This window comes from Panicum virgatum, chromosome 1N, assembly GCF_016808335.1.
Source record: "Panicum virgatum strain AP13 chromosome 1N, P.virgatum_v5, whole genome shotgun sequence".
NCBI lineage: Eukaryota > Viridiplantae > Streptophyta > Magnoliopsida > Poales > Poaceae > Panicum > Panicum virgatum.
In genome coordinates, this window is record NC_053145.1 from 53,329,332 (window position 1) to 53,383,352 (window position 54,021).

The 54,021-nt window shown below is 47.3% G+C and overlaps 6 protein-coding genes, 2 long non-coding RNA genes and 1 pseudogene across 9 annotated transcripts; 3 read left to right on the plus strand and 6 right to left on the minus strand.

Moving 5' to 3' along the window:
* The first annotated feature begins 1,384 nt into the window (after positions 1–1,384).
* On the plus strand, positions 1,385–4,168 carry LOC120656633. Its single transcript, XR_005667961.1, has 2 exons — positions 1,385–3,336; positions 3,753–4,168. It is a non-coding gene; the product is annotated as an uncharacterized LOC120656633 (long non-coding RNA).
* Positions 4,169–14,039: 9,871 nt separating this feature from the next.
* On the minus strand, positions 14,040–15,385 carry LOC120656634 (homeobox-leucine zipper protein HOX24-like). The gene is made up of 2 exons (XM_039934795.1): positions 14,819–15,385; positions 14,040–14,726 (listed from the first exon to the last, which is right to left on the minus strand). Exons 1-2 carry the CDS (start codon positions 15,227–15,229, stop codon positions 14,433–14,435), a joined length of 705 nt encoding a protein of 234 aa, XP_039790729.1. The 5' UTR covers positions 15,230–15,385; the 3' UTR covers positions 14,040–14,432.
* Positions 15,386–19,862: 4,477 nt separating this feature from the next.
* On the minus strand, positions 19,863–24,926 carry LOC120656635 (embryogenesis-associated protein EMB8-like). Of its 2 annotated transcripts, none has more exons than XM_039934797.1 (8): positions 24,455–24,922; positions 23,371–23,499; positions 22,375–22,506; positions 21,919–22,061; positions 21,724–21,821; positions 21,539–21,633; positions 21,041–21,094; positions 19,863–20,386 (listed from the first exon to the last, which is right to left on the minus strand). In XM_039934797.1, the coding sequence occupies exons 1-8, from the start codon at positions 24,878–24,880 to the stop codon at positions 20,159–20,161; spliced, it is 1,305 nt and encodes a 434-aa protein (XP_039790731.1). In that variant the 5' UTR covers positions 24,881–24,922; the 3' UTR covers positions 19,863–20,158. The 2 variants fall into 2 exon arrangements, with proteins under 2 accessions (XP_039790731.1, XP_039790732.1); XM_039934798.1 differs by lacking the exon at positions 19,863–20,386 and adding an exon at positions 20,594–20,812 and having other exon boundaries at positions 24,455–24,926.
* Positions 24,927–25,151: 225 nt separating this feature from the next.
* LOC120653666 lies at positions 25,152–26,734 on the minus strand (annotated as a pseudogene).
* Positions 26,735–26,845: 111 nt separating this feature from the next.
* Positions 26,846–28,485, plus strand: LOC120656636. The gene is made up of 4 exons (XR_005667962.1): positions 26,846–27,315; positions 27,504–27,749; positions 28,122–28,160; positions 28,237–28,485. It is a non-coding gene; the product is annotated as an uncharacterized LOC120656636 (long non-coding RNA).
* Positions 28,486–31,653: 3,168 nt separating this feature from the next.
* Positions 31,654–38,257, plus strand: LOC120656637 (ATP-dependent zinc metalloprotease FTSH 7, chloroplastic). The gene is made up of 13 exons (XM_039934799.1): positions 31,654–32,724; positions 34,609–34,674; positions 34,762–34,896; positions 34,998–35,063; positions 35,147–35,332; positions 35,413–35,499; positions 35,776–35,889; positions 35,969–36,093; positions 36,178–36,286; positions 36,673–36,798; positions 36,886–37,206; positions 37,298–37,421; positions 37,559–38,257. Exons 1-13 carry the CDS (start codon positions 31,867–31,869, stop codon positions 37,681–37,683), a joined length of 2,442 nt encoding a protein of 813 aa, XP_039790733.1. The 5' UTR covers positions 31,654–31,866; the 3' UTR covers positions 37,684–38,257.
* Positions 38,258–38,614: 357 nt separating this feature from the next.
* LOC120656638 (cytochrome b5-like) lies at positions 38,615–39,587 on the minus strand. Its single transcript, XM_039934800.1, has 3 exons — positions 39,347–39,587; positions 39,201–39,267; positions 38,615–39,120 (listed from the first exon to the last, which is right to left on the minus strand). The coding sequence occupies exons 1-3, from the start codon at positions 39,428–39,430 to the stop codon at positions 38,858–38,860; spliced, it is 414 nt and encodes a 137-aa protein (XP_039790734.1). The 5' UTR covers positions 39,431–39,587; the 3' UTR covers positions 38,615–38,857.
* Positions 39,588–46,150: 6,563 nt separating this feature from the next.
* Positions 46,151–46,739, minus strand: LOC120656639 (histone H4). The gene has a single exon (XM_039934801.1). The coding sequence runs from the start codon at positions 46,658–46,660 to the stop codon at positions 46,349–46,351; it is 312 nt and encodes a 103-aa protein (XP_039790735.1). The 5' UTR covers positions 46,661–46,739; the 3' UTR covers positions 46,151–46,348.
* Positions 46,740–48,103: 1,364 nt separating this feature from the next.
* LOC120656641 (pentatricopeptide repeat-containing protein At1g09900-like) lies at positions 48,104–49,713 on the minus strand. Its single transcript, XM_039934802.1, has 2 exons — positions 49,152–49,713; positions 48,104–49,059 (listed from the first exon to the last, which is right to left on the minus strand). The coding sequence occupies exons 1-2, from the start codon at positions 49,698–49,700 to the stop codon at positions 48,349–48,351; spliced, it is 1,260 nt and encodes a 419-aa protein (XP_039790736.1). The 5' UTR covers positions 49,701–49,713; the 3' UTR covers positions 48,104–48,348.
* Between the last annotated feature and the right edge of the window lie 4,308 nt (positions 49,714–54,021).

A 54,021-nucleotide genomic window follows, 5' to 3' on the forward strand; every position in this document is an offset into this window, starting at 1 on the left:
TCGCCCATTCAATACGCGGCCGGGCCGGGCGTGGGGCCCGCAGGCAGGCAGGTCGACAACGTTGCATGGAGGCCAGGCCGCCGCTCACGTCGCTGCATGGATCGCGTCAGCCCGACGGATCGGAGCAGACGGAGATCGAAATCAATTCAGAGCCAAGCTAGCTACCCGGGCCTCCCTGCAGCGGCCCGGTACGTACGCCAATTCAAGGCGAGTGTGCATGCCGACGCACGTACACGCTGACAAACTAGCTCCTGCTAGACAGCACGTGCAGACATCATGCAGTCGAGTCGAGCTGTGAAACCAACAAAGCGGTAGTCAAAGTCTCGTTCTCACCTCAATTAGTGTTTTGACAGTAATTAATCAACTATTAATTAATTAATGCATCATAAGAGACATTCCCAGTCGTCCTTAATCCTCTGTCGCCCAGAAGAAAAAAAGAGAGAAAATGTATATTTAGATCCAGGAGCCGGATCTCGTTAGCCCATCCGATCGAATCCTATGGCCGGCCGCGCCGGCCCCGGCCAACGCGATCGCGATCGCTTTCGCGGTTGCCTGCGCGAGAGGGAAACGATCGAGCTCGATGCCCATGCCCGGACAACCAGCTTGCAAATGCCATGGGACTATGGGAGATGGAGAGAGTCCTGTCCATGGTAGAGTACTAACAAGATCGGGCAGTATCTTGGTGCACATCGCATTGACGACGCAGCTGCGGGCTCTGATGACCCATACGCCTACGCCTGGTCGTAGTCCGGCTCGTGTCCCTGTCGCTCTGGACAGCACGACCGGCACTCCACACGACCACACGTAGTATATATAGTACACGTACGTCTCACACGCAAGCATGTCTGAATGTCTCTGTTTATTTGCAAGCTCTTTCTCAATCCTTCCCTGCCAAATCACAGATCACAAAACCAATCAGTTTATGAATCTTTCTTTGTCAGAAAACTTGATCAAATAAATCAGTCACGCACACATAGCTAGCAAGATCCAGCCCAACACATCGCTCCTTTAATTCGCTGGCCGGGTTCGCGAGAACCAAACATGATTTCTCACCAACTTTCCGGGACCTCCATTTGTGAAGCTCGGTATTGCTAACAGTAAACGTAGAGCTGGGCCACGCTAGGGCCCGGGTTAGCTCAGCTTCTCATCACGATGTTCGTAAATTAAAAAGGCACGTCATTTTTGCTGGTTTTGTTGTTCCTTTCTTGAATTTGTCCCTCCGTCCCCAATTCTGACTCCGGCCCGGCCCGGCCCCTAAATGCAATGATTTCACTTATGATGATAGCGCCCTCTCTCTCTCTCTCTCTCTCTCTCTCTCTCTCTCTCTCTCTCTCTCTCTCTCTCTCCACCCCACCTTCTTTATAGATACCAACAGGCCATCGTCCTCGCCAGCTCTGGCCTCTGGCGTCTCCCCCCTTGAAACAAGCCGAGTCATGCGGGGGGAAGAACAGGAGGCGGCCGGAGGAGAAGGAATCGCAACAGATCGGGAAGGAAAACGAGGGAGCTTTCTTACTTTGAGGGGAATGTTGTCTGGCTCGAGGTGCGCAGAAATTAAACCTGGTGATCGATGGAGATCTCATCGATCTAGGTTGATCTCGGACCAGGCTTCATTCCCCTCAAGTAGAGCTCCCGGTTGTTCCGCGCGCGCCGATCCCCCTCTTGTTCTTGCCTCGCGCTCGCATGGTGAGTTTCTCTCGGTCATCGATCTTGCGCGATTTTCTAGATCTCTTGGCCGGTTTGAACATCTGATGGCTCGCGTGATCTAGCTAGGTTATTGTGCCCACGCGCGGCTGCAACCATGCATGATTAGGATATGATTATCTCGGCGAATGTTTCCCTTGTGTTGGGTTTCGTGCGATCTAGCATGCAGCAGATTGGTGCAATCATGAGGATTCTTGACTCTGAATAACCTGCATGCTTTCTCCAATTCTCCTCTTTCTTTAAACTATGGCATGTCATCTTGCTTGTTAGTTGTGGTCTTTTTCCCATGCCCACTTTTTCCGAGATCCCTAATCTGACAGGAGAAAGATGGGGGGAAAAGTTTGTGTATCATCGATGACTTTTACATGAAGGATCTTCTTATCTTCTCTTTTGATCCGTACTATAGCATCTTTATCTTTCTCTCTCCTAGACCTAGCTGCGCTAATCTCCCTTTTCATGTCAAGAGATCTAGTGTTAACTAAATCCCCATCTAACGCTAGTCATATTGCATCAATCTGTATAGCTGGTACCATATATATATCTCCTGAATACCAAAAGTTCTTTCTCATAAATAGCTAGATCAATCCAACAAGTGTTGCTAGTTCCCTATTTGATCTCCACAAACTAAGAGCAAGGGATAACTTAAAAGAACGATACTGTATCCGGCCCGATGTGTGTTTCTGAATAGTGAAGACGAAGGAGCATACAACATGCGCACCTTTTTGCCTGAGCTCATATGTGTGTTCTCTTGATGCAGAATAAATACTGCCATCTACTAACATCAATTGCAGATTTGTTTCTTCGGAAGACCAGGCCAAAAATTAACGTACTGGGGTGTGGTTCATGAGTAGTTGTCCCATTCCCTTTGTTTCCTCATACATCAAAGCAGGACACATCATGCTGCTGATGAACCTGTCCCACGGGGGGCATGGCCATGGGGCAGGCTCCAACAAGCTAAGTTAAGCAGGCCTGTAACTTTGCAATTCTGCATTCACCCCCGCCATGTGCTATACCTTCCAACTATGTGCACGTTATCATGAAACATTCCATGAATGTTTAGCGGTAGAGCCTACATATATACAACTATGTAAAGGGCTATCGTAATGGCGCTTTATGGCTGTTCTAACTATACCGCTTATAGTGTGCTAGTAGGAAGTGATTATTCCATATGACATCGTATGCATTTATTTGGATAAATCAAAAGTGACATAAATCACATTGTTGGTGGCTCACTTATATGAAAGAAATGTCTCCGAAGACCAAAACACATGTTAGTAACGGCACCCTACAAATGGTTTTTTGCTTAAGTTGTTTCTCGATCATATTCACATTCTTGTGCTCACAATGTTGATACACATGCAGCGTACTAGTATATACTCTTTCAATATATGCATCTGACTGGCGCAGGTTAATGCACAAAGGACGCAGATTTTAATATATGCAGGTAACTTGTTGTCAGGCGGCACAGCAGCCAGCTGGTTAACTTTTTTGGCAGGTCAGGAGTGAGTACGTCGTTTGAGGTTTGTGCTCAACAAGTTCATGTGCGATGCTTTCTTTCTTTCTTTTTTTCTTTTTTTGCTAGGAAGTTCATTTGCAGTGTTGATTAGCTGTGGTGTCCTTTTGAAGAAGGGACAGGTAATTCTGCAGTCCCATATATAGACACTAATAATGTCACAAGTTTACTGTTGGAGATTATGTCTGTGTATGCAAAAGAAGTACAAGCAAGACTAGTCCATACAATCAGATTTGTATTCTCATGACTGTTTTATTAGCTGCCTTCAACTTTCACATGTGATGCATGTCCACACACGGTATTACCACCGTTATAGTACTTCTGTAGCCAAATGACAAAATTGAAGACAGAAATGGTCGTAGCATTAGGCAAAAGAAAGCATGAAATAAAACAACTAGTGAATGATGTGGTTCCACCCGTTCGAGAAAAAAAATGATGTGGTTTGTTTGTATGGAAGTACCAGAGATTTACTTTCTTTTGAGATGACACCGCAACTTTAGAGGCAGGTTTTGGAAAGCTGAAAGTTACTTTTTTGTAGAGGTCGGGAACCTTCAGGCAACACAAATTGGAGAAGCGGTTGAGCAAGACAGTCACGTGCATGCAATGGAATTATCCTTTTTTAAGTGTGTGCATCAAGTACCATTGTCTTGTTGGAGATTCGGAGGAGGTGACATGGGGCAGGATATAATTAGGTGTACCAAAACCCTAAAGTGAGCCAAGGCATAGCAATGGTTTAGGTCATTAGGTGTCCTTGTTCTGCGCACCGTACTAAAATATACTCCTTGGTGGAATTGGTGTTTCAGGCTTCATATCTATCCGTGGATGCCAATTTTTGTCTACAACATACATTGGTTAGAACTCTGAATCAAAGAGGATAGTAAAGTTTCTCACTCCAAATACTAGATTCAGAACTCGGATGGGTTAAAAAAAATAGAGTATCCTTGACTTGTGCTACGGGTATTATTACTCCCTCCCTCTCTCCCACGTAACACTTTCGATTCATAACTTTGAGTTGAGAAATGAAGTGCTAATTTCTCTCCCATCTCTCTCTCTCACACACACACGTGATGTGACTATACTGTGAAGGAGAGAACGAGAATAAAAACATGATGTGAAGACACGGCACTGGCGCGGCATACCAGCATTTTACAGAATATACAGTAGCGTCCCATCTTATCTGCAATAAAGGCGTGGCATATACAGTAGCGTCCCATCTTACCAAGCAGAAGAAGTTCTTTGCGAGTATACGACGGATCGGTTGACAAGCATGAAGCATCTGCTATCGGTATCCGGTAGTACACTAGTACTGAAGAAAGGGGGAACAAGAGGACATACAGTATGTCTTCATGACGACACGACACGGCAGTTCTTTCTGATACTTTTGCGGGGAAGCACGGCGCATGAGAACACATATATCCCCTTCTCTCCTAATTCTCTGAAAAAAAAGCTTGGGCCTGAATAGGAACTACCGCCTACGCACCTAATCTCCTGGACTTGAAGCAAACCAAAGGAGACCGAGGCTTGTGCACTGCTACTGCTGCTGCCACCACCACCACCAGCCGTCTTCGAGTTCCAAATCCCAAAAGCTGAGCTGGTGGACGCGTAGCTGCGGAAAGGCACACCGAAAAAAACCGAAACCGAATTGCTAGGTTCTCAGATTTTCTAGGAACCGAACGGTTCTCATTTCTGGAGAACCGAAGTTTGCTAAAAAACTGAAGAACCGATCGGTTCGGTTCGGTTAAACCAAATGCCCAGGCCCAGCGGAAAGGCACATCGATGGAAGCAAAAATCCAAAGAATGACCACAGCCTCCGAGCCTTTTTCGTGTGTCCCTCTCAAGCAAGCTTCCACCCCACTGGTACTGCTCCTGCCCCCCTAGCTCTCCAGAGGGGGCCGGGGCGGGGATGGCGGAAAACAAGGAGCCAGCCTTTTCTGTGCGCGGCAGCTGCAGCTTTGGCCTTTGGCCTAGTCCCCTCCCCTGTGCCGCCGGTGGTGGACCACCGTCCACCGCTTCGCCGGTGCGTAATGGCCGCGATCCATGGCCGCTGCATGCGAAAGACCAAATTTGACAGTTCGCCGCGGTCTTGGCGTACCACGCTCCTGAAGTCCTGATAGATCAGCGGCCATCCTGGACGAGCTACGAAAGCCCTGGCCCCTGGGCCTGGGGAAACCATGCCCTCGTTTAACTGCTTTGTCAGTCAGTCAGTGGGCACTGGGCACACTGAAGGTATGTATGCACCACAGTGCTTGCGCGCCGAGTTTATTCCTCCATTTTCCTGTCTGGTGTGAACTATATGGGCCGGAATAAACCGTTTTTCTTCGTGTTTGAGGGCCACGTTGAACCATATTAGTAACATTCGCGTTTTTTTCATTTCTATATTAAAAATAAAAAAATCAAAAATATATGTTGTTTTTGTAAAATTTCAAATATGGGGGCCTGTCATCCAGGTAAGGAGCGACAGGCCACCTGCCGCCCGTGTAGTAGGCGACAGGACCTATGTGTAAAAACAGATAGGTCCCTGTGCAGAAACGTTGCGTTGTGGGGGGACCGGTCGCCCCCCCCGGGCGACAGGGGGTGGGGCCGGTCCCCCCCCCCCCCCCCCCCCCCCCGCCCCCCCGCGGGCGACAGGGAGGCCGGTCGCCCCCCACCGGGCGACCGCCTCCCCCTCCTCTATATAAGCCGTGAGGCCCACTTCTCTCCTCATTTGAGCCCAAAAAATCCACCAAAAATCCAGAAAAAAAAAGAGGGGTGAGGAGAAGTGAAGCAGCGAAGCCCTGTAGGTAAGTATAATTTTTTGAGTAGTTAAATATAGAATTGTAAATTCTGAATTTCACTCCTTTATTGATATTGCAGCATAAGCCAATGGATGCCTCCAATTCTGGAGGTACATCAAATGTTAGCGGCCATGGTTTGGGGGGCATGAAATCATCTAGGTCGTCATCCCAGTTAACAGAAGTAGATGCTGGAGGTGGTGCTGAATGACTCGACGAACCTTCGGTTCTCTGTTCATGCGGACGACAAGTACTATAACCCGAAGATCTTCTCGACCACCTTCGTCTAGTTTGCGGCATAACTCCACCGAAGATACATACCAATTTACGGAAATTTGGTATTGATTTGTTAATCACTTCCGTATCGTCGGGGTAATCCTTGCATATAATTACACAACAATTTGAGAGTTTGCTATATATATTTTCAAATAACTATAAAGATTAGACGTGAATGAGAGTTACCTTGATGTGCATATCATACACCTCGGACTGCATCCATATCTTCGAATCACTTTGTATGAATCCGATAACATTAGGATGATTCGCAAGTTCACATACCCTCATGTATATCTTACGGCGTTCTAGCAGGTGTTCCTTCACATCTTGCGTTGTTATACCTCGAAACAATGTCAAATCTTTAAAATCTAGTACTTTGGACACTACTAAATCTATCGTACCATCCGCTAATGGATCAAACTTCTTCTTCAGTACAAGATGTGTCATAATTTCAAGTATTATACTAGATTTTTCTTCGGTCCATAAAAATCCTCCAGAATTGGAGGCATCCATTGGCTTATGCTGCAATATCAATAAAGAAGTGAAATTCAGAATTTACAATTATATATTTAACTACTCAAAAAATTATACTTATCTGCAGGGCTTCGCCGCTTCACTTCTCCTCACCCCTCTCTTTTTTTTTCTGGATTTTTGGTGGATTTTTTGGGCTCAAATGAGGAGAGAAGGGGGCCTCACGGCTTATATAGAGGAGGGGGAGGCGGTCGCCTGGTGGGGGGGCGACCGGCCTCCCTGTCGCCCGCGGGGGGGGGGGACCGGTCCCCCCACAGTGCAATGTTTCTGTACAGGAACCTATCTGTACAAAAAAATTTACAGATGGGTCCTGTCGCCTACTACACGGGCGACAGGTGGCCTGTCACCCCCTACTCGGGTGGCAGGCCCCCATATTTAAAATTTTACAAAAACAACATATATTTTTGTAACTTTTTTTAATTTTTAATATAAAAATGAAAAAAATGCAGTAACATTCAGGCTTCGCAAGAAAAAGAATATTCAGGCCCAATATGTACGATGATACTATGCTCCTCCCGTCGGAAGTGAGTAACTAGGCCCAAAATGAGTAACCTGGCCCATTTATAAAATGAAATGTTTCCCACTTTCTAGCCCACAAAGAAGAAAGAACATGCCTAGCAACGGGCCACAGTGCGGTTTAGTGTCGTCATGACTGACAGCAACAGTGAGCAGTAGATTGATTGGTCAGTCAATTGCATGAGTGACAGTCCAGGTTTTCGCCCACGAGATTTGACGGTAAAATGCTCAGAAAGCGTCAGGGCCTCGAGTAAGGCCGTGTTTAGATGCTGTAAAGATAAAACGTAAATTTTTTTATAAATCGTTTGCATAGTATATTAAATATAGTCAAAAAATAAATCACATTATACAAATGGACTGTAAATCGCGAGACGAATCTAATGAGCCTAATTAGGGCGCGATTAGAAACTAAATTGCTACAGTAATGCTACAGTAAATATGCTCTAATGATGGATTAATTAAGGTTATTAGATTCGTCTCGTAGTTTACAGACGAGATCTATAATTAGTTTTGTGATTAGTCTATATTTAATACTTTAAATATTGAAGATTTCCTGACAAAAACGCAAAATGCAAAGTGATCTAAACACACCCTAAAACGGGAAAGAACCTTTTGCCAAGCGAACAGATCAGGTGAGAAAGGCTCCGCGTCCTAACAACATCGCACTCACATCGATCAGCAGACGTGATTTGTCGTTTAAGAATTGGTTCTGCGGGTCTTGTGCGCGATAATGACAACAGGGAAAACCCATGATTTATCTTTATTCGGGTATACTAGTAGTACTGGAGTTAAAAAAAATGAAGTTTAAAAAGATATAAATCTGCTAACAAATAATGATATTTATCGTATATAATATAATGTTGTCGCTCCAAAAAATATTGAGATAAATCAAATCCATGTGTACACTATTATCATCAAGGTAAACTAAACATGTAAAGTATAAGCTGTCTGGATTGATGTCCAGCACTAAGCACGCCGGTGCATATGATTTCTTTGAATAAGCTTTTACATAGTATAGAACACTTGCGTAGTATGATAAAAAGACTTGTATACATCTTCCAATTATAGAATTATAAAATGTTGTAAATATGAATATATATTACCTCATCTATAACGTTGGTACCTCCAACACAATATTCTTTGTGTACGTAAGTCAGTTTATAGTGTACCAACATCGATATCTATCTGTTATGGTACCTTCACGAGTACATAAATGGTATGTAGTTCCCTTATGGAATTTGAATCTAAGATCTCTTACTTCACTCATAGTTTCTTTACCATCCTAACTATGCAACACATGTGACCCTAATAAGGATACTATCATTTTGAACTAATCTGTGGAGGACCCTTTTATTCAGATTGGTATTACCAACTATGACTAAAACTTTGGAGTTTTAGACCCTGTTGGAGCCACCAACTGGAACAACGCTATTGTTTTGAACTAACTCGTGGAGGACTCTTTAGTCCTAGAAAGTTTGAAATTTTAGTCTTGGCTGCTCCCACCGGCCACCTAGCTAACCGTCGGATCCGGGGCTAAAGTCTTCATTAGTTCCGGTCCAATAGCAGCCGAGACTAATGTCAAAGATCAAAAATTATTTCCTTAGTATTGTTTTTTTCTAAAAAATGGAAATAGACTGCTATGGCATTTTGTCTCGTAATTTTTTTGAAAAAGTATAAATTGTCTAGTGTAATGTTTTATCTATAACAAATGTAATATCATTGGTTATGTGTTGTGCTGTCAACCTATTTAACTTTTCATTACATGTTTATGAGCTTAAGTTAAAAAAAGTTTGAACCTTGGCGCAAGCAACTGATTCCCTTCCGTCTATGATCTATACGTATCTCCAGTTCTCCACTGCTCCTAGCCGCTATGCTCTGTGAGGTTGCTCCCCCAAAATTGGCCCACGAGAATTATTCCCCGGGGAACTCGTCGGGACATTTAGGTACTTTGATTCGCTTCGGCGTCGCTTTCGCGTCCGGCGAGCCGTTTCCACCAGCCATCTGGCCGCCGGGCCGCGCATCCAGAACCTTCCTAAATTCTCGCGTGACATCTCGAAAATCTATCAAAATTAAATCACGCGTTAAAATATTTTTTTTCCAAAAAATTTTCATCGTTGAGCTCAAAATCCTCCTAAAACCCTGAACCCTAATTCCCAGAATCTTTCTCTGTTCCAAACGTCCGATTTCCGACCCCCGACCCCTTTCCATGTGGCCTCGTCCGCACGCGCACGCGACCGCTGAGCGTGGCTGACCGGCCTTGCAGTCGTCGCCACGATCAGCGCCGGCGCGAATCTCTCCCTCTCTCTCTTCTCTCACTTCCCCTTTTTCTTTTTCATTTTTCATTTTTCCTTTTTTTCCATTTTCTTTTCCTTTTCTACATTTTCTTTTTTCTTTCTCCTTCTCTCTCCCCTTCCTCCCTCCCTTCTCTGCGGCGCACCGCGCACCCCGCCTAGCCCGGCCACACCCGCACGCCGCTCCTGCACGCGCGCCCCACCCCGGCCGACCCCATGCGCGGCCCGCGCCCCCACACGCGCGCGAGCACCGCCGCTGCCGCCCTCTGCCCACGCCGCGCAAGCCGCCGCTGCGCGCACGCGCTCGCCGCGCCGCTCGCCGGCCGCCCCGGTCCCGCTCGCCTTTGCTCCCGGCCCCGCCCACGCCCACGTGCGTTCACCGCGCCACCGTCGCCTAGCTACAGCGCCGCCACGCGCTCTGCCCGCGCGCCAGCGCCCGCGCGCGCACGCCGCACGCCGCCGCTGCCCTGTGCTCGCCACTGCTGCCGCTCCCGCTTGCTCGAGACGTCCCGTCCCCGCTACGCGCCACCACACCCCACTGCTCGCCTCGACGCTCGAGCAGCGCAGCGCTGAGCCGGCCCCGAATGCCATTAATGGCGCCCGCGATGCTCGCCGGCCGCCACCACCGCCTCGCCCTCTCCACCGCCTTCCCTGGTCTATAAGAGGCCCCTCGCGTCGCTCATCACCGCCACAAACCACCTCCACTACTGCGCAGCTCTCCCCAAGCCCCTGAGCGCCGCCGCCGCAAGTTGCTCTGCTCGCCTCTGCCGTCCACCGTGGGTGCGCCTCTACAATCTGCTCCTGCTCGAGGTGGTTAGGGGATGGGAACCCCCTCGGTCTCCTCTCCGCGTTGCCCCTAGCCCTGGCCGCCGCCAAGCCCCGCAGCGTCGCCGTCGCGCCGGCCAGAGCCGGTCGCCGCCCTCCGCCTTGGCGCCGCCTCTCCAGGCCACCACCACCCGAATCGAGAGGGGGAATCACTTCTCCTCGTCACCCTCTCTCTCTTTCCCGACCTCCAGGCCGCCGTCGTGCCCTGGGACGACGGAGTCGGCCACCGCCGGCGTCTGTGACATCCCAGCCTTGTTAAGTGGGCCAGTGGGACAAGTTGAACAATGTTGGGCCTCGGTACTGTAGCAATAGACTGTACTGTAGCTCGGGTACTATAGCCGAATTGGCCCGGGCCTAATATCGGGTAATGTATCACGTCGGGTACTGTAGCTCGGGTACTGTAGCATCGGCACTATTCATCGCGGAACACTGTAGTTCGGGACCGATGATCCCATACTGGAAATTGAGAAAGGGACAGACCAGCTTAAATAGCCGGTCGCGGGAAGCTAGTTAATTCCGGATCGATCCTTTTTGTGCGAAGCGAGGACGAAAACGCAAGAGAATTAATTAGCTGGTGTGGTTTACTCAACTTGTAGAGTAGATCTTAGCCGTTATCCCGGATCGGGTCGTTACAGCGCCCCAGACCCCCTCCTCTGTTTCACGGGAGAGGAACGGGAGGGAGGTTGAAGAAGGGCTATTTTGCCCAAAACCCCCCTTCCCTTTCCTCTATTCTATAAAGAGCCCTTCCACTATTTTACCTTTTTGCAAATGAATCCCTGCCCTTTATTATATTAGCAAATAAACCCTTCCAACATAATAGCACAATTTCAATTATACCCCTACACTTTTCCAGAGTGGCCCAATATTTTCAAAAATTACAACCAAGCCCTTGCCCCCTCAAAAATATTTACAAAAAGGCCCTTGAACCCCCGCTCGAGCCCTAAACCTCTCTGTAACCCATCATTTCACGCGCCAAACGATCTCAGATCGACCTGAAACTTTACCATACCTCTCATAACATAGTTTTATCCATGCCATTAGGAAACCGCCCAAAAATATTACTTCTATCTCCATATCTTAATTGTTTCCGATTCGAGCTCAACGATAAAACTTTTATTTCTTTTCTTGATTGTGTGCTTGTTTGTATACGTCGTAGATCACGGTGTGAACAAAGGAGAGCCCGTCGACGAGCAGTACTGCGAGCAAGCGAACAAGGACCAGTTCTGCGACCCCGAGCCCGAAGGACAACACTTCGATCAAGAACACCCGGAAGGATTTGAAGACGGCAAGTTCAATCCTGCCCTTTGATGCATGTTTTGTCCTAGTTTTTATAAACACAACCTATTGGCCTATTTTACAAAATTGCATATATTTTGCCTGCTGAAAACACGGTTGGATAGTCACCCCTTGATTTGTTATAACTATTCCTTGACCACCTATATTAATGTCTGAATGTATTTGGACGTTAATCGCTGCTAGAACGCTTAGGACCTTAAATTCGGTACAATTTGTTTTATAAAAAGAAAACGTGTGAGTGTGTGTGTGGGAAGGGAAATGTGGAATTTTTGAAAGATGAGTTTAGACGGGATGGATGGTATTTCTGTGTGATTTGCCGTTTGGTGTGCTCGTGCCTGTGTGGTAGAGCAAGGAAGGGAGATATCCATCTTGTCACAATTAGGGATGGCAACGGGTGCCCGAAATCCGAAACCCGATGGGTTTTTGCTCTATTAGGGTGCGGGCATAGACTAAATTCTATACCCGCGGGTTTCTTAATGGGATAAACTTCATACCCGTCGGGTTTGCGGGTGCGGGTTTGTTCTTCAAGTACACAAACCCGCAAACCCGTGGGTATAATAAATCCGACAACATATAACCTAAAATACTAATGTTTCAAAGTCTTGTATCAAAATAAGGTCTAATCACATGCTAAGAGAGATTTAGGCTCATGTACTTCCATTCTCATCGATGATTACCTATTCATAGACTCATTTGGCTATAATGCATTGTGTATTTGTTTATGTTTTCTATTAAATTTTGTTGCTTCTTCTATCGGGTACGGGAAACCCGTGTGTACAAAAAAACCCGCACGGGTACGGGTACGGGCATGAAATCATACCCGCGACGGGTATGAGTTTTTTAACGGGTACTATTTTATCCTGGCGGGTGCGGGTTTGGGTTAGTGATACCCGACGGGTTTGTACCCGTTGCAATCCCTAGTCACAATTAAGGACCGAGTTGGTGTGTCATCTCACCTAACTCCACTATCGTGCAAACCACTCGACCGTTGAATGGGCAACGGCTTAGCATAAACCCCACTAGTTAGTCTGATAGCCATCAGGAGAGCTGAGAGCAACGGGTGATCAAGGAGAAGGGATTAGCTCTGTGTGACTTATGCCCCGGTTAAAACCTCTATGATAGGTCAATGACCCCTTGGTGGATCCCGTGATGGTTAGTCAGGTCTAGCTAAGGTGGGTAATGGTTTTGTTGGGATCTACACCGACACTACGATGTTCGAGCTGTGGTACCCCGCTTGTGGGTAAAGTTGCACACCTCTGTAAAGTTAAAATCTATTCGAATAGCCGTGCCCACGGTACTGGGCGAGTTACGGTGTGGTCACGCAACTAGTGTTTCTTTAGGATGGGTTGGCGTGAGTTGTTTTGAAAAAAGTGTCCGGCAGTTGTGTCGTGTGCTACGGCGGATGACGAATCCGGTAACAGCTTAAAACTTGGATCCTGTGTGGGTCAACACTACGTGTTACTCGGTGCAAGAAAAACTTACTTTGAAAATCTTTTTTTTCAAACGACCCCTGCATAAAATATTGCTTTCACTAAATTAAATCCTAATCTTATCCTTGATTTACCCTGTGCATTATATTCTGTTATACCCCCTCCGTGGGTGTGGTTGGACTTGCTGAGTACGTTTGTACTCACCTCATTCTTTATTTTTACAGAGGAAGATCCAGACTTCCTTCCTGACGACGCTGAGTAGGGGTACCGTCCTGCACCCAGCCTTGCCTGTGGATAGGGTCACTCGCAGGAAGTTCCGTATGGCGCAAGACTCTGATGACCCCCTCTTCGTAATTAATGTAGTTGTGTGGGTTTTAGTTGTAATCCTCGCGATAGTGGCGCTTCACTGCCTATTACCGCGTAGAGTTGTACGGTGATGAACCATCTGATGTAATAAATGTGTCATCAGCCTTATGAGACTGATGTTGACATCACATTTAAATCATGTCTCGCGAGGGGACGCTTCATCTCGCCACCTCTCTTCTCCCCGCGACAACGCCCGCGCATCTTCCCTTTTCTCCCCCGCCTTGGCGCCCCCGCTGCAGCAGCGCCCGCCGGGGACGAAGGGAGGCGCGACACGGCGAGCGGATCGGCTGCTACCTTCCAAAGGAGGGACAAAGGAAAATTCGGATCATCTCCTGTGCGGCGACAGGGACGACCCTGTCCCCGCCGAGAGCGACGCCTTCCTCGTCGTCCTAAGGCGCGGGTACGACGACGACGAACGCGCCGCTGGACTGATTGATGGCCGGCCTACAGGGGGCGACGACGGCGAGCAGAGGCACGTCTAGAACATGCGAGCGCAGCCAGCAACAGAAGCATCAGCAGTGCATGGACCACGTCCGACATCCGATCGGGCTCTGAACTTGTGAAGAATCTCGATCGCTCGCGAACATGGATGAATCCTAATAAACGCTGCAAAACGCGGCCGAGGACCCGTCGATCCCTGGTGTACAATGCCATGAGCGCATGGAAGCTCCCAGGCCGTCGGCGTCCAGAATTCTTGTCTGCCCAGTTTCTATCTGTTCTGTTCTGTTCCGATCCCGTCGATCTCTCTCGCCGCATCATCAGCCGCGATCACTTGCTAGTGCAAGCTATAGCTAGCTAGAGAGCAACATGAATCCACGCGTACGCTATCATACAGACTACAGAGACACGAGTAGAGTACACGGATGCTATATTCATTCTCCCCCGTCGTGATGGTGGTGGTGGGGGGTTGCTTTGCTCATGCAACCGCGTTCCACTCCAGCAGCGGCCATGTGTCCCACAGCTCCGGGGTGGTGCAGAACGGCTCGGGCAGGCCCCCTCCGTACGCGGCGTGGTCGTAGCAGTACTCGGCCGCCGCCGCCGCCGATTCCTCCGAGGCGGCCACCGCGGGCGTCACGGCGCCGTCGTCCTCCGCCACGCAGCTGGCGCTGTTCCTCCTGTCGTCGGCCGCCTCCGCGCCGCCGTTTACCTCGCAGCTGCTGCCGCTCGCCTGGTCTTGCCGCCCGCTCAACCTCCCCTTCAGCTCGTCCACCTGCGCGCGCCACCGATCGAGCGAACATGATCAGCAATGGTGCTCGGAATGAGGAATCGATCGATGGATGGATGGAAGGGCACCGTCCGTACCTGGGCGGCGAGCGCGAGCTTCTCCTGCCTGAGCGACTCGACGCGGGCGTGGAGCGCGTCGTACTGCGCGCGGAGCGCGGCGTAGTCGTGCTCGAGCTGCTTGGAGCGCCACCGCGCGCGCTTGTTCTGGAACCAGATGGCCACCTGGCGCGGCTGCAGGTCCAGCTCCCGCGCCAGCTCCGCCTTCTCCCGGGGCTCCAGCTTGGCGCGCCGCGCGTGGAACGTCGTCTCCAGCGACCGCACCTGCTCCTCCGTGAACCGCCGCTTCCTCTCCCCGCCGCCACCGCCTCTCCCCGCGCCGGCGGGGTCGATGTCCCCGGCCACCATCACCTGGTGCGCGAACGGGCCCTCCTCGTACTGGCCATGGCGCGGCCGCGGCGGCGCCACCACGAGCTGGCACTCCCGCTCCATCTCCTCGAGGCCGAACGCGCCCGGCCGATCGCGCCGACCGACGCGGAGCGCGAGTTCTCAGCTCGCTGTCGCTGCCCGGCCGAAGCTTTGCCAATCTGGCTCTAACAAGCTACCTACTTCTAGTAGACTTGTAGCAGTAGTAGCAGTGGAGTGGCGCTCGGGGCACGGCGCGGCGGCTCTTATACCGGCGCCCCGCGGGCGGGTCCGCCGGCGCGGTGCTCACACGTGGCGCCAGCCCTGGCGACGGAGGACATGTAGGACCCCCCGACGGCTTGGCGCCGCGTCCAGGTGTTGCGCATCGGGGCGGTCGCCCGGCGATCAATCACCGCACGCGCGGACCGCGGGCGCAGTGGTTATCCGTCTCGAGAGTCGAGACTGATTCGGGCCGGACACGTGGCGGCTGGAGCGCGCGGGCTCCCTCCTCCATTGGCACGGCCAGGTTCCGGCAACAGGGAGGGAGGGGGCAGCGGCGTCGAAGTCGTCCGGCGACGGGGGGAGCTTCTCCGGAACGGGAGGCCGAGGTGGCGGTGTGGACGGGGACGGGGACGGGGACGGGACGCCCTTGTCGCGTTGCGCGAGCGCGCTGCGCTGGCTGCGTGGAAAGCCGCCATCGTTACGGCGGGGCATGTCTGGGTGAGGGGTCGTTGTTCTCGTCCAGCCGGTGGCCGGAGCCCAACACGTCGCTGTTCGGTGTTCAGTTCCGAACGCATCTCCTCCTCCTCCTCCTCCTCCTCCGCCTCCCTTGTTCTCCTCGGAGCGTTGGAAGTCAGATGAGCTTATCTCTCCCGGCGCGGCGCGTCGCGTTTACGTGTCCCGCGAGCCGCTCCGCGCCTAACAGATGGGCGAACCGCCGTCGATCGCCTTCTTATGCAGCTGTTTTCGGACATCGGACTGGCTGGTGAGTGGTGACGTGGAGCCTTCAGCCGTTTTCTGCACGTGCCCCGGAGTTATTCGACGGATCCAGAGTTGCACGGGGGTCACGGTTGAACTGAAACGGTAAGGAAACGGATAGAGTGAACACACCGAATGCGCAGCGCACGCCTAGCTCCAGGGAAGGAAAAAAAGAGAGAAACTGAGTTTCTCGATCACGACTAGCTCGAGAAGAACTGGTGCGCGTGGCGGGCGTTCATGCGCTTGTACACGCGCATCCATTGACGCGCAGATTAATTAATTAATCAACTCTCGTCATCAGGAGGGAAATCGATATATTAGAGAGAAGCCCGATTCGTAGAGCAACGCCTGGCTCGAGAGGAACTGGCAAACATGTCGGGTGTTCGTGCGCTTTGTCGGCTCGTGCACAACCACTGACTTGCAAATCAGCTCTCGTCATCACGGGGTTGAACTGAACCCCTTGTGAAGTTGCGGCAAGTTCCAGCACGTGATTTGCGCACCGGTCGGTCAGCCCCTGCACCTGAGCTCAGAAGTAGCGCTCGACTACAATACGATTATACGAACACTGGCTTTGCCTTTCCGGAGCCACAAATTCCAGGGCGATGCGGCGGCAGCCACACACATCGCCACCACCAACCCTATAGGTGGCCAAATGGGCCAGGCCCGCTGGGCCGGCATGGGCACATGCCGAAAAAGCACGGCACTGGAACGGCCGGGACCGTGCCAGCACGGCCCGACCAGGTAAAACATTTAACCCACTTACCCATCCATCAAACTCTATCTTCATTCTCCACTCTGTCCTCTCTCTTCACGCGCCGACGCTGGCGCCCCTCCTACCGCGCACCTGCCTGTCTTCGTTCGCCGCCGCCGTCCTGCCTCCTCCTGCCGCCGCCGCCGCCACCTGCGCAGGCGGTCGTCGCCCTCGGCAGCCGCTACGCTACCTGCGCAGGTCGTCCCCGGCCGCCACCGCCGTCCTGCCTCCTGCCACCGCCGCCTGCACAGGCCGCCATCGCCCTCACCAGCTGCTGCGCCGATCGTCCCCGACTGCGACCATCATCCCTCGCGCAGGCCGCCGTCGCCGTCATTCGGCCTCCCCTCCTCCCTACTCCGCGCGGGCTGCCGTCGTCCCCCACGCAGACCGTCGCCGCCCCTCCGGGCTGTCGTGCTGGCGTGCCCCGGGGCACGGCACGGCACGTCGGTGCCCTCGTAGGGCCGTGCCTGGGCACGGCGACACTAAACGGCATGACCGTGCCCGGGCGACCCGTTTGGCCACCTATAACCAACCGGCACCAGTCTGAACACGACGCGATCCGTACCGACTGGGCATCTCCCGGGGGTCGTAGTTTTTGTTTTAATTAGCAGGGGCGTACAATAAAAATGCCATCATCGTACGCGATGCCTTGCGCGACCGAGCTTGCAGCCCCGCACGCCGCGGCTCCGACACCTGTGCCGCCTCCGAGGTCACGGCTCACGAGTCACGAGCACCCGCGTCGTTAAGGATGACCTGTCGCCTCTGAGCCAATGGCTAGCGCCGATGATTAGCTTGGTTAATTACTCCGGTCCACTCGATTATGTATCGGGCAACCGCCACCTCCGGGCCCCGCCCCGCGCGCGGGGGGCGGGCGGTGACGTCGACGGGCCGCGCGGCACGCGGCCGCGCGCGAGTGGCGCGGAGGCCGGGTCAACGTCGGGCGGGCGGGCCTCGTGGGTGTGGTGCGCTCGTCGACGGCGGCCGGCGCGGCGCGTGGACGGGAAGCCTTTTCGTCTCCCTCGGCTTTCGCCTGGCTTTCCGTTTTTTGCTTTTGGGCAAGTGCTAGCTTCCACCCAGCGAAGTGCTCGCTGGGTGCACGCACTTTGGGGAGGATCATAATCTCCGGTCATTGGGAGAAAGTTGCGACTTCCAGCACGCATCTGGCGAAGCATCCGTCATACAACAGTACGGTCTATTTCTGCCAGAATACTGACACGGCTGTGCGTATCATCCGATACCTGGGATTTCTGGTGTTAATGCGTCCGATAAGTAAAAGAACTGCATACTGATATATGTAAGTGACAGTATATTACCGGAAGTGTGTATGGAAATCGATGCTCACTTTGGAGCGCGACCAAGTTTTCTATGCTGTCCAGTGGAGTCTCAACGGCGACTCTGGCCTCTGGGTGCGCCAACAATTGGACAACTAAGGCCCCGTTCACTTTCCAAAAAAATTTCTACAGTATGTGTCACATCGAATTTTCAGACACATGCATGGAGCATTAAATGCAGTTGAAAATAATAACTAATTACACAGTCTAACTGATTAGCACAAGATGATTTTTTAAGCCTAATTAGTTCATGATTGGACATTATTTATCAAGTAACAACGAAATGTGCTACAGTCCCTTTTCGCAAACTGAACGGAGCCTAAATATTGTTTCCAGACCTCAGAACCGCAGCTGTCTTCTCTTTAGTAATACAGAAATCTTACGAATTTTTTATTTTTTTTAATACGATTTTTTATTGAAATTACGGAATAATATCTTGGATCTGAGAAATTTCAAAACTAGTATACTGTCGTCTGTCCGGCAGACGCCGGGAAGACGAAATATATAGATTTTAATATTCGTCCACCCATTAGACGAAAATACATGGAATTAGAAGAAAATGCATGTAATTTATGATTTTCGTAGACAAAACTAAATTGGGTACATGAAATTTATTTTCGTCTGCCCATCAGACGAAATTTAGTTAGATTTTTTTTTATTTTCACCTTTTTTATGACTCTCAGTATTCGACGGCAGCCTCGTCAGGTAAAAAAAAAAGTTCGTGCGTCATTTTTTTACCTTGCCTCCACATAAACCTTTGCTGATGACTGATGGAACAAATCGATACTACTCTGCTGCCGAGTTTTTTATTTTGTTCAAGGGAGCAGGAATGCACGTAGCACACGCTTTCAATTTGCAATCATCACACATCAGATCAGTCTGCTGCCGAGTTTTTTATTTTGGCCGTGTTTGGTTACAGGTCTTGTCAAGGTTATAGGTCTATTTGCAAAACCTTTTCATGGATGGGTATAACTTTTCGAGACGAATTTAGTGGCGGTAATTAATTATTGATTTACTACAGTGATGCTACAGTACCATCCTCTAATCGCGCGGTCAAAGGCCTCATTAGATTTGTCTCGCGATTTACACGGGGGATTGTGGAGGTGGTTTTATAATTAAACTTCATTTGGTACTCTAAATTAGCGGTCAAAGCGTGCTACAGTATTTCCATGCAAAAAACCAAACACGGCCTTTGTTCAAGGGAGCAGGAATGCACGTAGCACATGCTTTCAATTTGCAATCATCACACATCAGATGAGGCATCAGCAAAGAAACATGTGGAGGCAAAGTAAAAAAAATGACGCACGGACTTTTTTACCTAACGAGGCTGCCGTCAAGTTCTGAGAACCATAAAAAAAGTGAAAATAAAAAAAAATCTAACTAAATTTGGTCTGATGGGCAGACGAAAATAAATTTCATCTATTCAGTGGACGAAATCTCTATTTTCGTCCGCCGGGTAGACAAAAATTTAGTTTCGCCTACAAAAATCATAAATTACATGTATTTTCGTCTAATTCCATGCATTTTCGTCTAATGGGTGGACGAATATTAATTTCGTCCGCTGAACGGACGAAATCTATATATTTTTGTCTTCTCGGGCGACGAAATTTGAATTTCGTCTGCCGGACAGACGACAATATACTAGTTTTGAAATTTCTCATATCCAAAGTATTATTCCTTAATTTCAGTAAAAAAATCGTATTAAAAAAATAAAAAATCGAAATCTTACAACACACTAGTCATCTAGACCTGCACAAGCAGAGCAGGCAGAGCTAAGGTATAAAGACATGAAGTATTTATGAAAAAACAACAAAACAGAATCTTAGGACCAAAATTACGGGGCGTACCTCTGTAACAATATGCCAATCCCGCCGGCAGAGTAGACAAGCTAAATGATCTAACTATTTGCATATGAGATACATAGCCAATGGGAGCATTCGGGGAAGGGAACTATTACTATGTTTGTACATGCACGGTCAGATGGGGTGCTGATGCCTCTGAAACACCTTGCTGATCATAGGGTATGTTGTTTTTGGTACTTGAGTTCTTTTCGCTCTGAAGATATTCTAGATATTCCATCACAATCGGGTCAGTCCAAGGACATCCGAATGGAGCTTCATCACCAGCTACCCATCCAAGATGGCCACCCTTCGGTGTTACTATAAGTAGGCAATTCGGATTTGCCTGAAATAATAGGGAAGACTCCTTTACTCGATTTTTAGTTCTAATGCAGCACCAAACAAGGAACCAATTTATAGAACAACTACAGCTACCAGCTTGAACTGTGACATGTAATTTCTCTAATTTTGGCACAAATCTCTGAAGTGAAAACAGGTCATTCTACTTCCACTCAAGCTCATTACCCCATAACAAAGTTGTTAAAAAGACGAATGCTCCAGATTACTGAACTTATCACAGTCAACATGATCTTGTCCTAGACAGTGGTTATGTTCTTTATGTTGACTTTTCGAACTGACATTATTTTGTTATGGTTAATCAGTCGTTAGAATATGACATCAAAGCCAATTATCTAATCTTTATTCAATGTATGTGTGGTTAATGAACGGAAATTTTCTCATCAGATCTCCTCCATCCCAGCTATAGTTCTCCCTTTAGTCAAAAAACAAAGCATCAGAATTGTACATTAACCAAATAAGAGAAATATAACTACATGATTGACAAAGCTGCACACTTAAATATGCAGTATGACTGCAATTTGTTGATTCAATTAAACTCATGGGGCTATAACTCATGGGTTAGAGTGATATATATGTAGGGATTATTCAAAATATCAGCAATGAGTCATTAGGTGAAAAAGGTGTGAACACTAGTAAGTACCTTGATATCTTCTCTGGGAATTCCCCTAGATGGAGCAATTGGATCATTATCCGCCTGCACATAATTAAGTTATAATAGAACCGACATAATTTTACTTTCACACTGCATCTAATAAACACATTCACAATTGAAATAATTAAATCCCCTTCTTCTTGCTATAAAACATTATCATGCCCACTGTTTTGTAGACTTAAGAGAACAAATTTACCATAAATTCAACCAACTTTATATCAATCAGGCTTCTAAATATGCTAGATAGGTTTATCGAGGTTTCATTTCATTGGTTGGAACAAAAGGACAAAGATTAAACAGCACTGCAATATTCTTAATTAAAACAGTTTAATAACTTTGACTAAACCTTAAGTTGTAGTACTAAGTTAGCCACATGATCTTAAACTAAGCAATGATGTAGCTCTCGCACTTGATTCACTGTATCTGCTACTCTTAATGTAATATAGCCTAATAAGGCACTGAAAACTGATAGAGTGAAAGTTTCACCTGTATGCATAATAAGGGTACACAAACATTTTTAATGGAATCAGAGCTGCTTGAATTGGAGTAATAATCATCTACTGACTTGAAACCAAAAGAAACTGCAAAGCGAAAATGATTAGAGTGGGGCTGGGAATATGAAAGCCACAGAAATTACAAATGCTACATTTCAGTTAAAGGATGCTGCAAACCTCGGGTTAGTCCCTCATCAAAATCTCTAACAGTCCTTGCATTCGCTGCCTTGGGTATATCATATTCACCCTCAATATCTTCGAAAAGGAGTGCATGCCTAAAATTTGATCATGTCCCTAAAGATCAGCTGTTAGAATTCATAAAAAGAGTGCAAATATCATCAAGATTTGAGGAGAGGTGAACAAAATTTGTACTTCTTAAATATAGTTCTCAGAGCCCTAGCCAATGCTTTATCATAGACGTTATTAAACCCTTTGTGGAAATCTTCATCTGCAATTACCAAGTTAAATGGATTGCACAAGGAGACTGCACCAGATAAAGGGCATTTATCAGTTTCCTGAAAAAATAAGCATAGAACAATAAGTTAGATGGTGGCAATAGATATTTGTGATCCACCTACATAGTTTTATGCAGAAAGAACAAGAGAAAGACAAAGAAGTATCAGGGGACAAAAAGGGGTTGATGCATATGAGAGAAAACTATTAATGATTTTCCATTATGCTCAAAGCAAATAAGTGCATATTTGATTTAACTATTAATCATTTTCCAAGAAAGATGTGTACAAAGCATGGAACTTGGAACTGGAATCTCATAAATATGACAATGCAAAGAACTCTTGTAGATTGTTTAACAGTGGGTGAAGAACTCACCTCGCCAAGGTAGCGCACAAGAATATTTGCTCCAAGAGACCAACCAACAGCATAGACATTAGATTGGGGATAGTGGCATAAAACATGATCAATTACTTGGCAGAGATCCCCAGTAAATGAAGCAGAATAAAACTGTACATCACAGAAGTGTCGATCAACATATGCCAAAAAAACGAGAAGTTATAACAGAGTTTCAGGCCCGCGTTGTCTGATTTGCTATTGTCATCTCCTTATTCCTTATGTTATACGCTCTGTTAAACCCTCCCTTTCCTCAATAAAGTTTATCCATTGGTAAAAGATGCTGATTGAGAACATGCATATTGCCACTTTATTGTATGCATCATGATGCAGCTTAAAATGTTATGTCAACCAAATAAGTTCAACAACATAAGGTGGCCTATTTTACTAGGTTAGCAAGTAGCCACAAAATGGAATCTAACCTTTCAATAGTGAGCTAGTGCTGCCAATCGTAAACTTCAATGCTGTTCATCATTTTTCTACCTTTTGGTTTGAAACCCCCATTAAGTCAAGTTTTATAGTAAGTCAGTTTGCTCACCATTTAGTTTCTAGCTTCACCCTAAGTTAAAACAGTCTCAGCAAAAGAGTACACAGAAGCAATGAAGTATAGACTACATTTATTGCATCAGATGAAATCATGAAAGCCCCAAAAATATTTGGATAAGCTTGCATATATGAACTGGAGCAAACCTGCTTGCAGGTCTCACAGTCATGGTCAAGTTAGGACGATGGCTTGCACTTTCCATTTCTATCTAGCGAGAACAAAATGAGTGGTATCTACAAAGGTGTTGGTAATCAACTTATATTCACCGATAGTCTTCACCTCATTCGATCAAACAATGTAAAGATCTTAGCACTTCTCCTATACTTCAAAAGGAAAAACACGGTCCGTGTATACCTTATGTTTGATTCATGGATTATCCAAGCTACATGTAAGCTTACCATAATGATAAAAAAAATATGAAGTACTTGAAGTACCTTGGGTGTGGTCACAGGACTTTCTGCACATCCTCGGCTATTAAATACCACAACACGCCATCCCTTGCTTCTAGCTCTCATAAGCATATGCCTTACATATGTATCATCACTTCCCCCTGTTAGGCCAGGCTGCAAAGGCACAGAACTTACATTAGGCTAGAAGCTAAACGAAAATGACAATAGAACTTTTCAGGCACACATCCTTTTACTTGCTTCAGGTGAAAGTTATTTTTAGATCATTTTAATTTCGTTTGCATTTTATAATGAATCAACTATAACTCAATTCCAAACCATTGCGAGTTTGCGACAAGTAGTATCCTCATGCCCTAAACAGAGTGAAGAAATGATCTGGTGCATATTTGAACAATATATCAGCATCTACCATTGACATGGGGTTCATCATGTATTGATTGTTTGTTTATATCAAATCTGCTGTTAACATGCTAACTGCTAAGACTCCACATTAGAAACAGATTATGCAATTGAAACCTAATGAACCTCTTAGATCATAACAATACTGCATCTTGAGATCCATGTGTCCATGTACTAGTGTACTACAGCAGTACTGCATGTCAACATCCAATTTCACTGAACAACCTAAACATATGCAAGCAATGTCAAAATTACTCGATAGTTTACTGTTACTGATTTGCTTCATGAAACTCAAGACTATCATTGTTTTTTGAAGAAAACAATACTATCATTGTAAGGCAACAGCAACACCAGATGCCAGCTAAGCCATTGCTAACATACAAGGCATTAGCTGTCTGACAGAGAGATATCATCTTAAACTCTGCAAACTTCGTTTACACCCCTAATATGCTTGCAGCCCCTTCTAGAATATATGTATACCGTCACGACAGAGAAATCTTAGCTTTAGCTACATTACGCCTTGGTTAATGTCGATTTAAAAGTATGCCCCTGTTCGTAACCTACAAAAGCTCATTAGCTCAATTCCAAATCTATCCAAAGTCTAAATCACAGACGTCATTTGCTGGCATTTAGTAGCCGAGCGCCCTGGCACACTTCCAGTATGTCCAGTGAGGAAATGCACAACGACGAGAGCGGGTAAGGAGAACCATACCAAGAGTATGAGCACCGGCGCATCCCTGGGAAGCACGCGGTCGTCGCCCGCGACCCAGTCGAGCGCGACGGCTCCGTCGTCGGGGGCGCGGAGGCACTCACGCCGCAGCTTGACTGCGGGAAGCGACCGCGTGAACGCGGCGAAGATTGTCTCGACGTGGCGGTTCGACGCGAGCACGGGGAACGCGCGGTACGGGGCGCGGAGGCTGGCGAAGCCGGAGAGGAGGCCCCGCCGCGCCCCGGAGATCTCGAGGGTCGAGTGCGGGAGCGGGGGCGCCTGCGCCTCCTCCCCGGCGCCGGAGCTGGGGTTTGGGGCGGAAGAGGCGGCGGATGACATGGCGGCCCCGGGGATGAGGGAGCGGAGGCGAGGGGCGAAGCGGCGGGAGGAGGCGACGAATGGGGATGGCGTGGGCGCGGCGGCGGCCATCGGGTACTCTCGTTTCCTCTGCTTTTCGACCTGTCTCGTGGGACTGTAGGAGGGACAGGTAGGAGCCAGTAGGATTGGTGGTTGGTTCATCGCCACGTGAGCTTTTGGCCTTTTTTTCGAATGGAAAATTAGTCACTGAAAGAAGGCAACTTCCGCAAAATACAACTAAAAAATATTGGCCCCCATAAAATACCATCGAAAGTATGCGCCGTCACCTGAAAATAACATTATGTCACAGAAGCCGTCCGTCTAGCTCACGGCCATCGTCCCGCTAGCTCACGGCCATCGTCCGCCGCAGAGACCACGACCAATGAGCTGACGTAGCCACGTAAGGGATGAAATCGGCGTAGCAGCCACTGCCAGGGACGAGGCTGATGGTGCACGTGGTGTGTCCTTCGAGTTCGAGGTCCATGGCGACGACCATCTGTGCCGTGCGGTCCCACAAGACGACCTCGGCCTTTCCCTGCGAGCGCAGCAGCGTGACGTCCTGGCGTCCCCTGAGGCATCCCCCCTCGAAGTGGCCCGCCAGAGTCCATGCGACGCCGCCGCTGATGTTGCGGCGCGCGAAGTCGAGGCAGATGACGACGACCGCGCCGACGCTGTTGTCCATGCAGGCCGCTGCTCCCAGACGGGCCACTGCTGCACCTCCATGGGCGCGGGGACGAGGTCCGAGCACCCCGAGACGGGCTCGTAGCAGAGGAAGAATCCCATGGTGGTGCGCTAGAAGGTGCATCCGTTCGCGCCGACCCCGGACAACGAGACAACGGTCTCGGCCGCGGCGACCCCGGTGCCGATGGTCCACTCGGAGGTCCTAGACGAGAAGGACTCGAAGGCGTAGATGGCGACGGCGATGTGGTAGTGGTGGTAGAAGCCGGGGCCGCGCTCCTCGTCGGCGTCGTCGCCGCCGCCGCGGTCAACGTCGTCGTCGCCGCCGCCATCGACGTCGAAGGTGATGACGACGGTGGGGTCCCCCTCGGCGAAGTGGTGGCACGCGGGGGGCGGGAGGCGCGCGCAGGTGAAGGCGAGCGGGTTGGCGACGTAGTAGTCCCTGGAGGCCTTGCCGCGGAGGCAGACGAGGTCGCGGGTGGAGGCGAGCGCGGTGGCGTCCTCGCGGATGAGGGAGGACCGGAGGAGAAGGTGGGGTCCGGGACGAGCTGTTTGGCGCCGTGGTGGTCGTCCCCGAGCGCGGCGGGGTCGAAGGCAGCATAGCGGACGGCCCCGGCGAGCGTGTGGTGGAAGAGGCCCACGAGCGGCCTGGGCAGCGGCGGGGCCGGGGCAGGTGGGCGTACTCGTCCTCAGCATCGTCGGCGAGGAGGTGGGCGGAGGCGGAGGCGACGGAGTCGGTGGCCGAGTCCGGGGTGCCGCAGGCGGAGGAGAGCGCGAGGACGAGGTCGTCATCGTCGCCGCTTGACGGATGGCTTTCGTGACGGTCCGTGACGGAATGCTATTTTCAGGTGACGCCGCACACTTTCGATGGTATTTTACAGGGCTAATGTTTTTTAGTGGTATTTTACGGAAGTCGTCTTCTTTCGATGCTATGAGACCAATTTTCCCTTTTTCGAAAGATAGCTTTTGGGCTTTGGTGACCTCAAATCTCTATATTACGAATCCTGCACCAAAAGCGGGCTAACGGATAGGGCCACGTCACCCGTTAGCTCGCAAACCGTCGGATCGGGCCAACTCGCGACGCAGGCCGTCCGATACGGACCTAATTGGATCTCTGCCTGTTAAGCCACAAATCCGCAGCCCTCGAGAAGCCTCGCGAACCCGCCTCCCATGCTCACCTTCCCCTTCCGGCCGCCGAGAAATTTGCAAAAATAGGACTGCAAACATTGGCCTTTGCAGTTTTGCCATTGGCCCCATATTTCATAGGCACAAATGGTCCCACCGTGTCATTTACTGGGAGTGGCAAATTCACGAGTCGTCAGTGTTTGAAGTCCTAATATTGGAATTTTTTTCCCGGCCGCCGCCCTATGCCCCTCCGCCTACCGCGCCTCCCTCCGCTTGCAGGATCCAGCACGAACTGCTGCCCTCCGCCGAGTACCTGCAATCGATCCCGACCTGACCTCATTCTCCCCTGCCCGTGCCACATATCGAGCGCATCTACGGGCGTCGCAGCATGTGGAGCGATTGGCGGCGTTGCTTAGACTCCGCACATGGGTGACTCACGCTCGCATGCCATGGTTGGATTTGGGGGCGACCGCTCCATTCAGGGCCTCACCACTCGCGCGCCCATGGCAGCCACAAAGGTCCCGGATGGCCCTCCTGTGGAGGACTGAGGAGGACGTGAGGAGGGCAACGCACGAACAGTGTGCGGGGGTGGAGGCCACCGGTACAGGAAGAAGAGTGGCTATACTGCTTCCCTGACTCGCTCATCATTGCCTCGTGGGTAGCCATACTCAACTCTCTCGATGGACACGGCGACGGCAAACAAGGTAAACTCAACTACCTCTCGTCTCACCCTTTGCCTTTACCATTTTCCAATCCATCTCAAAGAGCCTCTTGCTGTTGTCGAGCCAACCTTGAATGAAGGCTCTGTTAATCCTGCTATATGGCATGGGAAGAATTTGATAATCCTGGTAATATACTTGTGTTAAATCTGACAAAAATAATATGCTTTCAGAGGTAACACTAATGCAAGAAGATCAATTGCGCTCCAGCAAATAGGTGCGCACTGAGAAAATATAAGCTACAAGATAGCCAGGTTGATTTTCCGGAAGATCTAGTTGCGGATCTTCCTCAGAACGGATGTTGATTGTCAAATTCGTATCAAGATAAGAGCAATTGCTGAAAGGGGACCTGATGTTCCTCCTGCAGCAGCAGAGACCGAATCATGCTCCTGCAGCCCCTGCAGGGCAAGCAAGCTAAGGTACTGCCTAACCACTTGCTCATATTCCAGTAATTACTGCTTACGGCAGAGGCAAGGTATGCTGAGAGAGTCTAAGGCTTGCAACCCAAGAAGGACAATCCAAGGGGGAAAAGAAACATAGAAATAATGTTTTATTACTTGCTATAGTAGCAATTACCATCTAATTAAGACTGTTATCAACACAACATATGCAGGGCAGGTACTATTTGTTTATATTGTATAAAGATACATATGATGTGCCAGTTCTAAACCCACAGTAGAATTGAGAAACATGGCAACAGTGTGCATTTTTTTTTCTTTTCATCACCTATCTTGTCATATATAAATAAACACATGGATGTTCTGTTAGTCTGAATATATTATAATTTCCAGGGGCATTTACTCAATGGATCATGCTAATTATGTGAAATGGTATGGTTGTCGAAAATTGCATGTTCTCTTGCTGTCTTTACATTCTTAGAATAATAATATATATCTACTTATGCAGGGCATCTAGACTTGGCCGAGCATCACAATAACCTCGCCGAAGTTGCTCATTCGGTGATTATGAATTTTAATTCCCATCTGAAATGTTCTACGTTCCTTTCCATTGTTTTTTTTAAAAGACTCCTTGCCATTATATATATGCATGTCTTATGACTCAGATGTACAAATATACCTTGTAAGATGCCGTTACCCCATAGCATATGGGGATCCTTCAAATTTAAAAAAATATTCAATACAAATGTTGCTCATATTTCAAAATTGTAATATAAACCCTACTTTCTTAGAAAAAATACTGTTTTTGTAATGGTTCAATCTGCACCATTTGTTGTCTTTATATTTGGTGCCATTTCTACTATATAGTGAAATGATATGTTTACACAGAATTGCCCGAGAGCAAAACAGTCTCATACAAAGTTATCAGACAACTTTCTGATATACCATGCATTGTTATTTCCTTTGTCACCTCAGAATTAAGTGCTATCAATTAATACATTGACTAATTTCACATGCTACATGAATTGACAGTGGTACACAGTGATAACACAATCAAATCGAGCAACACAAAGAATATTTGATTATGATGAATTCAACGAAACAAATTTGGTGTTATAAATATTATTATTTTTTTGTAAATTTGATTAAAATCACCAGAAATCTATTTGGATCACAAGGCAACTCACCTGTGGGCGCTGCAAAGCCGCGCATGTGTTTCTAGTTTACATTACTATGAAAGAAGCAATACGTTACGTTGGGCTGCTGGGTCACGCTGGGCTGCACGTTCGTGACATGTTCCTCGTGGGCTGGCTGAATGCCTGAAGATATGATTCGATATATTTGGAGATTTACTGAGTCTAAAAAAACATATTTGGAGATTTACTTAATTACCTTGCTGTTAATAGGCATGTAGTCTATCGTTAAAAGAACAATTTACTAAAAATTATAAATATAAACACCCGCACTAAATTGACGAACCCATGTGAAAACCTAACCAACTATACAGTAAGCATTTGTGTTTCAATAGAGTAGGAGCAAATATTTAATAAAGTATCTGACTTCAAGACATATGTCTCGTGGCATTTTCTCTCAGTTATAGAATTAAAAAATATTATTGTTTGACCGCATTTTTGACCGCGTCTATACATATGACAAAGCATGGTTCGAGTTAGCTTTCCGTCAAAGTCATCAATTACCTACCAAGCTACCACTATCTTAGATTAGTCATAGGAAAATACTATGTATTAATTATCTACAAGGCTACAACAGGAAATTGAAAAGAAGATATTGCAGTTTAATTAACCCGTGCACCCACAGTCTATGCTCTACAATATAAGGTACCCACATAATTTAGTAGTTGGATAATAAGGACCAATCATCTAACCATGCTCTACCAAGCTTGAGCATCTCCAAGAGTTGGTCATCTCTACTTGGCATCCATCTTTTTTTTGGCAAATCAAGAAAAAACAGCCTCCAATAGTTTGGCATCCAACTTGGCAAGTTTAGGAACTTGGCAAATCTCGCCCCCTCCACGCGCAAATATACGCACTCGGGAAGGTCTTGGCATCACGGTCCGTCGTTCTCCTTCGCCCGCGCGCGGGAAGAAACTTCATCTGGAGTCCTCACGCGCGACGAATCATCATTGACGCCGCCGTGCTCTCTGCTAGGGTTCACGGTATAAGTCAGTCAGCTGACGGTGTCAATAGGGTTCACCGATACGTCGATCAATTGACAATATTAGTCGGTCAGCTGACGATTGCGATTGTGATTCAATGGCATGACTCCTGATCGGCAGTAGATAGATCAAGAACACTAGATCACGCAGGAAGAGATGGCCGACTGGAGGCAGGAGATTACTCGCCCTCTTGCGAAGAACAAGCGAGTAGCCTGGCCTTGCAGGGAGCAGGGCGGCTGCTGGATCACGCCGGCAGCAGGGACACGTCGGCAGCATATCGCGTGGCACGCAGGAATACGCGGTGGCGGCGGTGGCGCGCGTGAAGCAGGATGCGACTTCGCGCGCCAAATAGGAAAATGCCGGCAAAAAAAATCTTGTGGGCCTTCTTTTTACATTTTGCCAAGTCTAAAATAGCAAACTATTGGAGATGGCATTTGTTTTTACTTGGCATATAGTTTTGGGAGTTGAGAAATCACAAGATTTACCAAACTGAATTCGCCAAACTGGCATCATTTGGCAATTGGCACATCTCCACCTCTGATTTGCAGTTGGTAACTTGAAATCAAAAGCCTTAAGGCTATATATCTTTATTATAGAATAGAAAGAAAATAACAACCCCTAACTTTTTACTATGCATGTATACACGGCAATATGAATATATGTACTATATTTTTAAAAGCATCTCAAAGAGAATGACTCCGTAGATCTTAAAATCAACAAAATCATTACAACTGCCTTGTTGCTGATGGACACATCACCTACAACATCATCTACCGAACAACATTGATACAATATTCATCTCAAAGAAATATTAGAAGTGCAAATAGACTCTACCAGTGACGAATCTAGAATTTGGATTTAAGGAGGGCTCATCTTCCTATTCTTTTCCTTTTCACTCTTTTTCTTCTTCTTGCTCATTTACCTCTTCCTCTTCATGATTCATGATTGAAAATTGTAAAGGGCTTTAGGGGGCTCTATGAGTAGCAGGGAGTGTGGAGCACACCCTGTCTCCGCCGCTCGACTCTACATCACGTGATTAGGGGAGCATCTATGTTACAGTCTATGAAATCAGCTACAGGTACTGAAATTTAAAATCAAATCGACTCCTTCCTAGGTGGTTTATATTTGTTTTTCCTTTTACATGGTAAGAGTCTAGGGTAGATACGCTACTTTCAGTAAGCATAAGAACAAAGTGGGGCCACGGTGACAACCGACAAGAGAGGTGTACGCTAGGCCAACGGAATTAACAATCTACAGAGTACGTACAGCCAATCTAAATTGAGTAAATTCACACGGCATCAAAAAAAAATCTAAAATTCACACTTTTCCTCCTAGATCGGAATTAAATTCAATAAACTTTTGTTGGTTGTAGGAGATACGCCCAAATTTCTGTGGACATCATAAGCTCGACGTGCTGCGCCATCCGGCCCGCCAAATATCTCGAGTGGCCCACTTTCTGACAGACACGCCCCACTGTCGCTGACACCTCAGGTCTACAGCTCGTCCCCACCAATCCCGTTGCCTCGCCGCCGCGGCTCCGTCCGATATGTCAAACCAAACGGATAAGCCCCGGCAGCCCACGGTGAAACCAGGTACCAAAGAAAGGAGCCACTGACCGTGGGCCTACGATCCCCCCGCTTACTCATGCAGGCCCATATGTCAGCAGGAATTAAGAAAAATTGGTGGGTGGGCTTAGGTTTCGTAGATGGAGTTGCCTTAACAACCCGGCGTGACGGCGTGATACGCGACTAACGGCCACCCCCTTCCCTCCATGCCTCTCGTCTCGGCCTCTTCCTCTGTTCCTCATCTCTCTCTCCACCACCCTCGTCTCCTCACCCCGACCCCCGCCCACCGATTCCTCCACGCCCCGCGCGCAACAGCGGTGGAGCTGGACGAGCTCCCTGGCGGTGCTTCTCGCCCAACACGGCCTAGGGTTCGGGACGGGGCTGCCTTCCTATCCGCATGGCCTTCGCCGCCGCCGAAACCCTGGCCTCGTTCCCAATCGCATCCCCGTCCCGCTCGCTCCTCCGGCCCCTCCCCCGGCGGCTCGCCGCAGCCGGGGGAGGCGCCCCGTCGATCCGGATATCCGCCGTGCCGCCGCGGGGCCTCCAGGTGGCGCTCGTGCACCGCCGCGTGCGCCGCTGCCCGCCGGCGGCGCGCGCGAACGTCGAGCGCAACGGCGACCAAGCCGGCGCCTCCGGGAATGGCGAGGCTTCCTCCGCAGGAGATGGCGACCGCGACGCGCCTGCGGAGGCGGGGGCGGATAGCACCGGCACCAGCACCACGAGCGCGGCCGCGACGCCGCCGCCACAGCCATCGTCGAAGAGGGGGGAGAACAAGTGGCGGCGGAGGCTGCTTAAGGGAGGCGGCGTCGGGCGGTGGCTGTGGGAGCCCATAGTGCAGGGGCGGGAGATGGGGTTCCTCCTGCTCCAGCTCGGCTTCGCCATATTTGCGCTACGCATGCTTCGACCGGAGATCGCGTTGCCCGGTTCAGAGCCCCGGCCGCAGACGACGTACGTCAGTGTACCGTACAGCGACTTCCTGGCGAGCATAGACAAGGACCAGGTGAAGAAGGTCGAGGTGGACGGGGTGCACATCATGTTCCGGCTCCGGCCAGAGGTTGAGGCCGGTGTGGTGGAGCAGACACCAGTGCAGCGTGGAGCAGATGTTGTCGTTGATAGCGCAGGAGTTTCCAGGAGAATTGTCTTCACGACCACTCGACCAGTGGATATAAAGACACCATACGAGAAGATGGTGGAGAACATGGTTGAATTTGGATCACCGGACAAGAGGTCTGGCGGCATGCTCAACTCTGCCCTGGTATGGCACTTGTGCTGAAAGATATTTCTGATACAATTGCATACTTTGTGGCTCGAAATCAATGTAGGAGTAGTATTAACCTCACCAGATTAGGAGTTATGAAATTTGTGTCTAAGCATGTAGAATGACAGATTAGAGAGTCAGAGATCTTCTGAGCATCGAAATTGATAGATGAATTTGACAACGATCTTTGAAGAGTTGATCCCGTAGACCCAGTTTGTGTGAGCGTTTTAATGTGAGGCAGAACATTAGATATGGTATGCTGGCTTGTAATAAGAAAAAAATGTCGAAATGCTCACTCTATATGTAAGGTTATGTTTGTACTGACTAGAATCCAAGTGATTTCCACAGATGAGACAGAACCGCATGATCTGCTCTATTTTTTTTCCTAGGTTATTCAGGAAATAACATTTTTAGTTGATCATACTGCTATAACTAATGCTTCATATATGCTCAGTGTTTGGATTGTAGATAGAATGATAATTTATAATCATTGCACAAGTAAAATCTCACTGAAGTGCTGAGGTGGCCCCCATTGTGAGTTTGTGACTCTGTTTTGTGTTAACAGCTGTGCCTTGGCAGTTATTTTATCACTTCTTCAGTTTTGCTATATTTTGGTTTTCTAACATGCATGGCTCACGTAGATGTTCTTTTATACCGTTGTTATACACAAAATTCAAATTACAAGTGCAGTTTCAAACATTAAGGCTTATATCCTTTTTACCATCTGCCATCTGCATTGCTCTCGTTGCGCAACCATGATAGCACTGTATTCAGTAAATCTTGTACCATATTTTTGGATGGCCAGTAAAAAAATCTACTAGATAGACATTAGATGAGAAGCTTACTTGCAAAGTACATTCAACATTCTACAGTTACATATGGATGGTAGCTTTAACGTTTCCATGATTCTTGAACTAAAAAGCAGAATGAAATTGGAGCTTCATTGTGCTCATGCTAAAAAAACAAGAAACTAGACTTGAGGTCTGATCTTGGAACCTACAAATGAAAACACATGAAGTCTTCTTTGACCTAATATTGGACTGTGGAAGCTTAATTGGGAGTTGTGAATAAGAAATTAGCATCATGAAAAGTTAGGGACGGGACTCTCATCTGTTCTTGAAACATAGAAATGAAATGCCTGAAGTCTCCTTTAACCTAATATCTGAACATGTAATCTTAATTGCAAGTTGTAAATAGGAATTTGGTTCACGTAAACTCCCAGCCTGATCTGGAACTGACCAAAAAAAAAATGAGGTTTTAGTTTCTTTATGACCTAACCTAATACAGGAGCTGGAATCCTAATTGAGAATTGTAAAGAGTAATTTGACAGGATTGAAAGTATATCCCTACCAGCACTATAGTTTTATTATACATGCTTGCATTTATTTATATAAATATGACTGTATTCTTTGCGTTTAAATGTGTAACTCTCTCTTCAGTAAGGATGGATTCGGATGTTTATTCGAATGTCAGATTTTTGGTCATTTTTCTTCGATTATGGACAAATAAGATATAGAATTTACTATGTAAATTCATAGCCTTGTATTTAACATTGATCTTGTAAAGATTCATAAAAACTAAACCTCAAATTTATCATATATATTCTCAAATAATAGATATAAAAATTCGAATACGGATCGGATACGGATTCGAATCTTTTTTCACCTTTTTAATTGTAGGGAGCAAATAATACATAAAAAATTCTATACAAAATTTTATTCTTATGTGTAATAATATGCTTGATAATATAAAAAAAGATTAACATAAAATTTTAAACATATCTATTTTAAAATATCAAATTTGTTCTAAGAATTCGGATGTCTAGATCCATCCTTACTCTTCAGTTGTACCTTTTGGTCTAACTACCCTTATATTTTGCAGGTGGCTCTTATTTATGTTGTATTAATTGCAGTAGTTTTGCAGCGGTTGCCGATTAGCTTTTCTCAGGTACTGATGCACGGCTTCAATCAAACGGCAAGAACACTCATTTATTGCATTTCATTTGTAAGTATCTAATTTCTTCTGTAAACTCAGCATTCAGCAGGTCAGCTGAGAAATAGGAAGAATTCAAATTCCAGCGGAGCAAAAGTTTCTGAAAGTACGGATATAGTTACATTTGCTGATGTGGCTGGAGTAGATGAGGCAAAAGAAGAGTTGGAAGAAATTGTGGTATGGATCCTACTGTTTGTTAGTAGTACATGCAGCAATAATATCATCTATATATTCAATTGAAGGGAAATAAGCTGGTTCCATACATACTTTCTCTTCAGGAGTTTTTAAGGAACCCAGAAAGGTATATTCGTCTTGGTGCACGTCCTCCTCGTGGAGTCTTATTGGTTAGTTCTACAATTGTTTTTAGCAATGGCAAGTACTGCTCCACAATTTTGTTTGTTACCATAATGTAACTCTTTGTCTACAGGTGGGTCTTCCAGGGACTGGAAAGACACTTCTTGCAAAAGCCGTAGCAGGGGAAGCTGAAGTTCCATTTATAAGTTGTTCAGCTAGTGAATTTGTGGAGTTATATGTAGGCATGGGAGCAGCTCGAGTGCGTGACCTATTTGCTAGGGCCAAAAAGGAATCACCATCGATTATTTTTATTGATGAGGTAACCTACACATCCAAGATATGATCTAGCTTCATACTGAAATGTATGCTAACCCCTTTCTGTTTGGCCTGTCTTTGTAGATTGATGCTGTTGCAAAAAGTCGTGATGGTCGATATCGCATTGTCAGTAATGATGAACGCGAGCAGACACTAAACCAATTGCTCACGGTAGGACAGTTCTCTTTCTTATTTCTTGAGTGTTAACAAAACTAGTTGCATCGCAAGTTGGGATCCAATTAAAGCTTCTTCTCATACCTCTATTGGCTGTTAAGTGATTCTATGCTCTCAGGAAAACTGAAAAGCAGAACTTAAGCATATTAAGGGATTTTGAGCTCCACACATTTTCAATACTAAGATTACTGCTTTATCATGCAATATAGTTTTGTAGAAAGAGTAGAACACTATATTATTGGGTTTGCTGCTTTTAATTTCGGGGTTTCCCAGGAAATGGATGGATTTGACACCAACTCGGCTGTTATTGTACTGGGGGCAACGAACCGAGCTGATGTTTTGGATCCTGCCCTTCGGCGCCCTGGGAGATTTGACCGTGTAGTTATGGTTAGTTTCTCTTCTCAACAAGACATAGTGCTATAGTGTCCATATCTTTGTCTGATTGTCATTAATGTCTACATAACAGGTTGAAGCTCCTGATAGGTTTGGTAGAGAATCAATTCTTAAAGTTCATGTGAGCAGAAGAGAGCTTCCACTTAGTAAAGATGTAGATCTTGCTGATATTGCTGCAATGACAACTGGTTTTACTGGGTAAAACATATATTCTATCAATTTCTGCATCTTAACCTTGTAGAGCTTTCAAAAATTGACATGTTAATTTTTTATCCTATGCAGAGCAGCCCTTGCAAACTTAGTAAATGAAGCTGCTTTGTTGGCTGGGAGATCAAATAAAGAAATAGTGGAAAAGATTGACTTCATCCGTGCGGTTGAGCGCTCTATAGCTGTATGTTTTTTTTTCTATCTCATATTTTTTTCCGTTGTTTAGTTTCTACTTAAAGCACTTGTATACTATGGAGTTTGAAATTTCCTTTCCGGACTGTATTATACTTAAGATACAAAATTATCTTCTCTGTATTTCTATCTTTATTAAATCATGCCATGCACAGAGTTCTGCACACGTTCTCCATCTTTAACAAAGATCTCATTTTTTGTTTACTTCTCTGCATATGGCATTTGATATGTCGATTGTACCTAATCATGTCCAGGAAATTCTTTTAAAGGGATTATTTTTTCTGTTGATGTCCCCTCTTTTTCTATATTCTAGTTGTCAGACATGATAGTTCTTCATGCTATTGTGCTGGAAGCTAATTTTGAAGCCTATGTTATCAGGGGATAGAGAAAAAGCATGCAAAACTGAAGGGCAATGAAAAAGCTGTTGTCGCGCGGCATGAAGTTGGTCATGCACTTGTTGGGACTGCTGTAGCAAATCTTCTGCCTGGGCAGCCACGTGTGGAGGTTTGAACTTAAGCAACTACAGTTAGAACAGTCTGAAAAAAAAGGATTAAATTTGACTTGCATTTTAATGCTGAAATTTTTTAACAGAAATTGAGTATATTGCCAAGATCAGGAGGTGCATTAGGCTTCACTTACACCCCTCCCACCACAGAGGATAGATATTTGCTCTTCGTTGATGAATTACGTGGTCGTCTAGTAACACTTCTGGGCGGGCGGGCAGCAGAGGAAGTTGTTTTAGCAGGACGAGTTTCTACTGGTGCGCTTGATGACATAAGGCGTGCTACTGACATGGCCTACAAAGCTGTAGCAGAATACGGTCTCAATCAGCGCATTGGTCCAATATCAGTTGCTACTCTGTCAAATGGTGGGCTAGATGACTCTGGGGGCTCTCCATGGGGAAGGGATCAGGTTTGGCTCAACACTTTTCCTGCACCTGCAAGTGAAACTAGTAAGGTACCGTATTCAATTTCTGAGTTCAAATTTTGAAAACTGATGGCAGGGCCATCTAGTTGATCTCGTCCAGCGGGAAGTAAAAGCACTTTTACAATCGGCACTTGAAGTAGCTCTTTCAGTTATTCGTGCTAATCCTGCAGTTTTGGAAGGTCTCGGAGCATATTTAGAAGGTAACTCTACCAATTATCCGGATGCCTCTACATTATGGTCTCCTTTGTGCCATTTGATTTGCTTTTTGCTTCATCAGATAAAAGTTAAAGTTGCTTAACACATGCTGTGTAACTGCTGGTTATCATACCTCTTCCAGAGAATGAAAAAGTTGAAGGCGAGGAGCTTCAAGAGTGGCTAAAGTCAGTCGTTGCACCAAAGGAGTTGACTTCTTTTATCAGAGGACAGCAAGAGCAAGTTCTTCAGCTGGAAGCAGGCTCCTAGCATCTGGGCTATACAGTGAACTCCTAATTTAATTACGTAACAAAACTAGCTCAGAAATTAAAATATACTCCATGAGTTCCGTGGTTTGCAATTGAAAGCCTACACACATGCTGGGAACAGAGATGTGGCCTCGTGGTGGTCTGTTTAACCTCCCAACCACCCGGGCTAAGTCGTCAAACTGGCTCGGATGTCCTCCAATTCAGCCAATCCAGAGCTTCAGGATATTTCAGAAAAAGGAAATCTGCAGGCCCAAGTGATGATGTATATATGGTTGCCGTTCCTGGACCCTGAACTACAAAAGATTAAAAAAAAAAGATTCATATTGAGTTGTAACGTTGTAACATCAACCTCTGGAATATTGTTAGTGATTCAGTTTCACATGTTGTTCATAGATTAGGTGCGTGTTACACATGTAAAAGATTTTCTCCTCTAGGTTCTTGTCTTCACCGTATTGAAAGTTTTTTTCCCTCTCTTTCCATTGCCATCTTAGACACATCAATAGGATATTACATATATGAACTATGGTTCCTGTACTGATATACTTTTCTCAATATACATCGGGCTTCAACTCCATTATTTGTGGACATTCCTGCTAAGGCTGGACACGTTTTCCACATTTTGTGTAAATGCTCTTCCGAAAGGTGATTCTTTTTTGAACTAAGACAAGGGTGATTTTTCTGAACTTGAAGTCCAATGTTCTCTGAAGCAAGAGTGCGTGTATGAAGAAGCCTCTTGCGGAAAATTGAAATTTCAAGTGCTTTGGTTTTGAATAAAGGGTGAACTTATGAAGTTTTCAGTGGGAAATTTTCATGTTTTTGTTTATACAGTTAACAACCACCAATATAGCGCTTCTTTCTGATATCGCCAAAGAAGCAATCAGAAGTGGGTTTTCTCCCCCTTCAGTAACAGGTAATGAGGAACCCACGATCACTTACCCCGAAAACAAAATTCAGATTATTTTTTAGAAACCACGAAAACGTGATTAGCAGTACACACCCTGTTCGACATACATATACTTCGTCACAGTATCCAGGAATTCTTAAATTTAGCATACGCAGCAGTTGAGGTGGACCACATCGTCACAAGCAAACACATCAACTAACTCCCAGATGCTTCCAAGAGGCTGCAGCGATGCGGCCCCGCGGAATCAACGACGGCATCTCGTGCTCGCCGTCTACTCTGCCTTGACCTTGCCGTAGGTCTGCACCCCCAAGGCCAGCGCCAGCAGCAGGAGGGGCGCGGCGACCTGCAGGAGCGTCGTGGCCCAGGCGCCCGAGCCCGTCGACGGCTTCTCGAGGCTCGCGTCGCTGGGGTAGGTGTAGGTGAGCTTGGCCGGGACGGTGGCCGCGTCGACCTCGCCGATGCAGTACTGCGCCATGAGCTCCTTGGCGGACTCGCTGTGGCCGATGTCCACGTAGTCGGCCGTCGCGTCCTTGCCTGCGCGAAACGAGGGCGGCGGACATGTCAGCTACCTACCTCGCTCGCTCGTCCCCGTGCTGGAGGTTGAAGAGGGTTACCTGTGCACGCCAGCAGGACCTCGTCGCCGCCGGGGTGCTCCTCCATGAACGGCGTGACGTCGTACACCTGATGAGGAGAACATGGCCGGCCGGTCAGGCCAGGAAACTTGCATCGGGAACGATCGACAAGGAAGATCGATGATTACCTTGCCGGCGATGATGAGCCAGCAATCCTTGCGGTCGTTGTGCTTCCCCACCTCCTGGAACGAGTACACCTTCGCTCCCGCCATCTCAGGGACAGAGAGGACACTTACAGCTAGCGATCGATGTGTGTGCTCCGTTCCGGCGCCAGGGATGGCTGCCTGCTCGAGCTAGAGCTACCCACCGTTTCGCTACTGCCGTGTACTACCCGGGCCGCAGCGCCGGCCGGTGCTGACTAGATATAGCCGTCGCGGCGCCAGTCATCCCACGTGTTGGCGTGGTCAGGTTCGGTGTTGACCTGGCGCCGTGCCAAGCCGCCGTTTCCACTGCGAGGCTCAAACGTGCCAGGACTCGAGACCTTTGGGGCCGGCCGCCGCCGGGTTCACGGCGGACGGGGCGGACGGCGCGGTCGAGATCGGTGAGAAGCACCCAACAAGGGAAGGGACATTTGAAATGGGACGGAAATTTCCCGGCTCGTCGCCATCTTACTCTACCGTATACTCAATAGAGCAACTCGCACCACTCACTTCCTTTGTGTAGGTCATTGCGTTTGACCTACCAACCCTTTGTGTAGGTGATTTCGCTTGATCTACCTCGGTTTTTTTTCAAACTAGCAAATATGCCCGTGCCTTGCTATGAAAAACCATATAAATATATTAACTAATATTTTAAAAAATATATATACACTAGATGTATTTTGTAATAACATTGTATGTGTTGGTCAACTTTGGCCGGTCTTTCTCTATTTTATAGACGCGAAGCGCTAATTCTTTAGAGTCAGTCTATTTTAGAATTCGATTCTTAAATTATCTAAGTCAAATTTTAAGACTCTTTACCACCCCTGTACATTAGCGATCTGGTGACAGGCCGTCGCACGGTCTGGTGCGAGGTGTTTCCACGGACAAGTGAGTCCGAGGCCCTGAGTGCCAGTGTAGCCAACAGCCCGCGCCACCTGTTGCCGCCAGACGCCCCCCGATCTAGGGGGAAAGGACAGCAGAGGATGAGGGTAAGGAAAGCACGGGACGGGGTGATTTCGTTGTGTAACCAGGTATTTCCATCCATTCATGTAAAAACTGGCAAGCTACACTCAATTGTTAACGGAACATGCTAATAGACTAGACGGTAATGTCATTTTAGTAATGAAAGTTTGATAGTGCATATAGAGAATTTTCAACTTTCGAGGATTTTCAAAGGTCAAGAAACGAATTAGTAACTTTAGTAGTGTCAAATAGAAAATTTCTTTTTTTTAAAATAAGACACAACACAACGACCGGGGCGGCTGTGGAGGTGGGTCGCACGGTCTTCCTTCCACGCGAGGTGTTTCCACGGACGAGCGCGGCGGGGATGGCGACGGCGAAGAGGGCGGCACTGTCAGCCGCCGGTGCACGCCTGCTACGGGACTCTCCTCGAATTAAAATAAGTGAGGTCCAGCAGCCTTTGTCGCGATCGGGGAAGTTCCCGTGCAACGCGACGGGCCGGCCGGGAAACGCACCGGGGAAAATCTCGCTCGCGCAGCGCGAAAACCATGGGCGAGAGCGCAGTTTGGCACCGCGAACCAAGGGCGCGGGACCTGAGCGGACTCCAGCCACCTACATTTTCCTGGCAGGGCCGGCCACACACGCAGCGCTGTACCCAGTCGCACGCACTAGCAGCAGACTAGCTCCCGGGCGTGAACTGCGTGATGCAGACCGGCGGCGCTTTGCGTGCTCCGCTCAGCGCTCAGGTGGCGCTCGCTCTTTCTCATCGAAACGGAAGGCGACGGGGAACTGAAATCCCCGGGGTTTTGCTTGCACATACCTCCGCGCGATCGCTCCTGCGGTTATTCCCCGATCAGTGCTGATGATATTCCGTCTGGGTCTCTCCGGCCTTTTCTGGACGGAGATGGGAAAAAGACTGAAGAACGGTCGGTGGTGGACGGCAGGCTGACGGGTGTCGATCGGGATGGGCTTTCATTCTTTCAACAACAGTTTCAGCAGCAGTGGAGTGGCATGTGTGAAGCTCAGATTTCTGATTCAAGATGTGTGAATGAATTGCGAGATTGTACCACTACTACTACTACTCTGATCGGGCATAATAAACCCGTATAAGTGTAGACGGTAACACTAGTGTGCTCTCCATGTCCAAATGGTCAGTGTCATCCAGAAAAATGAAAAAGTTGCACGCAGTGAGTGCTTCTCAAGGTCTGCCTCCGCTGAAAACACAACCATGAATCCAGCTTCATGCGACAAGGCCATCCATCCTATTCACTCGCCGACCACCGCCTCTCCCCGTCGCGAGCACTAGCTCCCGGGCTGTGTATCTCTGCACTCTGCATCAGTGTAGTGTAGCAATGCAGAGGAGGTAGCTAGGAACAGAGGGTGCGGCAGCTCTGGATGAAGCGTGGTTTGGTTCACTTCCTGTGTGTACGCCTGTACGGAATCTCACTTGTGAATAGAGAAGTTCATGAGATGAGCATCTGCTGTTTGCAAGAAAAATCTCGGTTGTTCTGTCTTTTGTTTACCTCGGCGGCTCAAACTTTGTGCACTGCTTCGCTCAATTTCTTGCTCTGCTTGAATTGACTGACGGCACCGGTACTCTCGCCGGGCCGTCGTGGTTGACAAGTGACACCGCCCCCTCTCGCCGCGGGAGACACCGAGGCGGCTCTGCGTGCGGCGACACGTTGCTCCGGGCGACCGCTTGGCTGATGCCACGCAAGCCCAACGGCTGCGTCAGGAATTTTATACTGATGTATGGTCCTCAGCCGTTTTGCTTGCATTCTAAAAAAAGTCGTTTTGCTTGCATCGCATTGCTTCTTAGCTGGATCTTCTGTTTGGCAGCAATCACAATGCAGGGAGGATTGGATGGATACACCTGCTGTGTGACAGGATGCCCAAGACAGAACCGTCGGTATGCATTTGTGCGAAAAGAGTTGTTAAGAAGCAAGTGCACATATGTAACGTAGAGTACGAATTCTAATTTTGGGATTGACCACTACATAAGAAAATAATGGTTCAAACACTTCCTAACAAAATCGCGACCATGACGCCGAACACGAGGAGACTCTTGGCTCCTGCGAGGCGGTGCGCGGCAGCACATAGAAGACGAGCTCTCTGCACGAACATGGCTGCTAAAGACGTCGTGGTCTGTGAAGTAGTAAATCAAGATAGCCCATCAATGATCTGCACCATGGTCATTGGACCGGCATGAGCAGCCAACTCCACCACGGTGATGTTGGGTGTACCCTAAAGGAAATAGGAAAAAATGATTTATCTAAATATTAGCAAAACAATTGTAAAAGTTGTGCAAATTTGACTGTTTGAGTCTTATTATTACCCGGATGAGACAGAGACTATGATATCTCTTGAGGACCTGGAACATTGTATCGCACGAAACTGCGTTGGTCCACGCTCCTTCACCAGCAATGATCATAGCGGTGACTCCAGTTGACGAGAGTATCGGTCCACCTGACATACCATTGGCGGAGACCATTTCCAGATGAAGATTGGAGATATCAATACCCCCACTGAACCAGCGTTCTCTGTCGAACTTCAAACAAAACAAACATACACAACATAAGACTGGTAATTGTAAACTACGTCGCAATTGGGATGCGTTGAAACAGAAGTCAATACTTACACAACACCGCCCGGTGATAAATCAGGGATGCGTTTGCACTCCATTGGGACACCAGGGAAGAGATCCACTGGATGAGCGTGCCCGATCCCTATCATACTTTCCCCACTGACGAATGTTGGTTCGAAGGTCAGGTGCTGATCAGTGTTCAAAAAAGCAGGCTAAGACATTTAACGTTTGGTATTTGTAGAGGTTAAGAAAAGCTATAGAGGGTTATAGCCTAGCTAACCCATTTAGTGGTTCTGTAAATACTATGTGTTGAGAAATCGGTACCCGTAATCTTGGCACCGACTTCTGTGAAGTTGTACATAAGTATTTTGATACTACTTTTTTCATGGACCCTATACCCACACTACACCAAGAAGACCTTCACCTAGACACTATTATGAGAGATCAACTCTATATGAGAACTCAACTCTTTATTCACCATAACTTAGTACAACACATGGCTATTACACTCTTTATGTGGCTATACACAGCAACCTTGCCATCTCCTACTTGAGACCTCTTATGCCATGGTAGGGGAGGGGAGTACCCCTATTTATAGGACTTCATGGCTCATATAGTTGTTCTATGTGTCCATCTTCTGTACACTTCTTTACAAAAATCTAACTCTAGAATTTTCTTCGTACTTATTTAACCAAAAAAATATCTAAATTCTAGGGTATTCCATATTTCACCAAGAACCATGGTGACCATGGTTCATATATACTTTCTAATATTTGAGGAGCTTCTCACAATTACGCATTTCTACTTCAAAATCATGCATAAATCTCTGAGTAATTTTACATATAAATATGAAATTAATAAAATTTCATATACCGAAGACATCTTGGACTTCATTCCCTCGTTACATCGTTGACAAAATACCAAAGTTTGTAAATAACAAAATTCAATACTAAACTAACAATAAATAAAGACTAATTATATGATTTACCTAGTTAAATAACCCTTAATTTAGTGGCTATAGCGGGATATAGCCCACTATTAGCGGATTTAGCCTTTCAGAGCTAAGAGACGGATGTCCTAGCTTTCTCCTCTCCCAAAAGCTATAGCAGGCTATAGTGGTGGCTATAACCGGATATTTAGAACCTTGGTGCTGATAGAGAACATCGATAGGTTGTTAAAGCATCCTCCAGACGTACAATCTGTCGCCGGGCACCGTTTCTTCGATCACGTGGTTCGCCGTGAGGACGATCGAGCCCCCGCAGTCACTCTTTATCACAAAACCAGTTCCGAATTCGACATAGTCGCTCTTGATGATGATGACAGCCAGCACTGCCTCCCTTGCGAGCTCCGCATTCGCCTGAACCGCCGGATTTGGATTTGTCATCGACATCTGTTAAAACATGGTCACCAAATGGTTTTCGAACCGGTTAGGGTAATGAAAACCTTAACCAAGCTCTGATACTAATTGAGGGACCGAAAAGACGACCAGAGGGGGGTGAATGGGAGCCAACTAAAACTTTCTACTTGGAAAGTTTGACCTATGATCCCATAAGCACACCACAAATCCTCTCTTTTAGAGTATGCAAAGTGTAGCTATAGCTGAGCTAGACACCAAGCAAAAACTCTAGGAACAAGCCGCGAAGAGATCGGATCAAAAGCAGCGAGCAAGCAGCAGAAACAGCACGGTATATGATCACCGGTTAAACCGACATGTGAAGAAAACCCTCACCGGTTTAACCGATGTCACAGAGCCGGCAGCAGAGATGAAGCAAGCACCGGTTGATCCGACGTATAGGTTCCAAAAATTTTTAGGAACCGAGTATTTCAGTTCTCGGTTCTTTTGGTTCGGTTTCAGTTCTAACCGAACTAACCAAAATTCTTTAGCAGACGATAAGATAATAAGAAAAACATACATATTATATAGCAAATTTAGACAATACTTCCTCTATTTTAGAGAATAATAGTTGAGAAGGGAACAATAATGATAGAGTAGGAGAAATACATAGCAATTGAAATATAAAACATCACATATAAACTAAATATACTCTTATAAAATGCAAGATTTATGTTATCCGGTTCTTTTGGTTAATTCGGTTAACCGAAGGTAGGAACCGAGCTTTTTTCGGTTTTCGGTTCCTTGCTTTCTGGAACCGAATAAGGAACCAAATTTTTTGGTTTTGATTATTTCGATTCAGTTTTCTCGATTAATTATGCCCACCTTGAACAGTAACATGCGCTAATGATAGATTAATTAGATTTAATAGATTCATCTCACCGTTTATAGACGAATTATGTACTCCCTCCATTCTCTTATGATCAGCCCATTTCCTCTTGCCACAATGACCAAGAAAAAGCAACCTTGCTTATCATCTAATTAATGTAACATAAGACTTTTTGCTAGTCCTCCAATGTCTTTGCTAGAAACTCCTCGTTACTGGTGCTGTTTATTGCCATGGTTCTTATCAGTAGCAAATAGGACTATCATTTGTGAATATTTAGATTTTAGAAATAGTACTATCAAAAGAGAATGGAAAGAGTAATTAATTAATTAATTAATTAATCTATATGTAATACTTCAAATGTGTGCTGATATTCTTCAAAAACTTTACAGAGAGCAATTGAATAAGATCTTAGATAAGGTAGAGATATAGAGATCTTTTTACGCGCTCCTTCCTCGCTCGCTAGGTGAAACTACATCGGTAAAATTAATAATTTATTAATTTCGCGTAGAGTAGTAGTAAAAATGCAGATGTCAAAATAAGGTTGGCATGGCAAATAGTTATCCCGCACGCAAGTGGTCCGGACTCCGGAGAAGCAGGCGCTGCGGAGAGGATGCCAATGTGGGCGGTCGCAAGGGGATAGCGGGGCTTAGGGCGGACGAGTTGGAGCGCGAACACATGGCCGGGGGAGGCAGCTGTGATCGCCGGGGCACCGCCACACTCATCGTGAATTCGGCCGTCGCGTTGAAACTTTGGAGTTGGGCTTCGGGCCCAGGTTCAAAAAACGCCGCGCTGACCCGGCATATAGCTTACTAATATTCAATTCCAGCCAGCTGGATGGTCCGGATCCGAGGTGTCAATTTCAAATTTCGAACTGAAATGAAAAAATGGCGCCGGAAATTTCGAACTTTGTGAGATTTAGCGAGCGAGAAATGCACGAGGCTTGAGAGAAGGACGAATCTTTTGCATTTCAAAAAAAACACTGCCCCAGTATGAACACTAACCCAACATTATCGAGTAACAGAGATCTGCAGTTAGAAAAGTAAACATGGATCGATTTCATTCATAACCTTCGGGATCCATTTCTCATCACAGAACAGATGACTTTGCACAAAACAGACACGGACTCTTCCCGACAACTGATGGAACGAGAACGCCTACCACCACTGCTAAACCTAGCACCGTCTGACCAAAAGCAGGAGCGCCGCCGGAACGGAGAGGCAGAGCTCAGCCGCCGAAGCCGTAGAGGGTGCGGCCCTGGCGCTTGAGCGCGTAGACGACGTCCATGGCGGTGACGGTCTTGCGGCGGGCGTGCTCCGTGTAGGTGACGGCGTCGCGGATGACGTTCTCGAGGAAGATCTTGAGCACGCCGCGGGTCTCCTCGTAGATCAGCCCGGAGATGCGCTTCACGCCGCCCCTGCGCGCCAGCCTCCGGATCGCCGGCTTGGTGATGCCCTGGATGTTGTCGCGGAGGACCTTGCGGTGGCGCTTCGCGCCGCCCTTGCCCAGCCCCTTGCCTCCCTTGCCGCGGCCCGACATGGCTCCCTCGGAGGTGGTGAGATTGAAATCGAGAGCTCGGTGGTGATGTGGGGGACTGGGGATTCGTTGGTGAGGAAGGGGGGTGGGTGCGGGGCCCATTTATAGCTGCTGGAGGGGGTGCTGGACGGGTGGCGTTGCGTGAGGGCAGGAGGGCCGGATCGGTGACGTGGCGGGGGCAGAGGCCGATCCGCGGGAGGTCGTCGTGCGTGTTTGATTGGTTCGTGGGAGTGACGACGGATCGGTGACGTGGCGTTGGTGCTTCGCCAGGAGTGGGCTTCCGTTGGTGGGCCGAATAATGGAGATTGTTGTTGTGTTGCCAATTGAGGCTGTGTTTAGTTCTTTTTTAAAAAAAAATTACAAAAAAATCTTACTAATTTGAAGTACTAAATGAAGTCTATTTACAAAAATTTTTGCACAGATGGATTGTAAATCGCGAGACGAATCTAATGATGCTAATTAATCCATGATTAATTAATAATTAGCGGATGGTTACCGTAGCATCACTGTTGCAAACCATGGATTAAGTAGGCTCATTAGATTCGTCTCGCGATTTACAGCCCACCCATGCAAAAAGTTTTGTAAATAGATTTCATTTAGTACTTCAAATTAGTAAGATTCTTCCGCAAAATTTTGCATTTTTGTGTTTTTGCGTTTACGGGGTGGGAACTAAACATGGCCTGAGTTGGCAGTTCAGGCCTTTGGTTTTCTGGTATGCACAACCTTTCTTTCGGGTAAATAAAACGAGAAAAAAAATCAAACAAGATTTTACTTTTTTTTTAGGGAAACAAGATTTCACTAAACTGCAACCGCGACACCATCAGTGTCAGTAAGGCCTTGTTTAGTTTTTTTGGCGAATTTTTTTTGAAATAGAATCTTCCTATTTCAGAGTACTAAATAAAATTTATTTATAAAACTTTTTGCACGAATGAGTTGTAAATGGCGAGATAAATCTAATGAGTCTAATTAATATATGATTAACGGATGATTACTGTAGCATCAATGTTGCAAATCATGGATTAAGTAGGCTCATTAGATTCGTCTCGCTATTTACAACATATCTGTGCAATTGGTTTTTCTTTTTACTAACATTTAATACTCCATGCATGTCCAAATATTCGATGTGATGTTTTTGTTCAAAAAATTTTTAAATTTAAACAAGGCCTAAATCAAACAACATGTCTTTGTGCCCCCTGCTCACATGTTTTTTGGGCTCTGTTTGGTTAATGTAGCCAATTATGGATTAATTAAACTCATCAGATTCGTTGCGCAAAATTACATCCATCCGTGAAAAAAATTTGCAAATAAATTTTGTTTAGTATTTTATGCATGTAAGATTCTCTTATAGCCATAGCCCTAGGTGTGCTAGGGAGAACCAATCGGGGTCTTATTTATACGATCCCTATCTGATCTTCCAGAGTAATGACTATGCCATATAAGTTACTTTTCTCCATGAACGACAAAATCTGGTCACTCATAGTGGAGAGAGCCATATAGGACATCAATTGATTCACACTCGGTTGCTTACCTAAAACAAACAAATAAATAAATTCATCACTCAAATATATTGAACATGTGTTCATGGTTCATTTCAGGTGCATATATCCTGGTGGCAACTGGCAAGTGTGGAGGATATCAATCTTCTATGTACAGGCAAGTTTCACTCAACTTAATAGCCGATGTTAAACATATCATCGCCCAATATCTGGCTGCAAACTGAACCTTTCGAACATCGACTTCAATTCAGAAGCCAGATCGCCCCTGCCCATCTTGTGCAGATCTTTGGCCACTTTAACATAAGCAGAATGGTCAGGCCTGAGGCCTTTCTCCATTAGCTCATATAGAACTCTGCCTGCGTCAATGGTCCTCCCTGACTTCCGAAGCAGATTTGCAAGCAAGCTGTAGTTCCGATTTGTAGAATATCTGTCCCTGGTGCTCATGTCGTTGACATATCTGTGGGCATCTTCTATTCTCCCACTGTAGAAGTACCCCTTGATGAATGCAGAGTGTATGGTGATCCTGGGTGTCAAAATTGCCAAAAACATCTGATCGAGAATCCGCATTGCTGAATCCATCTTTCCAGCCTTGCAGGCATGGTTCGTGAGAATCTCGTATGTGAGTGAGTTTGGGACTTCACCAAGTTTAGACCTCTCCATGGTCTCCACAAGGCCGCACGCTTCTGCGGTTCTCCCGTTCTTGAGCAGGCAGCCGAGGAGGTAGTTCCAAGTGTTGGCGTCCGGGTCGCACCCCGACGTCCTCATTTCGTCGAACACCTCGCGGGCGCCAACAAAGTCGCCGGCCTTACACTTGGCCGCGACGAGGACGTTGTAGTAGCGCGCCATCCTCTGCGTCTCCTCAATCACGGATACCGCAGCGTCGAACTCGCCGGTGGAAGCCAGAGCCTTGACAAGCGAGAACACGCCAGCCGCGCCATCCTCTGCGTCTCCTCAATCACGGATACCGCAGCGTCGAACTCGCCGGTGGAAGCCAGAGCCTTGACAAGCGAGAACACGCCAGACGCGCGGCTGGGCCCGCCGACGTCGACCAAAACCCGCAGGACCGCTCTCGCTGCATCCTCGACGCTGCTGCTCCGCGACGACCCCGACGGCGCCAAGAAGGCGAACGCTCGATCGGTCAGCGAAAGCCTCTGCTGCGACATGAGCGCGAGGGCGCGCGACATCGCCCGGTAGTCGGCCAGCTTCCCGGCATTCTCGACGAGCAGGTTGTGTGCGTGGGCGCTGGGGGAGAAGCCCCTGCGGAGGGACGCCCACGAGAAGAAGCACTCCGCGGGCAAGCCACGGTCCGTGAGCTCGCGGAGAGTGCTGGCGACGAGGCCGTGGGAGAGGGCGGGGAAGAGGCGATCGAGGTCGGCCTCGAGGCTGCCGCCGCCTACGGCGACGAGGCGAACGATTGCATCTGAACCGGCGGCGTCGGTGCTGGCATCTGCGTCGCTGCCGCGGGGAACGAGGGGCCTGGCAGAGAAGGCCGCGCGGCCAGAGGCGTGGCGGAGGGTAGCGCGGACGAGGCGGGGGCGGAGGAACATCAGACGGGGCGCTGAGCCGCTGAGTGGCACGAGTGGAGGTGGCCTGGCAGTAGTTGCTAAAATTTATCCAGCTAATAGATCAGATTAGACCTGAATCAGTATGCAAAGTCCTTCACAAAACAGACTCCAAAACGACTTAGAGCATCTCCAGCAGTCTCCCATTTCCCAATAATCCCATAATAGACAGCAGTGCAGAGGCTCGTTCTGTGGAACGCTGCGCTATTTCGTCACATGTAAGCGACTAACAGTATAGCTAACCTCCATGGATACTTACACATCAAATTAGCTGGATACACAATCAGCCACATATCAATATGTCAAAATTAAGGAATGTCACAACTACAGCTAAACCGTTGAGATATACACCAACAACAGAGGTCAACACAGAGATATATACATCGCTACTGCTAACTGAGAATCCAGGATCAATTAAACTAATAAAGCTGCCACAATCACATCCCTGCATTTGGATTGTTGCCAGCAAGGATAAGTGAAATCTCTAAACCTCTGCTGAAAGCCTGGTTGAACAGAAGACGCGTCTGGAAAGTAGATATGAATGGAAACCACGAGCAGATCGCTATGGGAACAAAAATGACCATCCCCATTCCAGCATCGTAGAGGCGGGCTAGGGAGCACATTGTTTTCCACAAACCTAATTTCTTCACAATTGGTTTCCATGCCACGGCAATCTGTAAAACAAAAAAAATGTAAATGACAGGTTTATAGTGTACCAAGGAGTGCAAAGCAATTGGAGTGAACAGCAAACGAATGCTGCATACAAACGTATAGAGTGTACACTCTTGCATGTGTTATGCAATAATTCAGAGTTTCAGACACAACTTTAAATGTCAAGTTTTTGCAGTGAACCTATAAAGGGGAAAAAAAACTGAACACACATACTTTCATGGATATAGAAGTTGGCAACAGAAAACTCACCGAAAGAATTCCCCACCCAGTTGGCACAAATGCTAGAATGGAAGCAAATACATCTGTGACACTAAGGTTCGTAAACACAATAGCCACAATCAAACCAGCCAAAACCATCGACAGTGCTATGCTCTTGACCAGACGCAGGAACAACTGAAAATGTACCATGGCCTTGGGGTTTAAACACTGCGTAGTGAGTGGTGACCAACTTACTAGCAACATGGCCGCCCAGACTAATTGATCGATACAGAAAGGAAACTCTGGAAAGTGCGAAATCAATGGCATAAACCTAAATTTTCCACACACGCACAAAGGACCGCATGTTTAGCACATAGCAGTGCTTGCTGCATACAGATTTTAGTAATAAAACCGCTAACCACATACTTTCAAAGCACGGCTTTGCTTACAACGAATTACTTTTCTCGAAACCAATATCACTCTTGTCGCAAAATTTTGTTTTCTCAACCATGATCACCATGGAAAGATAGTAAAATCTACACAAGATATTGGTATATGATAGATCTCTTCAGTCATCATCATTGGAGTACATTGCAGACCTTTCAATGAAAAGGCAGCACCTGTATTCCTAGTCCTAGCCATAGCATCAACATAACTTCGCTCCTGGCAACATGACCTGTGAGAATTTAAGTCTGCAAAACAAAGTATGCTGTCAGATAATGCTGCTGCTGACGCATTCGGTGCAACAGTATAACCAGTTTAATGACAAATTGCAGGCAGCCTATATTCAAAATTACAAACACTTGACATTTGTTAGCACAGTTTTATGAAACCACGGCCCACAGGCATCATTATGTATTTTGGTCAAATTGTCGATTTATACGAATGGTAGGGAAGGCAGAAAGACAACAATTCCAGCACAACCATATTCATGTAAAAACTAAAAACTTGTGCCTACATCCAGATCAAGAAAGAATTGCCAATTAAGACAATACTTATATATATATATATATGTGGCACCGTATCCTATGGAAACCAAGGTACCGGTGGAAACTTTGGAAACTCCAACGGAGGCCACTGGATCCCCATCCGAGGGCAGCGGACAGAGCTGGGGACTTTTTTCATCCAGGCGCCCGCACCTCCCCCAACCATTCCCTTTGTGTTTTGCAAATCCCCCCCTCCGTTCGTCCGTTTGCCTCCATCCGTTACCCCTCCGTCACACGGATCCACACGACGGGAGTCGGACTCCCAGGCGTCGTTCCGAGATCCTCCCTTCGGTCGCCGCCGCCGGACTCGAACTGGGTCGCCGCAGCCTCCCTTGAGGCGCCGCCGCCCTCTGCTGCACTGGCTGCCTTCGTCGCCGCCCTGGGGTCGCACGTCCTCGAGTTCCTACGGTACCTCGACCAGTTCGAAGCTCGGTTCCTGGGCACGTACGTCCGCGCGAGCCCTAGGTACGCACGGGTCGCCGCCGCCCTCCGCAGCGGGGCCACCTCGCCCACGTCCATTCTCGCACGGCCCGTGGTCTTGCCGTCGGCCATGGAACCGCCGGCCGCCGGCAACGCGATGGAGTTGGGAGCTGCGTCTTCGGGAGAAGGCGCCAACTCCGACAGCCTCGTCGCCGCCCAACAGACATGGAGCCATCCACCTAACAGCGCTGCTCTCGACGCTCCCATCATTCAAAGCCGCCCGTCCGCCATGGAGCTCCTCGCCGCCATGGAGCAGCCGTCCGCCATGGAGCCGGCGGCCGGCAGCCACGTGAACTTCGGCGTTGGTAGTGGCAGCCATTCATGCCGGCATTATTTTTTTGTTCAAAATTAATCTGATAATTGCTAACGTGCATGCATGCCTACAGTGGATGATCATGATGGCATCAACGTCGACGCCGGAGTTGAAGCCCACCCTGACCGTTCAAGCACACCACAACACTTGAGTACAGCAGTAAGTTCATCTACTGTTCTCTTCATGGCATCGAGTGATTTTATTATGAATTAATACAATTTATCACTTCCGTAGGTCTCTTGTACAAGTGACAGAAGCAACACAAATCCCAAAGAACATTTGAAGCCAAATCTTGGAATGATATTTGATACACTCAAAGATGTGGAGGAATTCTACAAGTCGTATGCACATGAAGTTGGTTTCTCAGTTCGTGTTGGTCAGCACAAGAAGGGAAATGAGGAAATATTAATCAAGAGGTATTATTGTTCAAGGGAAGGGTATAGAAAGGAGAACGTACCAAATGCAAGTGATGAATCTGGGGAAAAAAGGAAGACACACAATGTGATGGAAACTAGATGTGGATGTCAGGCACATATTGTTGTCAAGCTTGGCAGTGACAAGAAGTATAGAATTATTTCAATGGTTGAGGAGCACAGCCATGGGTTTGTGTCGCCAGATAAAAGGCATTTGCTAAGATCCAACCGGAGAGTCAGTGAGAGGGCTAAGAGTACGTTGTTCAATTGTCATAAGGCTAGCATTGGCACCTCACAGGCATATCGACTTCTCCATGTTAGTGAGGGTGGGTTTGAGAATGTCGGGTGCACAAAGAGGGATTTACAAAACTATTATCGTGACCTCCGAATCAAAATCAAGGATGCAGATGCACAAATGTTTGTGGCACAACTTGAGCGAAAGAAAGAAGTAAATCCTGCCTTCTTTTATGAGTTTATGGTGGATGATGAAGGACGACTTGTTCGTGTATTTTGGGCAGATGCTATATGCAGGAAAAACTATAGTGTTTTTGGGGATGTGGTTTCGGTAGATGCGACATATACCACCAACCACTATAACATGAAATTTGTGCCATTTACTGGAGTCAACCATCACTTGCAAAGTGTTTTCCTTGGGGCCGCATTCTTAGCAGATGAAAAGATTGAGTCATATGTATGGTTGTTTGAGACCTTTCTTAAGGCTATGGGCGGAGTAGCACCTCATCTAATCACAACAGATGAAGATGCAAGCATGAAGGCTGCTATTGCTCAGATTCTACCATATACAGCTCATAGACTTTGTATGTGGCATATCATGGAAAAGGTACCTGAGAAGGTCGGGCCCTCTTTAAGAGAAAATGAAGGGTTTTGGGAAAGACTAAACAAGTGTGTTTGGGGTCCGAGAATTCAGATGAATTTGTGTCACAATGGAATTCTATCATGACAGATTATGGATTAATGGAAAATGATTGGTTTTCCTCTAGGTTTAACATTCGCGAATCATGGATTCTGGTATACTTTTTGGACATACCTCTAGCAGGAATGCTTAGGACAACATCACGATCGGAGAGTGCAAATTCCTTTTTTAACCGTTTCATTCATAGGAAGTTGAGCTTTGTTGAGTTCTGGCTAAGGTTTGACACAGCTTTGGAGTGCCAGCGCCAAGAGGAGTTGAAAGCCGACAATGTAAGTCTTCACACCACTCCTAAAATGATGACACCATGGCC

Coding starts and splice junctions, on each gene's coding strand:
- LOC120656634 (XM_039934795.1), bottom strand. CDS start 15,229: ATGGAGCGGGAGTGCCAGCTCGTGGTGGCGCCGCCGCGGCCGCGCCAT. Junction 14,727..14,818: donor AGCTCGCGCTCGCCGCCCAG/GTACGGACGGTG, acceptor TGGCGCGCGCAG/GTGGACGAGCTGAAGGGGAG.
- LOC120656635 (XM_039934797.1), bottom strand. CDS start 24,880: ATGGCCGCCGCCGCGCCCACGCCATCCCCATTCGTCGCCTCCTCCCGC. Junction 21,822..21,918: donor CTGAGAACTATATTTAAGAA/GTACAAATTTTG, acceptor ATCAAATTTTAG/GCATGCACTCCTTTTCGAAG. Junction 20,387..21,040: donor TTCCCAGAGAAGATATCAAG/GTACTTACTAGT, acceptor CTATTATTTCAG/GCAAATCCGAATTGCCTACT.
- LOC120656637 (XM_039934799.1), top strand. CDS start 31,867: ATGGCCTTCGCCGCCGCCGAAACCCTGGCCTCGTTCCCAATCGCATCC. Junction 35,333..35,412: donor CGATTATTTTTATTGATGAG/GTAACCTACACA, acceptor CTGTCTTTGTAG/ATTGATGCTGTTGCAAAAAG. Junction 35,500..35,775: donor CACTAAACCAATTGCTCACG/GTAGGACAGTTC, acceptor GGGGTTTCCCAG/GAAATGGATGGATTTGACAC.
- LOC120656638 (XM_039934800.1), bottom strand. CDS start 39,430: ATGGCGGGAGCGAAGGTGTACTCGTTCCAGGAGGTGGGGAAGCACAAC. Junction 39,268..39,346: donor GGCTCATCATCGCCGGCAAG/GTAATCATCGAT, acceptor TCTCCTCATCAG/GTGTACGACGTCACGCCGTT. Junction 39,121..39,200: donor GGTCCTGCTGGCGTGCACAG/GTAACCCTCTTC, acceptor CGTTTCGCGCAG/GCAAGGACGCGACGGCCGAC.
- LOC120656639 (XM_039934801.1), bottom strand. CDS start 46,660: ATGTCGGGCCGCGGCAAGGGAGGCAAGGGGCTGGGCAAGGGCGGCGCG.
- LOC120656641 (XM_039934802.1), bottom strand. CDS start 49,700: ATGTTCCTCCGCCCCCGCCTCGTCCGCGCTACCCTCCGCCACGCCTCT. Junction 49,060..49,151: donor GCGTGTTCTCGCTTGTCAAG/GCTCTGGCTTCC, acceptor TCGCTTGTCAAG/GCTCTGGCTTCCACCGGCGA.